General features: G+C 32.0%; 2 protein-coding genes across 3 annotated transcripts in view; both read right to left on the bottom strand.

Annotated features, from left to right (window-relative positions):
• Positions 1–13,271: 13,271 nt before the first annotated feature.
• Positions 13,272–39,258, bottom strand: LOC140452864 (facilitated trehalose transporter Tret1-like). 2 transcript variants are annotated; one of them, XM_072547199.1, is made up of 2 exons: positions 39,137–39,258; positions 13,272–14,965 (listed from the first exon to the last, which is right to left on the bottom strand). In XM_072547199.1, the coding sequence occupies exons 1-2, from the start codon at positions 39,180–39,182 to the stop codon at positions 13,632–13,634; spliced, it is 1,380 nt and encodes a 459-aa protein (XP_072403300.1). In that variant the 5' UTR covers positions 39,183–39,258; the 3' UTR covers positions 13,272–13,631. The 2 variants fall into 2 exon arrangements, with proteins under 2 accessions (XP_072403300.1, XP_072403304.1); XM_072547203.1 differs by lacking the exon at positions 39,137–39,258 and adding an exon at positions 16,964–17,100.
• Positions 39,259–59,998: 20,740 nt separating this feature from the next.
• The window catches only part of LOC140452859 (facilitated trehalose transporter Tret1-like), an 18,348-nt gene continuing 6,257 nt past the window's right edge, over positions 59,999–72,089 (bottom strand). The window contains exon 2 of the mRNA XM_072547194.1: positions 59,999–64,476. Coding sequence (XP_072403295.1) covers positions 63,143–64,476 — 1,334 coding nt within the window. The 3' untranslated portion in view covers positions 59,999–63,142. The remainder of the gene's footprint in view (positions 64,477–72,089) is intronic.

Here is a 72,089-nt window from a genome sequence, read left to right as displayed (position 1 = left end):
AGATAAAATTGTTAGGAATCAAATTGATTTCATTTTGCTCGATAACAACTTCAAGAAATACATAAATTCCACTAAAACATATCCTGGATCTTACATTCATAGCGATCACAATCCAGTTATAATGGATTTTAACTAAAAAGGTTTTATAAAGTTAGAAGGGAAAAAGTGTCAAAAAAAAATAATCTCACAAATGAAGAACCTTGAAAATAAAAATGAAATAAATATCAAGGTTGAGAAGAAAATAGGAACGCTAGAGAACTTGGTACAGACGGTAAAATCATTAGAAAAAAGTGCAGAAAAGCTAAAGAAAACTGAATGTCAACCAAATGCCTAGAAATTGAACAACTTCAGGAAAGACGAGGAATACGAGACCTTTAATGTACATAAATAAGTGAAATAAATGACATGCAGATATGGAAAAAGACAAGAAACATAATTAAGAAATAATAATAAAGAGCTAATTATAGGTACAGAAGACAAACTAGAGAGATCGAAAAAATACATTCAGAAACTTTGTGACGATGATAAACCTTGTTCTGCACCATCCACGGATGATCGAATAAATGAAAAAGGTCCAAAAATAACAAAAGAAGAAGTTATTTATGAAGTAAAACCTCAGAAGAACGAAAAAGCCACCGGTTCAGACAATATCAATGTCGAAATACTTAAATTAATTGCAGACAATGAAAGTAAAAGCCTCGACTTAATAACAGCACTATTTAATAAGATATATGACACAGGTAAAATACCATCAGACTGGCTAAAATCAACATTCGTAACAAAACCAAAAAAATCCAATGACTCACACTGCGATGCCTATCGGATATTAAGCATGATCTCTCATGTCCTTAAAACTTTTCTCAGAATTATTCACACACGAATTTACAACAAGTGTGAGTTTAAGATGAGTGACACTCAATTCGGATTTCGAAATGGATTGGGAACACGAGAAGCCCTTTTTGCTTTAAATGTGTTAACACAACTATGCAGAACATGGACATGAATGTAGGTATATATGCATGTTTTATTGATTATTAAAAAGCATTTGACTGAGTTAACCATGAAAAGATGATCAAAATTCTAAGAACAACTGGATTTGACGAACAAGACTTGCGAATTATCTCAGAACTATATTTGCACCAAACGGCAACAATTGAAATAGAGCAGACAACATCTGAAGATATAAGGCATTAGACGAGGTTTAAGGTGGAATTAAGAATAAAGGAACCAGCAAAAACAACATCAGGTACGCTGATGATACCGGCCTAATAGCAAGCAACACACAAGAATTATAAAATATAATAAATGCAGTAGTTCGTCATGCGGTAGACAAAAAATAAAACAGGTAACTTCCATAAAATATTTGGGAGCAAATATCAACAGCCAGTGTAATCCAAAAAAATCCTATTAAGAAGCGAACAAGCAAGGAAAATACTCATGAACAGGAGAATATTTTTTGCAAGATCAGACCTTAGTCTACAGCTCAAAATTCGAATGATCAGATGTTACGCTTTCTCTGTTTTGCTGTATAACTGTGAAAGTTGGACAATGGACTCTTAAAACAGAAAAAAAAATAGATGTCTTTGAAATGTATATATATATATATATATATATATATATATATATATATATATATATATATATATATATATATATATATATATAGACGGATGCTGAGAATTCCATGGATACAAAAAGTTACCAATGGTGAGGTACTTCGGTGCATTAGTAAACACAAAATTTACTCAGCATAATCAAAGAGACAAAAATACAATATTTGGGTCATGTGTTGAGAGGTAAAAGACATAAATTACTCCAAATCATATTGAAAGGTAAAGTGCAGGGTAAAAGATCAGTTGGAAGACGCCAGAATTCGTGGCTGAAAGACCTGAGGAGATGGTTTGACCAATCATCCACAGAAATCTTTCATGCAGCAGTTTCCAAAGCTACAATTGCTATTTGGATCGCCAACCTTCGAAAGGAGACGGCGCAATGAGAAGAAGATTTTAAGAAAAGTCGACATAACTCAGAACAGTCTGTACTTAGGTATGGGGTTTTCTTATGAAATTATACCTTATTTTTTGCGGACAATTAAAAAATGCAATAAAATATGGGGTGTCCCATAAGAAAAATATAACTTTGATACGCCGCAATTTATTGGGACACCCTGTGTATTTAAAAAAAATTAAAAAAGAAAGCTTTTATCAACTTTTAAAATAGTTATGTAAAAAATTTTTGAAATTTTTTACCCTTTCGCTGTAATCTTTTGTCCCGTTAGTGGTGACTCACCCTGTATATATTTATATTTCTCTCTTCAGTTATTAGTTCAATTAGGGGCTGAAACCCAATAGACACCAGCATTATCACAGTAAATCAGTAAAGTCAGTAAAATAGTGAATCACAAAATGTATAAAAGTACATACAAAAATATATAATGCGGGAAAATAAAACATAAAAATAAATATATATTTTGTAGCAAATATTTATTATAAAGTATTTAGAAAATATATTTAACATCTCAGAAAATGGAAAACAATATTATTAAAAAATTTGTAAATTTTACCAATAACAAAAAGTCAGCAAATAGCAAAATATGTGAAAGTATAATACAAAAATATTTAATAAGAGAAAACAAAATAAAACAAAACATGAACATATATGTTTTGTGTAAATATTTTTTGTCTATCGCCATGATCTTACACACCCACTTGTACACACACACGCGCATACACACACACGCGCATACACACACACACACACACACACACACACAGACACACACACACACACACACACACACACACACACACACACACACACACACACACACACACACACACACACACACACACACAAAACATAAAAATAATTATAGGAACTAGAAAATCCAGTGAAAAAGAGACCGGTCTGTATTGTATAATAAAGTGGGCCGAAAAAAACTTTTTTTTTATTTCGTGTTGCTATATCGCGGAAAAGTGGCTGCTAGGATAGAGTTTTAAATTACAAAAAGAAGTTTTAAATTGGTTGATATCTTCCTGTCGCGCATGGTCGTAAAGTTTAAAAAATTAGTTGTTTTTGAATTTTTTTTAAAAACACAAAAATATTTTTTCCCGTTTTGCTATAACGCGTATATCTTTCCTTGAGGGGTGAGTAATAAAATAAAGCAAAGAAAAAAAGATATATTGACATTTTCCGGTGGCGCATCGTCCATGAAATTTTAAAAAATATCGTTTTTTGCTATTTTCTTCTTTGGAAATACGTATTTTAGAATATAAAACGAATACCATAGTTCTACTTCTAATATGATTTCGGTCTTCTTAAACAATACAATTAAAAATGGCTCAAACATTGCAATACAGTATATTGTTTATAAATTCCATGTAGAATTGAATACATTTACAGTATGATTACAGAGTAATAGGCAAAACAAATGTGTTTACGAATAGACCTATTGTTAAATAATTTTAGTTTTATTTTAGTCTTTATTTCAAACAAACTGGTCGGTCTAATAGTCGATGTTCACTTAAACTGTGACTTGTGTGTGTAGTCTGGCATGGAAGAACGGGAAAAAAGATTTTCAGGTAAAAATCTTGAAGATTGTATTGCCTGGAACACATGTTTTGGGACATATTTAAAATATTTATTTTTCTTTACACTGAACCAGACAGGCATGCAAGACTTCATAATGAACAAAACTAAAATTTTATGTTCATGAGTAGATCCTGCTGTACTCACGTAAAGTAAAGGCTGTGGTTAGCCATCTTGAGTGGAAAAGAGGTCCAGGATCGCGACGACATACACTGTCGAGACAAGTACCCGACTTCACTGCAGTACAAATGTCAAGCAAATATTGTTGATCCTTACTCAACAGCTTCCGGTCTAGATCTGGAATTTCACATTCAATACTCTCAAAACTGACTAGTGGAATATTTTCACGCGCACTTAGCTGAACTCAGTGGACCACTAAAAGACTTGGGACCGGTCTTTCGCCGTTAAGAACTTGAAATAAGTGACGAAATGGCAGTTCATTAAAGTGGAAAAGACACACTCCCCATTGCAATGGTCTATTCAAATGCTCTTCAATTAGAAGAATAATACCCGTTTTCCAGCCTGTGTTTGTTACTGTGCCATCACAGCCAATAACATCCAAGGAAATGCCAAGCGTAGACAAATGAGAAATAATACAGTTAGTGAACGAGCTGAACCTAAATAGTGGTGAGACATGCCCAATATATATTGAACCCGGTTTTTGAATTAGTGAGCAGTGGTCTTCTTTCTTGATTCTTCGATATTATTTAGACTGTACCTGATCAAAGACAAGTGTTTTATCTTTCCTGTCATCAAAATAGAGTCCTTTCAGTGGCAGGTGTATACTTAAACATTTACCTTTATCTTGTAGTTGCCTGCGTTTACGTTTTTTTTCCCGTCTAAGTTTGTTTTTATCCACAACATAATTATGAACTATCAATTTCTAAAATCACACCAACGTCTTTCAAAACACTCGATGCAATCACTGCGGTCGCACGGTCTGATACTCCATAACGGTCACTAACTAAGGCTGTGGACTTTAATTTAACTCGCATTTGCCACGGAGATTTTGCAGAAGGCTCATAGTTATTATCTTCATCACTTACATCTCAATCAAGTCCTTCGGATTAGTCACTGTTTGTGTTTGATGTCACATTTGATTTTGAGCATGAAGGTTGGGATACATTAAAAGGAAGTAGTTTTTCAGACTAGTTATTCTTCTTTTCTTTCGTTGTACTACTTTCTGTGTCTGTTCAATGTTCACACTTCCAATCTTACCCAACCCATACTTTCTTTGTCAGTATACAAATCTAAGTTCCAACGGGGTGATTTTTTTGGACTTCTCTCGCAAGTGCATTCATATATCAAAGTATACGCACATAAGCCAGGAGTCTTGTGGCGCCTGCATTCCACGACAATATTGCACTTTTTTCCCATTTTCGTAGTTTGTAGTAAATATCATGAAAAGTATTTATTAGTTGAACAATTTTTTACTTTGACACAGTAGGTAAGGAAGCTTTTTTAAATACTGATTTGACTTTATTAGCCACGCTAGCAGAAACTTTAGAAAAATTAACACATTTGTTGTTAGATTCCAACGCTAAGTTAAAATGTTCTTCAAAACAGCATTTTAAAACATTTACGTAGTCGGAAGCTTATTTGGAGGCAAGTATTTTGGATGGCCAAATATGGGACACTCAAATGTAGGACGTGTTATCTTTCTGGAAGATTCAATTAAACAAATCCTTTGCATAAAACTTGGACAAATGCACTTTACACGACACGCTTGCTCGAAACGGCGTGGTAGACTGGTAGTCTGGACGGATGGTATGACGTGTGTGAGAGAGTAGCAAGAGTTTGTGATACGTGCTATGAAACTGAACAACTCTGCAAGGACCACCGATTTGTAATATTGCAGTTCAGTAGTTTTTTATTTAAATCTTGTGCCTGGAACATGAAAAGTATGGCCGTTAAATTGGTTTTATGTAATCAAAAGCGTTGTATTTTCAAAGAAGAAAATAGCAAAAAAACGAAATTTTTTAATATTTCGTGGACAATGCTCGACCGGAATATGTCAATATATCTCCTTTTTCTTTGTTTTATTTTAATCCTGATCCAGCAAGGAAAGATATACGCGGTATAGCAAAACGGGATAAAATATTTTTGTGTTTTTAAAAAAAATTCAACCAATTTTTTTAAACTTTACGACAAATGCGAGTTACAGTACAATGACCGCTACCATCCAGTAAGTTCCACCACGTGGATTCCAACACGGGGCTACCGCTTGAACATTCTGGACTAAATTGCGACGTATTGAACAGCAAGATCAGCAATTAATAAATTATAAAAACACCATGTTAAAATCAATATTTTTCAGTCTGATTAATTATAAGTCTGATATAAAATATAGTCTGATTTAAATTATTATTGTTGTTACTAAAATCTTTGTAATTTGAAATAAAAGTTTTAATTGTGAAGTTCAGTTTTTAAAAAAGTGTTTTTTCCAAGAACATTCATAATTGGCGCAGAGCCAGTACGGAAGTGGAAGAGTCTTTATAGATCCTCGTCACTTTTAAGTGTTTGTCCACTGTTCCAAGAACCAGCCCCAGGGAAACCGTCTGCAGAGTTCACCCGAGGGAATTAGAAGTTAGAAGAAGCCTTCAGGAGCAAAGGAATGCACATCGGCATCGTCTTTATCCTGTAAGCGATTTCATTATTACTTAGAATTAAGAAGATTAGATTTTGAAAGAATTCTTAATAAAACAGACTCCTCTGAGTCCTTAGATTGAATCATAGTTAAATTAGAAGATAAATAAAACAAAGATTTGAATAGATTAACACAAAGATTAAAGTAATTTAAAAATATCTCCTCTAAGTCCTTAGATTGACTTTAGAGTCAGATTTAGACAAAATTGAATAGCTTAATAAATACTATATATTAATAAACATAGAGATTAATAGACAGAAAATAAGTAGATTAAGATTAATATATTTAACAGGTAGAGCCAAGGAAGTTATATCTGTATATGGATGCGAAAGTTGGGACGAAATAAAAAACGCATTAATTCAAAATTTTGGAGACCAGAGAGACGAAAATTCGCTTACAAGGGATTTAGTAAATTTAAGACAAGGCTCAACAGAATCTATTATGCATTTTTATGAAAAAATCATGGGACTTTTAAGCTGTATTAATAATTACCTAGAATTTCATACGATAAATGCCGATATTAAAAGGAGCAAACAAGAATTTTTCCGTCAACAAGCTCTCATAACATTCTTAGCAGGCCTACGAGAACCAATGGGCTCTGTTATCAGAGCAATGAGACCAGGAAATTTAGCCATGGCAATACAATACGTACAGGAAGAAAATAATGTTCGATATCTTCACAAAAATCAAATAAGTCAACCTTCAACATCAGGAAGAAGCGAAAATTATCAAGAACGCCGACCTCAGAGACAGCAGATGCCTGCACAAATCCAGAAACCATTGTACCAGCAGACAAATTTTGCACCTCCACGATGGCAGCAACCAATGAGACAATCCTATCCGCAGAATCAGTTTCAGCTACCACATCGGCAACAAAACTTCGATCAATTTAGACGAAATTCAAACCCTCCAGAATTCAGGACCCAAAACCGGTCAAAGGTATGGGCACTCAAACCCGGACAGTCAAAACAGTCTAGACCAATACCTATGAGTGGAATATCAGAAACCACAACCAGAGGCCATCAAAATTTTACACCAAATTACCGAGCACAGCTAAAATTCACCGTAGAAGAACTTTACAATATACAATGCCATGGAGATGAGCAAGAAGAGAATGCCAACTACAATGATTACTACGAACCTGAATACGACAATTTTCTACAAGATACATATGAAAATCAACCAACCGAATACAAAGAAAACGTAAATTTTCGAGAGGACCCACCAGAAGCAATCGGAACGTAATTGAACTTCATTCATTTCCCGATAAGAAGGAGCTACCCTACATCGAAATTTCTAAGCCTTCTTTACGACTTTTAATCGATACAGGATCCACAAAGTCATTTCTTAATCCAGAAATAGCTTCTTCATATTTTCCAAGTTACATAAAATATGAACCCTTTGTCGTCACATCAATTCTTCAAAACTATTCCCAAAAATATTGTGCCAAAATTCCTTCATTTTCAGAATATAATTCTGACAGCAAAATGAAATTCTACCTCTTTAAGTTTCACAAAACTTTCGATGGTCTTATTGGCCTCGACAATCTAAAACTCTTCGAAGCCCAATTAAACTTCCCTAAATCGCTTCTAGTTACAAAAGATTCTACAATCACCATTAAATATTACGAAACAAATAAAACACAATTTTATTCCATTCATTTGGAAGCAAATTCTATTAGCCAAGTGAAAATTCCTATCAAAGAAGAAAAAGATCATTATTCCTACCCAAACCTACCCTACCCAAAGATCATTATTCCTACCCAAAAAGTACAAGGCGTCGTAGTACGAGAAGCCCTTACTAACGCCGAGAACCACCTCGCCTGGACCGAAATTGCCAACTTCACGTCAGACCCCATTTATCTTTCTCCTATGGAACCACTCGAAAGCAAGAAAATAGACATTCAAGATTTCCATATATATTCCATGGAAACAACCTCCGGACCAGACTACAGACAAGATATCGACGACTTAATTAAAACCGAACATCTTAACGAAGAAGAAGAGGAACAAGTTCGCCACCTATGCCGAAAATTCTTCGATATATTTCACCAACCAGACACTCCTCTCAGCTTTACTAACGAAGTTAAACACCACATCAGAACCAAGAATGAAGAGCCTGTATATACGAAATCATACCGGTATCCGTATGTGCACAAGGAAGAAGTAAAGAAACAAATCTCTTCAATGTTAGAGCAAGGGATCATTCGACCAAGTCAATCGCCATGGTCCTCGCCTATTTGGGTCGTGGCAAAGAAACCAGATTCATACGGTAAAATAAAGTGGAGGATAGTGGTAGATTATAGAAAGGTCAACGAGAATACAATTGACGACCGATACAGAATTCCTCACGTTAGCGATATTTTGGACAAATTGGGAAGATGTCAATATTTTACGACCCTCGACTTAGCAAGCGGATTTCACCAAATCGAGATGGCTGAAGAAGATATTCCCAAAACAGCATTTAATGTGGAAAATGGACACTATGAATATTTAAGAATGCCATTTGGACTTAAGAACGCTCCGTCCACGTTCCAACGTATGATGGACAACGTATTGAAGGGACTTCAAGGAGAAATATGCCTCGTCTATATGGACGACGTAATAGTATATTCAACATCACTACAGGAACACATGGTAAATCTCACAAAAGTATTTCAACGACTAAGAGAAGCCCGACTAAAAATTTAAGTCGACAAATGCGAATTCTTAAAAAAGCAAGTTAATTTTCTAGGACACGTAGTCACACAAGAAGGCATAAAACCGAATCCAGCGAAAATTGAAGCAATAGAAAAATATCCAATACCGAAAACAGCGAAAGAAATAAGAGGATTTCTTGGACTACTGGGATATTACAGGAAGTTTATTCGAGACTTCGCAAAAATCACAAAACCTGTAACAAGATGCTTAAAAAGCGATGCAAAGATCTAACATACAGCCGAATTCGTAGAATGCTTTGAAACGTGCAGGAAATTATTAATGAATGAGCCATTATTGCAATATCCAGATTTTTCCAAACCGTTTAACCTCACAACAGATGCCAGTAACTTCGCTATCGGTGTAGTACTTTCTCAAGGACCAGTTGGCAGTGATAAACCAATTGCCTTTGCTTCCAGGACACTAAATGAAACCGAAACCAAGTACTCCACAATAGAAAAGGAAATGTTAGCAATGGTGTGGGCAACTAAGTATTTTTGATCTTACCTATTTGGAAGAAAATTTAAAATACTTTCAGACCACCGTCCTTTGCAATATCTATTCTCCCTAAAGGAACCCAACTCCAAACTAGTACGTTGGAGATTAAAATTAGAAGAATTTGACTACGAAGTAATTTACAAAAAAGGCAAAGCTAATACAAATGCGGACGCACTGTCTCGAATCGAAATACACACAAAGGAAACTAAGGACATCGATTCACAAATTAAGGAAGTCTTTAATGATTTATTAGACATGGAAGACGATGGGTGGTCAACGACTAATAATCCAGATGCAGATCGAATAATCGACGAGATTGTAGAAGAAAAAGCAACAGAATTAATTCCAGAAAACATCCCAGAAGGCACTGTCGGAAACGAAGATCAAAACATGGACGAAGACGGAAATGAAACAATATATACAGCAGTAGAAAATCCAATTCTTGGTATACCTATTTCAGAAAAACCACTTAACTTCTACAATAACCAAATTATAGTCAAAATCGTCAACTACAATCCACGACCTCCAGCAATTATACAAACCTTTCCGAATAAAAGACGTTATCATATCTAGCTGTCGAAAGATCAGTTAAAAGCTGATACCATAAAAATTTTTAAGGAACACCTTAACCCGAAAAAGAAATATGCAATTTTATTTGAAGCAGAAGAAGAAATTTTTGCAAAAATTTGCGAAATTATCAGGAAAACTTTTAAACACAACGCATATGACTTAGTAAAGTGCAATCTTATATTGGAAGATGTTAACCTAGAAGAACAACAAAAAGAGAATATAAAAAACTATCATGAAGGGAAAACGAACCATAGAGGAATAGCTGAAACAGGAAGTCAAATAAGGAAACGATATTACTGGCCTAATATGAAGAAGGACATAGAAGATATCATAAACTTTTGTGATATATGTCAAGAAAATAAATACGACAGACTTCCTCCCAAACCAAAATTTATGGTTACACCAACTCCCACTAAACCACTGGAAATAGTTCACATTGATTTATTCCAGGCTGATGGACAGAAGTTTCTAACCATAATAGACGCCTTTTTTGAAATATGGGCAAGCCTACCCAATAAATGGAAGAATGCAATCAATGTACTCAACGCCCTATTGATTTTAATAACACATCATGGACTCCCAACAATGATAGTAGCCGATAATGGTACGGAATTTAAAAATGGAGTAATACAAGAATTTGTAGACTCTCATAAAATCTCAATCCACTATACAACACCAGAGAATCCGCAATCCAACGGGATGATTGAGAGATTTCATTCTACGTTAATCGAACATCTTCGAATCCTAAGGAACACCAAAGCAAAGCTCTCGATTAAAGAACAAATGCTATACGCTATAATTGGGTACAATAATTCCATACATTCAGCAACGAAGTTAAGACTCGTCGACATATTAAACGGACATATCGACGCAAAAGATCCCTTTGACGTTGACATACAGAAAGTAATACTGAACAATTATATCCAAAATCATAGAGAGATAACAAAGGAATTATACAAGGAAGTAAACCAGCAAATACAAGAGAATAAAAATAAAGTCATTGAAAATAGAAATAAATCGAGACAAGACCCTATTACGTATAAACCAAGTACAAAAATCTACACACGGAAAACAGTTACCAGAAATAAATTACTTCCGCGATATTCCGCAAAACATATAAAAAGAAATAACGAAGTGACTGTAAAAACATCAAAAACTACAGTTCACAAGAAAAACATAAAACACCAACCTAAATCAAAAACTAATTCTGAACCTTCCCCACAGGATCACCCTGACGACGGGAGAGGAAGTGAAGATCAAGGACCTGAAAGACAACCCAGGAATAATTCCCCTCAACCTGGGACAAGCAAAGATTCATACTAGTACACACGATTTTATACACCTTTTCAAACTACTACCAATAAAGGAAGAATTAGACAGAATTGAAACCCAGTACGTTGCAGTGACCACAGCAATTCAAAATGGACTTAGCCATCCGTATTTTAGCAGTTTACAAAATTTCGACCAAGCTCTTAGATATCAATTAAAATCAGTTCAAGAAAAATTCTCAACAATTTACCCCTATAGCAGAACAGAAAGAGGGTTAATTAATGGAATAGGAAGCATTATCAAAGCAATTTCTGGAAATCTAGATCAAGATGACGCAGAAACATACAACAATGCTATAGAAACCTTACAGACGAATCAGGCAAATCTTATAAATCATCTTAATCGTTACATTAGCTTGAACAAAAAGATTATAAAAGAGTTCAACGAAACCATCACATTACTAACACATAACCAAGAAATAATAGCAGAAGAAATAAATAATATCAGAACGAATCTCAATACATTCATTTTTGACTTCAATCATTATTTGCAAGCAAGGAATGTTCTGGACCAATTAAATTTGACCCTTTAAATTATACTTCAGTTACTTAATGACCTAGAAGAAGCCATTACCTTTTCTCGTGTAAACACTCTCCATAACAGTGTGATCAAGAAAGACGAAATAAAATGGATCATTAATAAAATGCTAGAACACCACAAGGCAGACCAACTTGTATACATCGAAGACGAAGACATCCTAAAGTACTACGACATCATCAAGGTAGATGCCTATTATTCAAACCGTACTATTATATTTATCCTTCATTTTCCTGTCCTACACCCTGATTCCTTTACTTATTATCATTTATTGCCTATACCTACCGCAAATTCTACTACAATCATTCCTCCGGAACCATATCTCCTCATAAACGAAAAATCCTTTCAATATTTGGAAGAACCATGTGCCCGAATCGACACAAGATATCTTTGCCAAGAGGAAACAATACTAGAAGCAACGAAAACTGATGACTGTATCAAACAAATCCTGCAGTTGAGCACCCAAGAAGCTTCTTGCCAATATACCCCCGTCCAAACTCGAGATGTCATCATTCAAAGATTATCAGATGCCCACTATATAGGAATATTCCCCGAATCAACCAAAATTCCAACTGGATGTTCTACAACAAAAATTTTGGGCCTAAAAGGAACTTATCTCATCAATCTTCCGCCCAGATGCGAATACAAAACCCCAATCCAGAGTTACATAAATTCAAGGACAACCATCCCAGAGCAACCGCTAATGCTTCCCAAAATAAGGACCATAGATATTCAAACAGCGATTAAATTCAAACCATTAAGGATAGATCACATCCCCTTAGACAAACTGCATGAACTCTCTAAGGAAGAGGAACATCTAGAGACAATTAACCCGAAATTATGGAACCATAGCCATAACCATTTTTGGATGACTCCTTTATATATCTTTATTACAATAATCTGCCTCTATATATGTTACAGGTATAAAACAAAAAACAAAAAACCCAACTCTAGCGACGAAACTCCAGAAGAGGCCAACTCAACAGTTCTGTCGTCCCTCACAAAACTTCTTCAGGGGATGGAGTAGTTACAGTACAATGACCGCTACCATCCAGTAAGTTCCACCACGTGGATTCCAACACGGGGCTACCGCTTGAACATTCTGGACTAAATTGCGACGTATTGAACAGCAAGATCAGCAATTAATAAATTATAAAAACACCATGTTAAAATCAATATTTTTCAGTCTGATTAATTAAAAGTCTGATTTAAAATATAGTCTGATTTAAATTATTATTGTTGTTACTAAAATCTTTGTAAGTCGAAATAAAAGTTTTAATTGTGAAGTTCAGTTTTTAAAAAAGTGTTTTTCCCTTTCCCAAGAACATTCATAATTTGCGCGACCGGAAGATATCAACCAATTTAAAAAATTCTTTTTGTAATTTAAAACTCTCTCCTAGTAGCAACTTTTCCGCGGTATAGCAACACGAAATTAAAAAAAAGTTTTTTTTGGCCCACTCTATTGTATAAACTCCTTATAATACTACAACACGATATTCTCTAATCATCCAGAAGTGCTCGTATGATAATAAGAAATATGAAAAAATTTATGTAAAAATAAAGTTTTACATGATTAAATCAAGTAAATGAACGAATGAAAACTGTCAATATGAAAATATGATTTTTGCTAGATTGCTATGATGCAATATTATGCTAGAATGCTAAGATTTTTAAAGCAACCAGTCAGCAGAATTCAGTTCTATGGCACTAAACCGCAACGTCTAACAAGGTGTTGGACCAAATCCCATACTTATAACATAACATTTTCATGTATTAAGGATATTTTCTATTTCTAGGAAACTTTTTCCTTTCGTTTCTGGTAAATGTAAATATAATAATATAAAACTGCTAAAGCAGAAGAAGCTGAATGTAAACATACAATAATGTACACCTAGATACTTGGCTACAATCGGATAGGTAAAAGCTGTTGCCAACATTAATGAGCTACCAATCAATTGAGCAATACTAGATCCAACAGATCGTATCTCGTCGGGAAGTAATTCTGTTCTCAGTATAAAAGGTAGAGAAGTAAGACCCAACGTATACATGACAACAAAAATAATAATAAATAGTACGGGTAATAGTTTGATAGGTTGGGATAAAATGTAGTCGTTTTCTTTAAAGTAGAAAAAAATACCGAGCAGAAACATAGAAAAGCCACAAAAAATAATAGCTAAGAGCAGTAAAAATTTCCTTGCTATTTTATCTATAATATATAAACCTACAAAATTTGAACAAAATTTGAATGCTATTACTATTATTGCTAAAGTATTGCCCGATAAGCTGCTACTAACGTCATTTAGTAAGGCTCCTAAAAATGACAATACTACATGTACTCCCGCTAAATTCTGAATACTTACTACAGCAATGGAGAGCATTAGTGCCCTTTTTACAGATTTTTTCTTAATAATAGTTCTAATTTCAACAACTGACCTATCATTGCTTTGTTTGATCATTTCATGTTTTTCAGAAAGATCCGATTCTAAGCTGTCAATATCTATAAACTTTCCTAATTTCTTTAGTTCTTTAATTGCTTCATTTTTATTTCCTTTTAACAATAAATATACTGGCGATTCAGGTATAAAATATGAAAATATAAAAAGAAGTATTATAGGTGCTCCACATAGCGAGAAAAATAAATTTACATTCGTAACTGATCCTATCGTATATGCATAAAGTTGTCCTGACACTGATGCTACGGACAGAAAGTATCCTAGAGTTCCTCTATTATGATCTTTAGCAATTTCTGCTGTATATATTGGCACTACGACAGCCCCAGCCGATAATACAGTTGATATTATCGTTAAGAAAATATAAAATAAGTATACTTCATTTGCAAAGAATAGACCAAAAAAAGCTGGAATTAAAATTAAAGACAAGTATTGTATAGATCGTTTACGTCCTATCAAATCTGGAATTTTTCCCATTAGTACCGTTCCCAGTGCAGATCCTAAAGGATGAATTGATGTCATTATTGATATTTGAAGCAAACTTATCGGTTCCTCCAGAGGGTTGATTGAAGTATCGTTGGATTGCAGTTTGGGAAGAACTGGTGAAGTCCATACTAACATACATCCTGAGGTGATGAACAATAGGTTTACTAAAACATAAAAACAATTATTTTTAACGTTACTCCAGATTATTAAAAAAGTTCAGATACGTTGTTTATTAAAAAAACGTACTTTAAATAAGAGTTAAATTTAGATACTGATTAATTTATAATTAACTGTTGAAAATAAGTGCCGTTTCACATGTAGCCGACGCTCAGCGCTGATCTTCAGTAATGATGAATATATGCATAAGCGCAAATTAATCATTTCACATGCCTTGCATATGATCTGCTCATCACGTATCGTCTGTTGGGTGTCAGCTGAGCCCGAGCTGATACGTACGATCAGTGCGAGGAAGGGCCATTGTAGATTTGGTATATTTCACATGCAAGCTGATGGTCGGCGAGCAGTGTTGCAGTATTTTGTAGTGTTGTATTATTTATTTTGTTGGTATTTGCTTGAAGAGTGTATAAAATGAGTGATAAAAAAAGTAATATTTATATTGATACCGAACTATTAATAGCTGCAATACAAGAAGAAAAATGCCTGGGATTTCTCTTGCGACGATTATAAAAACCGTGACAAGAAATACGCTGCTTTGAACGAGTGGCTGAAATAGTAATTGCAGATATTACTAATATATTTGAGCAAGAAAAGAAGGATTCAGGTAATTGAAGCAAATTGGTACTAAATTGCAGGACTTTTATTGTACAAGTACCTAATATTTCTTGGAATGAAACTAGTTTACACAATATTAAATTTTCAAGTCTTGCCAAGAAACGCGTCCGCCTATACTAGTAAAATAATTTGCAAAAGAATTCTAACAGAAGTGGCAGATCTTGTTGAAGAAGTAGATGTGTTGATATCTTCTAAACGGCTTATTGACAGCGTATGTGAAAATGAGTAACCGTCTCTTATTCGCACCAAATTATGTAAGAGACAACATGCTTTTACCATTTTTTTGAAAGCCTGAATGATACATTTAAAGGTCTATGGAAAATACGCCATTTATTGGTTAATATACGAAACGTACATTCTATGAATCGTCTACCTCGTGTCAGTCGGTAATTGAAAATTTTTTCTTATAATTCAAGTTCTTTCTTGCATATGGACGTACGTATCTGGTCAATGGTCAATGCAAACGCTTCGTCAGCGACAGTAACATATGGTAGAGCTCTTTTATCACCGTTAGGTAATGCAGAATCCTCTGGAAGGTCCAGACGTTCGCTTTATGAAAAATTACGAAAATATTTATGAAATTTTCTTTTATCTTCTCTGAGGCTGGTGTATAATGTTACGAATGCACCTACTACGTTTCGCTCTAGTACAAGGGGGTATACCCACAACCTCTTTATCTTCGGCTTTTGTTGCCGTCTTCTACGTAAAATAATATAAACGGCAACGGTGCGCACGATGTTGTTTCGCACATACATATTAAAGAACTGATGATATGCAGCATGTGAACATACGATAACGAAGGTGCTGCCGGTCAGCACTGACGGTCAGCGCTGAGCGTCGGCTACATGTGAAACGGCTTTCAGTGTTTTCAGTGTTTTATTGTTAGATAAAGTAAACTACTCAAAAAGTGATGGATTCGACCGTTACTTGATGAAAGTATAAATAAACTTCCATGAAGTAACGGTCGAATCCATCACTTATTGAGTAGTTTATTTTGTACCAACAACTGGATAAATAAATGACTTAAATGATAAAAATACCGATTTCAATTTTTTGTTGATTTTATTTATTTTTTAAAACGTCTGCTTAATAAACCCTTATAACCTGTTGCCTATGTGAGTCCATTTCAATTTAGATAAAAAAAATAAAATACTTATAATTAATTTATTCTACCATAGACAATCGATTTCGCATACTACAATAATTTACAATATATCTTCAGGTATCCATTACAACAAATTAAATGCTGAAATTACAATGTCCAGTATTAGGTTACTGTCTGTACAAAATATATAACAATTATTCCCATATTATATTTGTACAGTTTTAATGGTGTACCATTTTAAATTATGCATATATGTCTTACTTACATGCCGATACAAGGAATATTCTTAAATGTATGTGGAAATATACTTAAAGCTCCGTTATGGCTAGCTGGAACTTAGTGGTCATCGGATTTACTACACTAGTGACAAATACAGTGAAGGAGAAGAGTTATGTTAACAACCAGGATTAGAACTGGAAACTATTAATGTAATTATTTTTTGTCAAAAATACTTGTGATGTTATATTATTAAAATTTATTTATATTTACTGAAGAAATACATTTTTAAATTTATTTACACTATTGATCGTATTTATAGCATAGAGCAGTGTAATAAGATAGAATATGAGAAAAGTTTTAATTACTTGGATGTGCAAATTATACAAGGTAGATAATTATATTGAACGAAATATTGACCAAATAAAGATAAGTCTCAGTCTCCCGAGCCCTCAGACACTACTACACTGATTAGCAATCAATGCACTACTGCCGCTGGAAACAGACGACGGTTCATTTATACCGTCGACGGTGACATAGTTTGAGTAAAGGTTTATTAAGACAATTTGGTCTTTTTTTAATTTCTATGGCTTCTCGGATAAATCTTGGTTTATAGAAGCAGATGGTGGCTATGGTTCTTGAGTTTTCAATATCAATTTTGTGACATGTATGAAGATGGTGTTGACCTAGAGCTGAAATTGAGTCTGAATTGCGAACAGAAATGGCATGTTCATAGATCCTATTTTGGATTCTACGATTTGTTTGGCCTATATAGGATCGGGGGCAGTCTGTACAAGGAATTTCATAAACTTCGTGTTGTTCATTTGGAATGTTGTCTTTGACTGATCGGACAAGAGATGAAAGTTTTTGTTGGGGGGTAAATATTATCTTTGTTCCTCTTGATTTAAGAATTATGTCGATTTTGTCAGTGACACCTTTGATGTAAGAAAAAAAAGCTTTCTTATGATGAGGATCTGAGTCTTTGGGTTGGGATTAAGTTGTAGAGTGATGTCTGTGGATGCTCCTGTTAATGTGATTTTCGCGGTCACCTTTTTTAAATGAGGGCTTGTTTTAATCTAGAGAGCTCAGCGGGTCGCTTACATCATCGCCAAAGCATATTAATTTGGAGACAAGCGTATTAATGACTAAATTAATTTGTGAAGGGGGATGATGAGAGTCGGCATACAAGTAACGACTGGTATGGGTAGATTTTCTATAAACACAGTGATGAAAACCTTGGGATTGGTTTTTCTTTATGATAATTTTGAGAAACAGTAGGGATGAATCAGTTTCCACATCCATCGTGAACTGGATACTAGGATGTATACCATTCAGATGGGTTTTAAAAGACACCAAAGCATCCGAGCCATGGGACCAAATGACGAATGTATCGTCAACATACCGTAGCCAACATGTGAGTTTAAGCATTGATGTTGATAGTGCTCGGGTCTCGAAGTCCTCCATAAAGATATTGGCAATTACTGGAGATAGTGGGGCACCATTTAATTGTCTGTAGAATTGATTTTGGAAGATGAAATATACATTGGATATACAATGTTTAATGCATCGAGCAAAAAAACAAAAGGGGGAATCTAATCGTTATGAAAAGGAGACCAAAATGCATTAAAGTGGCCTCTTAATATGGCAGACACATCCGCAAATGTAAAGGCGCCAAATTAAAATTTTACGACACTTCACAATAATTATACAGTGGTGTAGGAGTTCTAATTTATATAATGGAATTAGTACAAAGTTTGAAAATTTTAATATAATTATTGTTTTAATTAGTTTTAAGAAAATATTTCATGTTGTTTTTATAAGGTCATAAAACAGTAGCTATAAAATATTTTTCAGAATGTATCTTTGACGAGAATTATTGTTAATTTTAACATAAAATGATCTTGATAAAAAATTGCGATTGCTATAAATCACCTTAAAATCAAATAAAATTTAAATTTTTCAAACACTGCTTCTTTTTTGTAATATATAAACCTACCCATTAGAGTGCTGAAGATACTCTATAACAGATCCATAAAAAAATTGAAATTAGTGAAAAAATTGTCAAAAAGAGAGGAAGAAATATGAAAGAATGGAGAAAACTTGTACAGAGATTAGCTGGAGCATAATCAAGACAGAAGATGCACCAACCTAAACAGTTAGCCATATTACATCACTAACATAAAAAAATGTAATAACACATAATACTCTAATAGGAGGAATGGTATTAGAGAGAAAAAAAATAAGAGATTAAGTGTGTTATAAATAAAACAAAGTTTATTGTGCAAACGATTTATTTTAGAATAGAATAGAAATATGCTTTATTGACACTTAAAATTGTACAATTTTATGGACAAAGCTTACAAAAAGTCAAAAAATAACAATAACAATTAAAATTGACTAAAATTACATAAATAGTCAATATCACAAAATAAAAGATAATAAAATATACAATCCATTGCAAAATTTAACTAAAATACAAATTGCATAATAAAACCTTACGAACTAGTTTACGAATAAGTTTAAGTTGCTGAACGTAATACCCAAATATATACCAAATATATCGCACGTTCCTAAGAAAAGTGTAATAGTGTAAGTGTAAGTCAAAATAACAAAATTTTTCAAGAGAGAAAAACAATTTTTTAAACTTTTAAATTGCGAATAGATGAACCGGAAGTAAATTTATATATTTTCAAATAGCATTAAAAAAGAGTAAATAAATTATTATTTCATAATCTACCTAAATCTTTTTATGAAACAAAACGGTTTTTGAGATAATGAGTAATTTAAAAAAAAATTTATGTTACAGTTTTAATTTCAGTATAAACTGAAATTATCTCCTTCTAAATTTTTCATGGATATTTTAACATAATGAATTATAGAATACTTAGTAATATTTAGGAATATACCCTTTTTTCACGAAAAACTGTAGGTCGTCTCTTTTTTTCTCAGTCAATTGTCGTTTCGAATTGTAAGCTTTTTTTAATGTCGGCAATTGTGTTTGATTAGGTGTATTTTGAATGCGCTTAGCATTAGCACGCGGTCTTTTGAGAAAATCGACTGCCTTGAAATGTGTCTGAGAGAAAGAAGTTTTAAATCTGCAACACTTTTACCGCCTTCGATAAAATCTCTAGTAGTCTGTGCCCTTAAGTAGTGGCTTTCAATTTTCGGAATTGACTGAATATGTTCTCGGATGTCATTTTTTATATTGGAATCTACTTTACGATGTTTACCGTGCTTTCCGCTTCTGTCTTCACTTACTGATCCGGCTAAAGTACGCTTTTTTATTACTGTATCAATTGTTCTATCATTTATATTTAAAGTTTTTTTTTTTAAAAATAGTTAACGTACTCGGATTTTCTTTTGATTCACTTGGAAATAAAATGTATTATTCAGTAGCCTCTTGTTAGGATTTTGGTACCTGGAGTTTGGTTGTATAGTTTCCATATTTCGATTTATAAATTCTCTTTTTTTGTTAATATTACTCAAACTATAAAACTCATTAAAAATATGCACTCTCTCATCTTGTTCGATTTTCTCGCTACATTTGAATCTGCATTTATCAGTACATGCAGCCTGTACGTTTCTCGATGGTATAACCTTTTTGGATTTTGAACATGACATATACTTTTTACCCATATGCCGCAACATCTGAGTTTTTAATTTTATCCACTCTGTTTCTTTACGAATCCTTTTTCTTGCCTTTTTTTCTTCAACGTCTTTCGACTGTCCGATGTTAGATTCTGACTCAGTTACTGAAGTAGAAGATTCTTCTGTTAAATTTAATCGATATTTTGAAGTTGAATTAGCTTCAGAGTCTGTACACTGTGGTAAATGTGCTGACTTAGTGGAAGATGATGAGCTCGATGAACATGAAGAACTATTTAATAAAGAGCTATTCGTTGAAGATGACGAACTGCTTGATGAAGATGAATTAGAATCATAATTTGGATCTTTAATACTATCATCACTATGACAATCTTCCAGGTCAAAACATCGTTTGTTTAAATCTTCGGTATGGCTAGTTACATATAGTTGGGTATTTGTAGGGGACGATTCTATATTTTGTTCAACAACATCGGAATCAATGACGTTTTGAAGATTTTCAAATGCTAAACAGCCTTCTTCATTTTCTTTCACATGTTCGCTTTTCACTAAATGTTTTGTCTCGTCAGAATCAGTATTAGTAGCATATGACACAGGATCTATATCCTTTTTGCTTGAGTAAGAAAACAATGATGATGACTCTACTTGTTTCTCTTGAAACGGAATTTTTTTCCTGTAGTTATTTTTCATTTCGTTAATTCCATTATTTTGGTCGCTGCATAGGGATTCACTTCCTACAAGATCTTTCGTCATGTCTGAATCACTATTATTAAGATTTGCTACATCAGGACCTGTATTCTTTTTATAAGGAGACGATAATAAGTACTCTTCTGGTTTATTCTTAAAATTAATTTCTTCTAAGCAACGATTTTCTACTTCTTTGATTTGCTTATTTCGATCGCTGCATAGGGCAGCCTGCATTATACGACTTGTTCTTGTACTTATTTAATCTGTAAAAACAAAATACACTGTTGACTAGCAAAGAAAAGTACATATCTGATGTATTATAGAAAAAAGCTGCTTGTTTGCATATTTATAAAATTCCAATATTAACTGGAAGCATTCATCGAGCTGACCGAGATCTGTTTTTGCCCCAAATCACAATTTTTGGCTGTTACTTTATAAATCTTAATTTTTATCGGCATTCTTTTATCTATCTGTAGTTTATAATATCTTATTTATAAAAATTTTTGCATACAAGAACCTTTAACGGTTAGATTAAATTTCAACTTTAGTTTATAACCTGGGGTTTCCCCGGCCAGCCTTTTATGTCAAATAAAATGCATTCTAATAAAGTTTTGTAATGCGGAAATCCCATAGATTTTATGGATTAGTACCGACTAGTGTACCATCGTTTTACGTAAGAACTTTACATGTTTAAATGGGGAATTCCCCGTTGATGTCGCAGGTATTAATTCCTATAAATTGTGGCTACTAAAATATCCTGATTAAAGAAGCTCGATTTGTGCTTTTCCAATAGAACTATACTATTATTACATTATTATAATACATAAAATAAATAGATTTTTCAGAACTTACCGAAGAAAATAGTATTATCTAAAAATACCACACTTTTCGGCGGAAGTCAAGTGATAAAACTGAAAGATATTTCGATGATCAGAGTAACAACTCGAAATATTACGGTCTTCCTCGGAAAACGCGAAATAAAAGTGTAAACTCTTCCAAACTAAACAGCAATAACTACAAATATTATACTTTTCGCCGAACGTAAAGTGGAAATATTGACAAATATTCCGATAATAAGAGTAGCAACACGAATTGTTACACTTTTACCGGGAGAACACGAAACTAAAGTTTATAACAGTTCTAAAATAGACAGTAATAACTACACTTATTACACTTTTGATCGGTAAGACAGCGGAGTGCCGCAGTGCATACCACGATAACTGCGTTTTATTACTGTTTTCATCGGAATATGCCGATGAACCTGTTCCGAAGAATAGTGATTCTTTCGCCATCTATGCAATAACTATTGAACTTAAATTATTACGGGTTTCTTCGGAGATAGAGCATTTGATGTACTATCCATTCCTGTGGAAAAGTAAAGATAGAAAAAAATGTGATTTATTACACCTTTCTTCGGAACGTGCGATATCTAAAAATCTATTTCTAAAAACTACTTTTAGTTGCTTGTACCTAAACGTACAGGATTATACCCTAAATTGTTGGCCATTGTTTGATTTGTGGAACAACCACATTAGTGTTTATAATTACATTTATTAGTTACATTTATTATAACTAGACCATATTCATGCAAAATAGACACTGTTGCACAAGTTCAGATTTTTTGTTTGCCTGTTAAATGTATAAAAAATGTATGTATAAAAAAATATCCAACTACAATTTTCCATGACTCATTAATAGCAGTTATAAGAAACACTAATACTTTATTGGCGATGTCAGAACTTTTATCATGTTCTGCTCCAAAATCAACATAACTATAATATTTGTTATTGAGGTAATCGATTTTTTCTCGGATATTCATTTCATCCATAACAAGAGAATAGACAATTTTTTTATTGCTACATTGGACTTTACATTTTAACAAATTCAAAACCTCTTTAGTGAATCCTGGTTCAGCATTCAGTGAATTATACCATTTTGATAAAGTTTTAACATCTGGTAAACAATTGAAAAACCGTTTCCTTAGCTATTGATATGCAGCGACAGAATAAAAGTATAAAGTAAGAGCAAACTTTCTAATTTCAGAATATTCCCTAGATACTGTTTGTTTTATAGTTTTATTAAGCAAACGAAAAATTAATTGTTCATTTGATCCAAATTCTTCCATAATTGTATGTACTTGGTCTTCATTAAATAATTTTTTTTGATAGCTCTTTTACGATACTACTCTCAACTAAAAAAATCTTTTCCGTTAAGCCCAAACCCTTTTTTGTAATCTCCGCACTTGTTTAGTTTTAAATATATTCTTAGCAGAAAGTTTTTGGAATTGCCTTCTAAATTGCTTCTTTCTTGGAGTTTCTAAAAAAAATAATAGATTTAGACTCTAATAATTAAACAATATATTTTTGATATTAAAAAATATTACAAAAAATGTGACTTTTTTATAAATAGGTAAGTCCTAGGCATGAAGTAAGCTTGGTAAGTTTGTAAGTCAGAAAATTACTTGCCTACACACTTTTAATTTTCTACATTTCTTCTCAAAATAAATATACCTTCTTATTTATGTATGTTTGAAAACGGTCTCTGTTTATAGAGATCAAAATAACAGTGAATAAATGAGCAAATAAATATATTGTACCTTATTTATATTATGTCATATTTTTAAGTCATTGTGTTGCATTGATTTACCTTGTAAACGCGATGCTTTTCTTTTACCAGTGGGTGTATCTTTGGAAGTGGATGGATTTTCTCATAAACTGTGCCCGAGTCATATGGAATTTCATTGGAATTGTATGCTACATCAAATTCACCACTTCTAGATTACAAAATTATTAAATAGCATATAAAGACCTTATCTTATATTCTTAATAAGCTTTGGACACAATTAAAATAAACATAATCGGAATAAACTTACATATCTTTGTCTAACAATAATTTTACTAGGAGTGGCACCAGGCTTCAACCTTGATTTTACAGATGATGACATATCAAAATCGTCCGCCGTAAAATGTTCTGAACATTAATATGAAAATTTCTTTACATCCATCTCCGTATTTTCCACATTTTCCTCTGAGTTTCGTTCTTTGGAAACCTAAAAATTGAAGTATTACATTAGGTAGTAAAAGTTAACAAAAATTGAAATTTTCTAGTTATACTTTCACACTTAAGATACAGCTAATAAAAGAAATTTTCGTTGCGCCACTGGTTTGAAGTATTGTGACCTTCGTCAACAAGCAAATAATTTTTATTTCTGAATTTTAATAATTAATTTCAACAAATACTTACCGATGAAAAGATTTACTCCACTTTCTTGATTTGTGAGAAAGGCCACAAGCAATACAGCTTACCATGGTGATAAGTTTTTATAATATTTTAAAGATATTACAAACACTATGTTCCAATATTATTATAAGCACTATGTTCCAAAAACTGAAAATACTTTTTTTAACACTAGAGCACAATAAAGTTTTAATAAAATAATAACGATAATAGTCTAAAATGTAACACAATTGTTAAAAAAACTTCAATATCAAAACGCTTTCATGTGACAGTTGGACAAACAATAACATAACCCAACTAAATTTAAGGAAAGAGACTCTCTTTGTTGAATTCCTGCTTCCCTAACTATTTTACATAAAAACTTATAAGAAACATTTTATAGAGGAGTGAAATCTGCATTAAAAACAAGTGTTAAAATTGTTCTACGAATTAAGCGTACTCCAAAATTTTGCAAAAATATAATATATTTTTCAGGCCACCCCTTAAAGTCAGGCCACAGGCGGTACAATAATGTGTATGACATGTTGCGTTTGATCATATTGATGTTTCTGATATTTGACAATTTTTGAATTGTCAATATTTTCGTTTTATGATTAAATTATAAACAACAAATTTTCGCAAATAGTCCTCCTACTAGTTAACAATAAATAGTATTTTGTAAGCAATAAATTATTGTTTACAAAGCAATAAAGTTGATGAAATGTACTCAGTTCACGAAAAATCGCGATAATGTTATATTCAGACAATAGTGCGAGCACTGCCAGATATTTATTTAATGTAAGACATTATAATACACTCCAATTCAATTTCAGGATAATATACAACAATTCAAAGAATTTCAATACAGTTTTACTGTGATCCTTCCTAAAAATAAATTATGATAATTTCTAAACATAAAACTATAACAAATTTTTAAACAATAAGCCATTTTGTACTAAGCAGTATCCCAATCAATTGTAAATTCTCGTCTAACATTAGACAGAACCCGTGGCGTTATTTTTGTACACTCTTCAATAACTCGCATTTTTAATTTTAATGCATCTGTAAATTTTTGGTCAGAATTAGTTTTTAATTTTAGATGCTCCCAGATAAAATAATCGTTTGGAGCTAGATCTCCCGATCTCAGGTGCCACTTAATGTTACAGTCAGGTCCAATCAAACAATTATTAAAGCTGTTTTTAAGGAATTCCTTAACCACCCATTTATTGTGCACAGGGCATCCATCCATTTGAAACCAAATTTCTTCTTCATTTGGAGCTATTTCTGCAAGTCTGGGCAAAATTCTTCTTATAGCAAGTATAAAAACTTTTTTGAATTTAAATTTTCCTCATAGAAAAATGGTCCAATAATATTGTGTTCGATGATATTGGCTATGGCTTTCAATAATATCCTCAGGCTTTCCTGTCGACCAAATCCTATAATTTTAAACATTTGGTTCATTATTTAATGTAAATGTACAGTCATCACTAAACAAAATGTTTTTTTTTTTCTAAATTGTCTCTCTGCATTACCCCTCTCTAATATTTCATAACAAAATTCCGGTCGTCACTCAACATCTCCTTCTCTTAGTTCTTGAAGACATTGAAATTTGTATGAACGGAAAAATATTTATTTTCAAAATTTTTAAGACCGTGAAATTATGAATATTAAACTAGTCTGCAATGGTCCGAGAACTTATTTTCGGATTTTCTACAACTGCTGTTAATATATTTATTTAATTTTGATTTTCTAAATTTCTTGGTACCTCAGTAATATTGTTTGTAAAGGTACAATTAAAAATCACGGCCCCAGTATTTTTAATTTTTTTTAAATAAAATAAATAAAGAACTCACAATTCGCACACTATTTCCTGAATAAAACATTTTTATTATTGCTACTTTCTCCTCAACTGAATACATTTTTAATCAACTTTATTGTTTTTTAAACAATAAATCACAAAATAAAAATTTTGACAATTCAAATATTGTCAAATATCAGAAATATCGATATGACAAAACGCGACATGTCATACACATACACATTCTTGCACAGCGTGTGGCCTGACTCTAAGGGGTGGCCTGACAAATGTATTATATTCTTGCAAAATGTTGGAATACGTTTAATTCGTAGAACAATTTTAACATTTGTTTTGATTGTGAGCCTAATCTTTCAAAGATAAATTATTTAATATCCAATTACAGCAATTTAGTATAACAATTAAGTCTTTTTATTATTTACATTACGTGATAAAATATTTGTAGTTACAGTTTTAATACTGAATTTATTTCCCTAATGAATGCATAATAAGTATTTATTTTATTTTAGAAATTGAAATACAAAAAATATTCAGTAGTTTATACAGTAACAAACATAATTAACTTTTAATTTAATCTATTAAAGATTCGACATATTCACTTTCCATCTGTAAACATGTAGGTACTTATCCTTTTTTTGTTTTATTGCTGTCCACAATATATTATAACAGGAGTAATTTTTTAACATTCTTTAGAAATAATTCTTTCCAAACGGTCTATATGATCAAATGGTCCTCGCTGATAAACCTGATGTTTTAAGTAAGCCCAAAAATGGGGAGTTAAATCAGAAGACCTGAAAGGCCATAAAGTATATGAATGAATACCTATGTATCTAAATCATCTTTCCATTAACATATTTTCAAGTATTTTAACGTGTACGGTACTGTGAATGGAGACACCTTCTTGTTGAAGCTGAATTTTTATACGTTATTTAACGGAAATTCGTGCAAAAAATCATTTACCTAATTTTCTAATAATTGTAGGCATAATATCCGGCATTTAAGGAATGCCTAAAAAAGGTCCAATGAATTTATTTTTGTAAATATTACGCCGTATGTTCATTTTAAATAAATATAGGTAAGAGTTTTTATTAAAAAGTTTGGAATACTGTTAGGACACGAATGCCAATTTTAAGGTGAGATGGTTCCGTTGGATGAAAATGTTGCCTCACCGAAAAAAATTATACCCTTTGTGAAAAACCGGTCTTCTTCCAACTTTTCTTAGATCAAAGCGCATAATTCAAATCGATTGTTGTAATGCGTCATTGGTATGTGTGTATGAATTACGGTTTGTATGCATGATATTTATGACGTTTTACAATATTTGCTACTGTATCTTTATTTACCGAAGTATTTGTGATTGGCAATTTCCTTTGCGTAAAGATATGTTTAGTTCTTCTACGACATAAACATCATTTCAAACTCAGTGTCTTTATTGGCAAACTTTTTTCTGTACGTTTATTAGGTCTATTTACTAGGTATTAAATTTGTTTAATATTTTTTACTGTCAAATGCTAAATGTTTCCATGCGAACGTCTAGTATATTGTTCGGAAGCTATTTTCTTGTGGCATTTCAAAGTAATTACTATTTAATGGGAATAAGCCACAATTAAAGGTTAAAGTAAGTTTATTGACGTTTCAATTTCCACTTCGGATTTCCAAAACTTACTTTAACCTTTAATTATGGCTTATTCCCATTTAACCCTTTCGAGACGGTTTTTTTAACGAGTTTTAAAAACATATTTTTGTGGTTTTTTATTTTTATATACACAAATATACCCTTTTTTAACAAAAAATGTTAATGAAAACGTTAGGGTGTTCGTGGGGGTAGTGGTACACATATGTACCATTAGTCTTGTGTATTGGTACATATATGTACCAACAGTCCCACATAAAAATATTTGTTTATTTATTATCAGTGCACATTTTACATCGTCTTCTTGTGCTTCCTTCAATTGGAAGATGTAATGATACACTCTCGAAACGTTTTCTTTTCATAGATATTCTTCCCTTCTTAGATAAACGTCGTATAGCAGCTATTTTTTGTCCTTCAGCTATCATTTCTTCTGCCAGAGGTACCAAAAATTGAATCAGAGGAATTTTTTTCTTATTTTTTTCATTATAAATAATCCATGAGTTTACAACTGACATCATAAGTAAGCGATGGAATACTTTTTTCCACCATTTGTTTGATTTACGATCTAAATCGTACAATCCTACTATTTGGTCTGCTAGATCAACCCCACCCATAATTTTCCTGTAGCACGCTATCATTTCTGGACAGGACACATTTACTTTCGAACCATCTCTCATGGTTTTATTGATAGATGAAACACTGTCATTATGGCAATTACTCAGCATCAAGACTTCCTTGGTGTCCTGCCATTTCACAAACATTAGTCCGTTTTCACTGCACTGAAATACGCATTCACCTCTTTGCAATTTATCTTTTATTTTTGGCAAGTTTTTTCTATTTTGGTTACAGGTCCCTATTGCTGCGTACTCTATATTTTCCAACAGACAAACCGAAGTAAAAAAACGATCAAAGCAAAAGGTTATATCTCTTTCTTTTGCTGTGGAAACAAGTTTGTTCACTACACGTTCCCCAAGAGTTCCTTCTACATATTCAGTTTCGCGACCTGTGTAGATGTTGAAGTCGTAGGTACATCCAGTAAACGAGTCTGACCTAAGCCACATTTTGATTCCCCTTTTTACTGGTTTTAGCGGCATATACTGTTTGAGTGACGATCGACCTTTGAATTTCGTCATGGACTCGTCGATACTTTGAAAACTGCTGTCTTGTCGATATTTTTGAAAGGTACCTTTCAAGCATTATACAACGTCATCAATATAATACGTTTTTGAAGCTTCTGTTGGTTTCTTTGGTGATGCAAAATACATTTTTGACGATATAACTTTGAATCTGTCACGGGATATTGCATTTTGAATTGAAACGTTTCCCAGTGAAGGATGACCAATAATTACTGATTTCTGGTACACGGTTGTAGCACATAACTAGCATACAACCAAGAACTATTTGAATTTCTCCTACGTCAGTTTCTTTCAGACGAGCGTTTCTTCTTGACTGCTTACATATTTCAATCCTTTCATTAGTGCATTGAGCAATATACATATACAAAGAACGTGGAAACAACTTTTTGAAATATTGGTATGGCGTCAAGTTAGATTGTATGCCAGCATCCAATGTACAACTACGTTGACTTGAAATTTGTTTTTTCGGAGCAAAACCTTCATTTGGTGTTGACCACAACACAAAAGAACTGCTAGGTGTGGCAGTTTCTTGTAAAGTTTCCTGTGTATCACGAACTTCTAACTCTGATTCTGATTCTTCATCAGAAGTTTCGTGAAAATTATCTTTGCAGTCCTCGTCTGATTCCGATTCATCATCAGAAGGCTTATACATGTCATTACTACTTCCAGACTCGGAAAATGATAATTCTGCATAATATTGAAGTTTTTTCTGTGTAAGTGGCCTTTTCTTATCCATATCTAAAAATGACATGAATAAGACTAATGGTACACTTACATACCGTACTATAAGACTATTGGTACTTATTAGTACCATAGATTTTAAAAACAGTCAAATGTTTATTTTACTATAAATAAATAACAATCTAAATATACTTACTATAAAAAGACACAAAAACAAACAGTCTGTAAAATGATATAATACAATTTAACTATAATTTGTATCAAAAAACAATGTATTTATGCTGACTGTAGCAACCAACACATCTAAAACTCGCAAATTCTAGGTTAACTATTCTAGGCTTGTATGCAAACATAGTGGTACACATATGTACCTGGAGTCTCGAAAGGGTTAAATAGTAATAATTACGAATGTGTATTATTACAAATATTTGCTGGCTTTTGTTATGTTTTGCAATTTTTTTCCAACAACTACTGCTGCTACTACTACTTACTACAAACCCTAACTCCAAATATAATAATGGATAGCAAAATAAGTACAGACATGACAAAAATGTACAAAGAATTTAAATGATTTCTATCAACATAATAAAGAATGTAACCAATACATCAGCAAAACGGACGACATAATGGTAATGGTACAGTCTATACAGGGTGGTCCTTAAGTAATTATACAAAAAGAAACAGTAGATTCTACACTTTAAAATATTACGATTTAAGCCAAATTGCTTTAATAAAATGTTGATATTAAGAAAGATACAGGGTGTTAAATTGCAAATTTAAAATTTTATTTTTCGCTATAACTTTTATGTCCGTTAACATTTATGCATAAAAATTTACAACTTGGTACTTTTAAATATAAGAAATTATAATTTGATGCACACTTTAATGTAGCTGATAGAGGGCGCCACATATGCCACATGCGTGGCATAAATTTTCACTTAACTTTTTTGTTCTTTGAGTTACCTGTATTTGTGACAAAAAATATTAAAGATACATTATTTTAACAAATAAAAGGTATACTTGTTAATAACTTAAAAACTCAATAGTTTTCGAGATTATCGCATTTTACAAATCAGCTGCATATTTCTGATTTAAGGCAATTAATCCAGGCAACGAAGGAAAAATAGACAGAAACATAAATAAATCTAAATTTTTGTATGAAATACCTTTAACTAAAGTTAAAAGTTAACGAAATATTAAATAAAATAAATATATCAGCAGGATAATTAATAATAGGATTTGACAAAAAACAGAATAATAGGATTTGACATCAAACATTTTACGTTCTATGTTAAATTAAAGTCATAATTAAAACATTTTGTTTACAAACCAAATTAAGACATAGTTATACTAAATATCATAACTTTTTGTCAAAGTAAGTGTTCGATATGTCCACCATTTTCTTTAATTCATTTGTCAATAGATTCCATAAAATATCGTCTCATATTAAATAGCATCATTGGTTCTAAAGAAACTGCTGCAGTATTTATTTCTTTTCATAGTTGGTTACGAATGTTATGGGATTCTTATAGACACGTTGTTTTAATACGCCCCATACACCAAAATCAAGCGGATTAAATTCTGGGCTACGTGGTGGCTGAAGAATATATTCTTTTGGATACATATCCAAATCTTATGGAACTACATCTTATTTGTCGCAGAGGTTAAATAATGTGTTAAACTGTTATGTATCTCATTCATTGGTTACTTATATACACACGGAATAGCCTATCGATGACATTACTTATTTATATGATTACGTTACAGGTTACGAGTAGCTATAATTAAATCTCGAACAAATAGACTATTATGATTAACTAACGAACTAATATTATGTTGAACTAAAATGCCTGTATGTTTAATATATTTATAACAATATGTGTTATTAGGCCAACGATGATCTTTTTGTAAAAATGCTGAGTCTTTAAGGTTAAATTAGTAGCAAATGTATTATGAAACAAGACACACATGTGTTATTTAATTCCTGTGCTCTAGTTTCTAATTGTCCAAATAAAAATTAGTAAAAAAATTATGTAATGAATAATAAGTATTCTTTTGGGATTTTTTATAAATTAAATAGCTACATCAATATCTGACCACATTGCCTAGGAATATGACTGCCATGACCAATCCAACGTTCAGAAAAGTTATATTAAAGTATGTTTTCACTGCCTTCTCTCTAGAATGTGGTGGTGTACCATATTACATAAACCACATATTTTGCGATGGATAAGGAAGATTGTAAACATGATGACGGGCAACGTCTGAATACGGACACGCCACCTAAAGAAGAAGATGAAGAATATTTTCTCCAATAAAATATTTAGCAGCCATAACAAAAATTTTGTAATGTTACATTATCATCTTTGAGTTGTTTTAATAAGAATAAACTATGAATTATGCTTATCTACAGATATTCAGTGCTTTACCGCACAAATATCACAACTAAGAATTATTATGCAGCTGACTTATAAACTGCGATTATCTCGAAAACGGTTAAATTTTGAGGTTACTGACAAGTACATCTTTTCTTTGTAAAATAAATGTATCTTTAATATTTTTTAACACAAATAGAGCTAACTTAAAGAGCAAAAAAGTTAAGCGCAAATCTATGCCACACATGTGGCATATGTGGCGCCCTCTATCAGTTACAATAAAGTATGTATAAAATTATAATTTATCCTGCTCAAAAGCATCCAATTCTAAATTTTTGTCCAAAAATATTTACAAACGTAAAAGTTATAGGGAAAAAAAAAATTTTAAATTTCCACTTTAACACCCTGTATCTTTCTTAATATCAAAATTTTATTAAAGCAAGTTGGCTTAAATCGTATAATTTTAAAGTGCAGAATCTAAGGTTTCTGTTTGTACAATTACTTAAGGACCACCCTGTGTATGTGTCTGTAGAGAAAAAAAACGTACATTAATTAGTGAAGTTTTTAAAACAGCACAGCGTTATGAAGGTTAATGCCTGGAGCAAGGGCGGACTATCTCCTAAGCAACCTAGGCATGTGTCTAAGGCCCGTAATTTTTTGGGGCCCAAAAATTAGGTTTTCGCTTTTTAATTATTAAATTAATTTTTGTTTTTATTTTACAGAAAAACGTAATAGTCATCATTATTGCTGAAACGTGTCTAAATTATATTGAATCGTTGATTGATATAGTCGACAAAGTTGGACAAGCGTTCCCGTGCTTATCATGATTGGAAAAATGTACATAAAAAATCTTTAACCTATATCTTATGGGGACATAATTTTTATTTAAAAAAACTGCTATTTATCGTCAAAACATATGAGTAAAGTTGTCTGTTCCTTCGAGTAGCCGAATTAGCTCTGTTTTTGGCAGGTTTTTCATCACATGCTATAAAATAAATTTGGTATAAATATTTTCTACTTAACATAAAAAATATATCGCATCTACGGTGCAATAACGTCACTTAGGCAATTTTTGTCAAAACTGAAATGAGTATTAGAAAATACTCATAATCCACCTCTTTACTTGGTGCGTTATTGTCATTTGTGTAGTAGGCATAGTTTCCTCTGAGGCACTTGTGTTATTACGGTTTTGGCGCGAATCTGGATGGCACTAGGAGAAACAACGTTACATTGGTCAGTTGCGCTAGGCTAGGCCCTTCGCACGAGAAGCAGTCTCCTGTAGCTTCAAGGTTACTAAAGTAATTGTGACAAATTATGTTTATGTTTTTTGAGCAATAACGACACTTGTTCAGTCTCCTGGAGCTATAACTAAGGTAATTGTGATAATTTATTTTTATGTTTTTGGAGAAATAACGAAACTTGTGTAGTGATGAAGTGATGTTGTTTCACCAAACTTTGTATTTGATGGTTTAAAGTTAAACATTAGATTAACATTTGTGACGATATTGCTCCAGTATAATATGATTATGTTTTTGGTTATTAATTTTATGATAATTGTTCCGACATTTTGAATTGATGAGAAGATATAAATTATGATATCCTTTTATTCCGTATTTTTAAATGAATTGTTTAGTTGATGTTAGATGTTTAGATAGTAATTTATGTACAGTTCTGCATTAAATTGAGAAATGGTATCGGCTGTCTTGCCAATTTTAATAAAATGTTATTTTATTAATTTTCTTTATTTTTAAGTTATCACTTGTTTTGTTTGAAATTTTATTATAATTAGTATTAGTATTGTGAATGTGGTGGTTTGGCTTACAAGCGCACTAAAGAGACAGCCGCCACTGCCGTTAAGAAATCTAATAAGTTATTATTTTGTGGTAATTAAAAATCATAATCGTGATAAATCAGTCAATCGTCATATTTTTTGGTTACCTATTTGTTATCATTATTTTGTATTTTGTTTTTCTTTTCAGAATGAACCAACGCAGCAAAAACCTTGTGCTACTTGCACTTCAAAAATCGGTTGAAGTTGACAATTTAACCAACTCGACATGGATACCATTTTCTAATCCAAAAAATACATCGTCTCATAATGCAAATTCCGAGGATCAAGTATCACCCAACCTAGATGACCCAACAACAACTACTCCAGAGCAGGATGATGATACTAATTTAGCGAACCTCGGAAACTCTCATTCTGTTTTATTTGCCGCTAATAGAATGTATGAACAAGAGGGTATTGACTTCCAAACAGGCGATTTCTCTGGTACTGATTCAGGAGATGAATACCGGCCTGACCCTCGTTCAAGATCGTCTTTATCCAGTAGCTCCAGTAGCAGTTCTAGAAGTAGCTGCAGTGGCAGTTCCAATAGCAGTTCAAGTAGCAGTTCCAGTGATACTCCTGCAGAAAATAATAGTTCTAATAATGGGAGTCTTATAACTGAGCATAACCAAACAGCGCAACCTATAAATAAACCCAGAGACAGAAAGCGGACGTGTAATCTAAAAACCTGGAAAAATAATGTTGCTAAGAGATTGAAGAACTCTGATCAAACGTATATCTCAGTAAAGACAAAAAAACTAATTCAAGGTAAAACAATGAGACCTACATGTACCTCAAAATGTCGGTTGTCCTGTGCTGCAAAATTTTCTGAACAAAAAAGAAAGGAAATCTTTGAATCTTACTGGAACTTGGAGAGTATAGAAAGGCAACGGGTTTTTTTTTCAACGCTTGCACAAGAATACTAAAATGTGCTTACCGTCGCATAAAGACTAAAAAAAGTACACCAGAAAAAAAAACACTGCATATTACTTGCTTAATGAGAATAAAGTGATCCGTATCTGTAAAACTTTTCTGATCAACACTTTGGGTATCACACAACGGATTATAAGGACTGTTATTGACGGCATAGCTCAAAATGATGGCTTTATTTCATCTGATCAATGAGGAAAACACGGAAAACGATGTAAATTGGAACCTGAAGTTATACAAACAGTAAAGGATCATCTCGAATTGATTCCAAAGGTTGAGAGTCACTATCTCAGGGCTAATACTAGCAGACAATTCATTGATGGAGGTTTGACAGTCGCAAAATTACATCGAAATTATTCCTAAATTCAGAAACAACAAAACAAGCCTATTGTAAACTACGACGCTTAATCACGGATTTTCATCAACGATTTTAACATTGCTTTTTTCAAACCCAAAAAAGATCGGTGCGATGAGTGTGAAGCACACAAGAATGCTTCTGAAGAAAAAAAAATAAATTACGTGACAATTTCAAATTGCACCAGGAAGAAAAAAGCTTAAGTAGACATGAGAAAAACGGATAAAAAGATGTCATGAACCTGACAACAACACAATTATTTTCACCTATGACTTACAAGCGGTGTTACCATATCCTGTTGGCAAATCAAGCTCTTTTTACTACAAATCAAGACTGAATTGTTATAATTTAACGATATCTAATGGAAACAAGCAAGACACAACCTGTTATTTTTCGCATGAAGGATTAGGCAATAGAGGAGCCATTGAAATAGGCTTATGTGTGTATAAATACTTTTGCAGATTGCATTTGAAAAACCAGGTTGCGATATCATTATTTACTCTGACTATGCAGTGAGTCGCTTAAATATTAACTATATTCAACACAACTTCTTGATTCGAGGCCACACGCAGAACGAAGGTGATACAGCTCACTCAATAATAGAAAAATCTGTAACTAGAGCCAAAAATGCTGAATGTATTTACGTTCCTGATCAATACATTTCCCTAATTCGTGAAGCCAAAAAGACTGGCAAACCATTTGTGGCAAATGAAATGAACTTTAACGATTTCTTCGATTTGAAATCACTTGAAGAGAACATGAACTTTAATGTGGCGAAAAATGTCAATGGTAGTATTATCAAGACATGTAACATCAAAAGTGTTAGATTTCAAAAATTCTAAACATTACCAATATCGAACCACATACAAAACTGAAAATTGGGAGAAAGCAAAAGCTATTGTTCAACCCAAAAAATTACGCGGCGATAAAGGCAATCGAAGAATAGACGAAATTACCTTGAAGCAAGCTAACAACAACAAAATACCAATTTCAGAGCGTAACACGAGTGATTGAATGCAATTATTGGAGGCTAATCTCGTGCCAAGATAATATGAAAGTTTTTATCATAATTTAATTTAATTTTTGTTATTAATAGAAAAGTTACTATGCAGAATTTAGAAATTTTGTTACACTTTTTTGCTATTTTATTAAATAGTTTTTTAGAAATGTATGATTTCGTGTTTTATTCATTTTAATGTTTATTCATTTAATTTAATTTAATACTCAATAATTAGTGAGATGTTTACTGTTATTTTAAAATAAAGTTTAAAGTTGTAGTTTAAATATTATCATTTTATTTTTTTATTCGATTTTATGCAATGTAATAGGATGTTGAATTTTCAAACGCTTGTCTTGAAAAATTATATCAGATGCATAAGTGACGTTATAGCACCGTAGGTGCGATATCATATAAGTAAAATAAAGATGATTAAGAGTAATTTAAAAACAAATGTCACTAAATTGTAAATCGCAGCCAGAATAAAATATCGCCAATGTTCACAAAATGTTCCGCTGCCCAAGATAAAAAAATATGGTCCATATTTTAACGAAGATGTGATAAATTGTTCCGAGCGCCGAGCATTTGTCGGCAGTGCGTCGGGCAGAAAGGAAAACCAGCCAAAACCGAGCCGATTTGGTTACTCAAAAACTTAACTCATGTTTTTTGACTATAAATTTCATTTTTGAAAATACAAATTATATCCTCGTAAAATAAAGATCTTTAACGATTGAATGAGCCCAATTTTAAGTCACAGCTTTATAACATCAGCTGTGATTTTTTAAACAAATTAGGCTAACCCCACTTCTATTGGTCGTAGAAAACTTTTTTTATACTTTGTTTTGACTTTAGCTATGAGAATTGATAAGTTAAAAATGTGTGTACTGTATAGGGAGCACTGTAGCTTACTTAATAGTTTATAACGCAAAAGTCGGCCCTACTTCAAAGCAATTGATAAGGGGTTGAAAATCTTCCTTTACAATTTTATGTTTATTTTTACATAAAAATATAATCGGCCAACAAAAGAATTCGTTTAAAATTACATCTCTATCTTTTTTAAAAAAAGTTCTGGGCCTGTAAAATTTATAAAAATTTAAGATTTTTTATAAACAATTAAACGTATCTCAAAAAGGAAAAGACTGTAATGTTTGTAATCAAAAGAGCTACAATATAATGCTTTTTGCATAAAAAAAAATTTTTTATAAAAGTTATTTCAAAAATTTAAAATGGCGAAAACAGTTTTGGACTTTCAATCGTTAATTTTGCGTAAACTATTGTGTCACCGTTAGAGAGTTGACCCCTAAAAATCATACGAACAAGATTAATTTTGCCGTGAATATCAATTTTGGGACCCCAAAAAACGTTGCATAAAAGTTTACCACATTTACCCCCGAGCTTCCCTCTAAAACCCCCTCGTAAAGGGGAAAAACACAAAAAAAAAATTAATTTACTAAGAATCCGTACGACGCATAAAAAAAAGTTTCAAATAAAAAAATGTAGCTAAGATAATATTAAACAAAAATGTCTATAATCACTTTTTGTGTAGAATGAACCGTTCTCTCAGAAACAACGCTTGAAGCGGCTGTCGATTTTGAAGATCAGTTACTAGCACGAAATCAATGTTCAATATTATTTTTCATTTTCATTTTTGTTTGATACATTTTTTATTTAAAACATTTTTTTTGTACGGCGTACATATTCTTGGTAAATAGATTTTTTTGCGTGTTTACCTCTCTTCGAGAGGAGTTTTAGAAGGAAGCCTGGAAGTAAAAGTGGTAAACTTTTTTGCTTCTTTTTTGAGATCCCAAAATTAATATTAAAATTCAGCTTCTTGGTATGATTTTTAAGGGTTCAGTGTTATTTTCGTCTCTGAAGACTGAAGTAATGTGGAACAGGTCAAATCAAAGCTTTTTATGTACTTTCAATAAATAGTAAGATAATTTTACACTAAGGTTTGCTTGCCATTATGCTAAATTCGAATCAGTTCTAAAATTTAGAAAATGTTCTAATTTCTTGTATTAAAAATGATAAAATATTAACTAAAAGTGAGGTTATTCTCAATTATTCGTAAAAATTTTTAAACAAAATATGATTCATTTGTAACAGGTTTTTATATGCTAAAGGGTCTTCTACTAATAATTTTTTATTCCACATATTTATTATTCCTTTGCCTAACCTTCTTATCTCGATCCATTTTTTTCTCCATATGCGCTTTTTTTAAGAAGGGAATGATTTTTTTTTTCTTTATTGCTAGCACCATTATTACAATTAAAGATACTATACATAATTGTAGCTTCTTTTTCACAGTCATTATTTGCTTGTGTGTTTTGTTCACTCTAATCGTAAAACAAACTTCACTGTCAGGTTATCAATACAAAATTGGTAAAGCGCATGCCTACATACTAATTAACATTAGGATAGTTGCAAACACAAACACACATTTTTCATACTAAATCGACTCGCGTAACTAACTAATATTTTTAGTACTGAAATTAGTATTGAAATTAGCATACTGGCAAGTAGACTTTGTAGTAGGATATTGATTTGATACAATAAAAATAATCAATAAATGCCATTTTTGCACCTTTAAAGTACAATAAAAATAAATTATAATTAATAATTTGGAGTTGCAAACACTTGGAGCTAACTGCAGGCATTGCCCTTTATAACGCTGTGCTGTTTTCAAAATGGACTAATTAATACCCAAAATGTATTCACAGCTTGGACTAGTAGTTAAAGTAGCATGAGACAAATCCGCAACAGACCAAAAAATTGTGGGACGTCCGCTGAATAGATGAAGTGATAATATTTAAACCGTATTATCAAACCAAAAAGGGGGCAATATTTAAACCATATAAATATGATAAACCAGGAATAACATGATAGAAAAATAAATTTAAAATCTTCTTTAACTAAAACAACTCACTTTCAATACTTTATAATATATTACTTTAATTTCACTTACCACTTATAGCAGAAAAATAAAGAAAGAAATCAAATTTTTGCTTCATAATTTTTCGCTTTTTAGTATTTTTACAAGCAACTTTTACGGGTATGGTTTTGCGAGTATAAACTGTTTAAATAAACATATTAATTAATTTTTACTTTCCATAGTAATTTCAGTACTTTATATTCACTGTTAGCAAAATAATTAGTTTATAAATTATGCAATATTATTTACGGGTTGATAACCTCTGAGGTACAATTTTTTTTAAACGAAAACATTGTATCATAATTTATACAGGATGAATCATGAAGAACTATATGATATACATACTTCGTATTAAGGTCTTTATTGGGAATAACAAATGACCAGTAAACAGTGTCTACTCTCATTGTTGAATACAGGGAGAGTTGTGAATTTTGACTGAAAATTTTGAACGGTAAGTTTTACGTGTCTTATATTGATGGACAAACGTTACACTACTATCACCTAATTAACTCACATATTTAAACTAGAAAAAAAAATCTGTTCCGGTTTTAAAAAATTTTTGTTCGTTTTGTTCGTAGAAACAATTTCACACTAGGTGTGTTTTATGTAAAACTTAATGAGGTCGCTGGTTAATATTTAATTTAAAATAACGAAAATTGCAATATGTGTAAATGGATATGTAAAGTAACAGGTTGTAATTCAAATAACAATTGGCAGATTTAATAACTTATTGTCAATTCTATACGAGATTCACTATATTGGACGCCCAGTTAACGATGGTATGGATCTTAACTGGTTTTGATGCTCTCGCGACGATAGTTGGTATAGAGTCCCGATCATACGAAAGAAAATACGTATGTACGAAAGTCGACTAGGGTGGTTCCTTTGTTCTTAGGACCTCCGTGCATAGCAATAAATTAAGCTTAAAATGTCATTTTAAACTTTCTACACAAAGGACGGTTCCTGAATAATAAAAATGAAATATTTAAATAAGTCTTGAACTTAGACCATAAAAACTGATAGACACACCATAATGCTATTCTCTCGTCTCGAAGAGTGAAGCCAACATAAAACGATTCACACAGCTGTGAGTGACGTCAGTTAACTGCAGAAACGGTAGAGATTAGAAGTGTTTATAGGCGTTGTAAACTTTTTAAAGTGTTCCAATTTAAAAATTTTCCAATACAATAATATTTTATTTATGGTGTTATCTTGCAGTGCCTTTAATTGTACGCAGCGATAAAAAAAGGGACAGATATATCATTTCACGGGTAAGTAAATTCTCAAATTAAACTTGAAACACATACCAGAAATTTAGCACCCATTATTTTACTTTTCCCTCCCAAAGGGTTTAAAAGTTTAAAATAGATACATATGAGAGAGAGAGAGAGTCTTATATATAATTTTCATTTTATAATTAGATTGAAAGTGAAGGATTAAGTAAAAAAATTGTTTTAGATTTTCTAAAGATTCACCATTCCAAAGAAATGGATTATAGCGATGCGCCGTGAAAATTTTAAACCAACAAAGAGTTCTAAAATTTGCTCCAAACATTTCACAGTGGATTCGTATATTACTAGCGGTTGGAGTTCAAAAAAATAACTAAAAAAAGATGCTTTACCCAGCATTTTCGATTTTCCAAACTATTTAATTCAGCAAGTTACAACTAGAAAATTTCCAGTAAAAAGAGAAACTGTCTCAGTCAAACCAACAGGATCTAAAAAGGAAAATGAAAATATAACAAAGAGTGAATCTACCACCATAAAGACTCCAGTAGAAATTTCAGACGAAAATACCTTAGAACCTTCCTTGAAAATGCGAAGACATTATCTTGGTGACTTTGAACAAGGATCATCTAACAGAGACCAGGGATATAAAGTAGTAGTAAACAAATTAATTCAAAAGAAAAACAAACAAATCAAAATGTTGCAACAATGAAATACAAGGCTTATTAAAAAAGTAAATACCTTAAAATCTTTATTAGAACATCTTAAAGAAAAACAGATGATCGATGAAGATTCCTCTCTGAAACTTTCGGTAAGGAAAATTATTAATACTTCTTACTAGTGATCTATTTAGCTTTGGCATGTATAACAGTTTATTATTTTATATTGTTTGTAGTTAGTCGATCAAGTTTTGATTATTGCTTGTTATTTTATTAGGATACGATGCATGCTTCTGGAAAAACTATCTTTAAGCAGCTACTTAAATCTAAGAGCACTAAAACATATCCACCGGAGTTAAAAAGCTTTGCTCTCACTCTTAATTTCTATTTACCAAAAGCTTACTTGTATGTCAGAAAAACTTTTGCTAACATGTTGTCTCATCCACGAACTCTTTAAAAGTGGTATCAAGTAGTAGCTTGTGAGCCTGGGCTGCAAAAAGAAGCAGTGAATGTATTAAAACAAAAAGTAGTTGAACTTAGAAATAAAGGAAAATCATGTATATGTGCTTTGATGGTCGATGAAATGTCTATACACCAGAAAATAGAATGGGATGATGAAAAGTTTTTAGAGTAGGTGTAGCTTAATATTTATTAGTAATTATAAAAAGTATCATAACATTATATTTTCTATTTAAATAATTGAAAACATTAATTTTAGATATGTTGACATAGGAAGTAAACCTGAAATCGATTCTTCCGAAATTAAAGCGGAGTTGATTTATCGATTAATTCCAATAAAGTATATTTTCTACATCCAGCAACAAATCAACCAATATATGTAGTATTTGACCCACCACATATGTTAAAATTTATTCGCAATACTTTAGGTTATTACAAAATTTTTTTTGACGGGGATAATAAAGCGATTAAATGGGAGTATTTGCAAAAATTATTAGACATTCAAGAAAAGGAAGGCCTTCATCTTGCAACCAGGATAACGCGAAGGCATTTAAATTGGTATAAGAAAAAATGAAAGTGAAATTAGCTGCCCAAACGTTCAGCCAAAAAGTTGCTAAGGCAATACATTATTTGAGAAATAAAAGCTACTCAAAATTTCATTGAACATATCAATGATATTTTTAGTGGCAAAACACCTAAAATCTAGTTTACAGCAACATAATAAACAAGCAATTTTTAAAAAAATTGAAGAATTTATAAAATATCTTAGTTCACTTAAGTGTTCCAAAAATGGTTAACCCCTATATCTAAGCCAAAGAAAGACGGGTTTTATTGGTATGATCATTAGTTTAAAGTCACTAATGGGAATTTGGAAAAATTACGTGGAGGATATGGATGGAGGTCTGAAGTATCTTTCGGCCTATATACTTTCTCAAGATCACTTAGAAGTTTTCTTTAGTTCTATTAAGGGTAATGGAGGTTACAACAACAACCCAACGGCAAAACAATTTAAAGCTGCATATAAAAGACTCTTAATGCATACAAGCGTTACATGATCTACCCAGGCTAATTGTATAGAACAGGCACCTTCCATAATATTGCGCAATAGCACAACAAATACAGTGAAAATGAAAACTGTCGATCATCAACTCATTGACAACTTTATAACTGATGAAAATAATAGGGAAACAATAACTAGTAACCAGGATTAGGATTATACTGTAAATAATTTAAGTTTTTCAAAAACATTGTCATCTTATGTTTGTGATGTTGTTGACTATATCGCTGGGTTTGTCGTTAAGAAAGTTAAGAAAACATTAGATTAGGACATATGTTCGTGGGCAATCGAATGTGATCATTTACAATCTCCATTCATAAGACACAAAAATTATAGCATATCAAAAAAAATTTTAATTCTGCCTTCTAAAGACGTCATTCACATTTGCAAAATTGCTGAAACCGAAATTAGAATTATGGACAATTCAAAAAAATTAAACGATTCCAAATTAATGACAAAATTGATCTTAAATGTCATGAGTAACGTGCATGGTTCTGTGTTTAACGCATACAAAGAACATATGTTTGTTCATGATTTTGAAACAAACCATTTGTTTAATCTAATCAAGATAATTTGTTTCCATTATTGCAACATTTGATTGTACCACGAAGGTGAAAAGCCGTTCTGATGAGGTCTATTAGGCCGAAATACGTATAAGCGGATGCGCAGGCGCCCTGTACGTGAAATTAAATCTTAACTCTCTTTTCCTTTTTATTCCGATATACTCTGTACGAGTACTAGAAACCAATTCGCTAAAAATTTTGCTTAGTTGAGGAGATATGTTGTAGAATGCAATTTTTAGATTCCCCATATCTCTAATAACATCTTTATCAACGTCTGTTTTGCCTTGCAATTCTTAGAAGGCAGAGATTAAACAGAAATTCTGAATTTGGTTTCGAAAATTAGTTTACGTTACTTTACTGCTCAAGACGAAAACTTGAGTACTTAGGACATGTGATGAAAATACACATTATTACAACTTATTATGCAAAGCAAAATCCGAGGAAAGCGAAATTTGTGACGACAAAGAATATCCTGGCTTAAGAACTTGAGGGAATGGTTTTAATGCAGTAGTGCAGAACAAACTAAGTCTAACTAACTCATAAAATCTAGTACATCTTGCATAAATAAAAAGTCTTACATTATATAAATTGAGCAACATTTATTGTTATCTACTGGAAAAACATCAAAACTAAAATAAATATCTCACTTCTACATATTCTTGTATGCATAACTGGTTGCATATCATTAAGACAGGTTTAATAATTAAAAATAAAAAACTACCCAATATAGGCCTATTATTTCTTGAAAATAAATACAATATTAAGAACAACTAATTATATTTTAATCACACTGTTTTTTCTTTCTGTTCTCTATGTATCAGAGTTAAAACACACTATCAAAAGATGTCATGAAATAAACTAAGTTTTAATATCCTGACCAAAATTTTTAGAATGTATTGTCCATTATTATATTTTATATGTGTGTTGTTAATGTTGAGTGACAAAGTTTATTTTAAATAATCTCAACGACTAGTAAGTTGTAATATTTTGTAAACATTTACACATTTTTTTTTATCTATATTACAGTATCTTGAAAAAGGAATAAAACCATTCCGAAAGCTTGACAAAAAGTAAAAAGATTGTTTCTCTAACATCTCGGCCAACCTTCTGACTGCAGTCCTAATAAACTGGTGGTTTTGTATATATGTATATATATATACTTAATGGAGTTCTCAACGAGTAATTCCTATTAGAGTTGTCAAAAACTGTATATATGGCGACATTTTTTCTATGAATAAAAAACAAACCATTTTTTTACAATCAGATTTGATTTTTTTTTATTTTAATAAATCAGTTAGTTTAACTAATCAGTAGTGTAACGTTTGACTAAAATAGAAGTCACAACGAACTTACCGTTCAAAAGTTATGACGAATAGAATTTTAGTTAAAATTCACATCTCTCCCTGTACGTTATTAAACAATAGAAGGTATTACTTCCTTATTATTAAGGTACAACTTATTCCCTACGAGGTAGGTGTTTGTACAGTTCCTCATGACTCACCCTGTACATAATTAAAACAAATTTATTTTTATTAATGTTTTTATGACGATATCACTCTTAGTTTTACATATCGCATTTTGGGATTGGGTTTTTAGGTCGCAAGCTGGTTTATACTACAGTTTTAACTCGTTTTTTGTGTTTTTTGATCTTAAAGTTTTTGCATGTCGATCAATAAGTACTTCAACAGGGTGGTATGTGTACAACTCTATTTTCAGGCATTAGCTTTCAACATGTCAATAATACAACCAACTGTCACACATCAGACAGTCTACTAGTCTTGAATTGATCAGCAACAATTTTAACATCTGTGTAGAACTTTTTAAGTTCTTCTAGCTCACTTTGCGCTATGAGTGCAAATACTTGTATTAAATCTATGTTTCTGGGTTTCGCGTTCAACTGAATAATTATTTAACTCGTTCAGATACCTGGAAAACAACGCTAACACTTTTGCTAACCTCCCTTGAGAGTTATGAAGGTATGAGAGGTCTGAATCTTACACCATTATGTTGGTGACTTTTTGTCTTCTTCTGAATAATATTATTCATGAGTATCCACATTGCATTAGCTAGGTCCGGGACACCTCATTTCACTAATTCCCAAAATTGATATGTGCAGTCTTCTCATCGCATTTATTGCATTATATATTTTTTCGGGTTCAAATAAACTCCTACCTCACTCTCACCCACTTCAAATAAACTCCCAAAAATGTAAAATTTAAGATTTCGTATAGGAGAAGGTGGTAATATTTACCCAATTATGAAGTGTGTTTTATCTCAAATATTGGTCCCATCTATTGGTAAGTTATGAGTACTTTAACATTGTTTTGGATTTTATTGTTTTGCTAATAAAACAGATATACATATATATATATATATATATATATATATATATATATATACATATATATATATATATATATATATATATATATATATATATATATATATATATATATATATATATGTTATATGAGAAAATATTAACCTTAATATTTTAGCACGCATTAGAACTTTGTACGAACCGTTGGCCAACATTCATGGGAACAGCAATTCAGCACTTCATACCAAACCTATAAATTACCATTCTCAGATGCCGGAATCACTCTTAGCTGCAACTTCGACCAGTCCAGTTATTGTAGTCATTTTAAATTAATTTAATTTTGTACTATTATTTAATATTTAATTTGTAACAAATAAAGTTCTTTTTTAAAAAGTCAAATACGTGATTAGTGATCTAACAATTGGCGCAAAGTCAGTAGGATCCGGTTAACGTTGCTAGAACACGTGTATACTCACTGGCAGCGGCGGATTCTCATCCCTTAACGGAACAAAGGATCTACGGAAGTCCTCACTCCTGTGACCTACGGAAGGAACACTTAGTGAAGCCCCTGGTAGCCGAGCAGAGAGAACAAGACGACCCTTAAAGAAGAAAGCATCTCCGAACAACCTCACTCCTGTGATCTACGGAAGGAACACCTAGTGAAGCCCCTGGTAGCTGAGCAGAGAAAACAAGGCGTCCCGATGTTCTTCTTTATGTAAGTGGATTTTGAATCATCTCGTTAATAATTTTGTTATAATAATTTACGAAATTGACTATACTGCAAGTCAATTAATCAAGATACATAAAAGAAAATACAAGTTGATTATCTAATATTTGAAATTATTGATATTTCTTTACATACTATTTTATACTGATATTTTATTGACATATTTTTACTTGCTATATTTTGGTATATTTTCTCTCGATATATTTTTATTTGGTATATTTGATACATTTTTGTTGATATATTATTTGATATTTTTATATTGATACATTTTTGCCCTTTATATACCACCACATTTTTTTCTCCCTTATATACTGATACATTTTATATTTCTCCATACTTCTATTTTTCATTTTCGTTTAAAAATATCTCGAAAAATGCCTGAGACACGTTCCCAGACTCAACAAGAAATCGAACCATACAAGCTTTCGGAAATATTTTCTATTATCCCAGAATTTGAAGGCGATCCGATTTCTCTTTCTACATTTTTAGATGCGTGCGACTGTGCTTTTAAAATGGCCACAGGCGATCAGCGCGTTCTATTAACGATTCACGTAAAAAATAAACTCAAAGGTAAAGCTGCACAGCTTATTAATTCTAGAAAACCAATTTCTTATACAGAAATAAAACAATTACTAAATCTACATTTCGGAGACAGTAGAGACCTGACCTCTTTAATACAAGACTTACAAAGACTAAAACAACTATCTAACGAATCTCCTCTAACTTTCTTTAACCGTTTACAAGTTCTGAATGCAAAAATGCACGCCTGGATCCAAATAGCAAATTTATCCCCAGATCAAAAAACTGCCCAATGTGACTTAATCGATACCATGGCCCTAAACACACTTTTAACCGGTTTAGAACCCCGTCTAGGACAAATTATTAGGGCTAGTAATCCAAAAGATCTCATTGAAGCAAGCAATCGTATTAGACGCGAACTTCAATTGTCATATTTTGAAGAACAAAAATCTAATTCTAGATCAACTATTCCTAAATCCTCTCAACCAATGAGAAGACCTTCATCTCAGTTTACAAAATGTACAAATTGTGGCCGCATTGGTCATCTAAATAGTGAATGCCGCTCTTCACGTTTCGTACAGCCAAACCAAACTTTTTCTAGGCCACACGGTTACCAAAACCAATATAATAATGGACCTAACAACTATCAAAACAATCAGAATCCTAATAGGAATCAATATTCCTCCAACAATCCAAATTTCAACCAACAGAAACCTTTCTTTTCATCTCAAAATCAAAATCAAAATCGTCCATCTGTTATTCAAAGAAACCCAAACTTTCAAAGAGCACATGTTTTAAACGAATACCCTGATGAAATGACGACTAACTATTATACAGACGAATACTATACAGATAATTATTATAATACCGATACCTATGAAAACTATGAAACGGATTATTATACAGAAAATAATCCACAAACTGATAACATTTACGAAACCAATAACACACAAAATTATCAGGATTTTCTTTCACTTCAGAATCAAAATCATCCTCCCAATCATACGAACCCCTCAACGGATATTACGAATATCCAAGAACAAATCCAAGCACTCAACTTAGACAACTTTCATCCGGATCTCAATTTTCCCGAACAGACATTCATGTAACCCCATTTCATACAATGAGTTCCAAAAATTTATATTACATTAACGATGCTACCAACACTTTTAAACTTTTAATCGACACAGGTGCTGGAATCACTGTTTTCAAAGAAAACACAGCACGCAATTATCATAATAGATTTCCTGAAAACGTTACTATTCAAGGTATAACCGATCAAACAGAATCTGTCCTGATTCCCTTCACTGCCGATAATCCTCACAAAGTCTTTATTTTCAATCTAGACATTGATTTCGATGGCATAATAGGCCTAGACTTTCTAGATCATTATGAATGCGTAATAGATCTTAAATCCCGACAGTTGCATACAAATTTTAAAACTGTCACCCTTCACAAAGTAGGACACGAGACAAACACACCTCCTAAAGACAAAACACCGACACACCCCACAGAAATAAGACAAAACGAACCTAAAATAAAAATTAAATCAGATTCTAAACAGGAATCAAATTTAAAATATCAAAACCCTATAAATGAAAAATATACTATCGTAAAAACCCGAGATCAAGACAAAAATCTTGAAAGACCGGAGAGAAAACGAATAAAAGGAAAAAACACAATTACCATTGACAGCCGGACCGAACAAATATGCAGACTAAAATGCAACTTATCAAATACAGATGCCATATTATCAGCTCAAGAAATAGAAAAAGTTAGATTACCTCATGCATTAGTCCATGTAGATGAAAATGGAGAATTCCTAACTTCCGTACTAAATGCTAATGCTATGCCGAAGACAATCGAATTTTCAGACATTTCAATCGAACCTTTCAAAAATTCGGAGACAATCCTATCCTACAACGGAAATGATTTTGAAGAACCCGTAGTAGATAAAACACGAATAATTAAAGAACAACTAAGAATTGATCATCTAAATTGCGAAGAACAAGAACTAATTCTAGATATATGTACTGAATACGCAGATATATTTTATGTCGAAGGCGACAAACTGACCTTCACAAACGAAATCAAGCACAAAATCGAAACAAACAACGCTAAACCTGTCTTCACTAAATCCTATAGATATCCTCAAATACATAAGGAAGAGGTAAAGAAGCAAATTAATAAAATGTTAGAAGAAGGAATAATCCAGAAAAGCGTCTCGCCCTGGTCGAGTCCAGTCTGGGTCGTACCGAAGAAATTAGATGCGTCAGGAAAACAAAAATGGCGAGTTGTTATTGATTATCGAAAACTCAACGAACTCACAGTACAAGACCGTTATCCTCTACCACAAATATCAGAACTATTGGACCAACTAGGAAGATGCCAATACTTCACAACACTAGATTTAGCGTCTGGATTTCACCAGATTGAAATCGAGCCACAAGACATCCTTAAAACGGCCTTTTCCGTCGAAAATGGACATTACGAATTTGTCCGCATGCCATTCGGACTAATGAATGCTCTATCTACTTTCCAGAGAGTAATGGACAACATCCTCTTAGGAATACAAAACGAAAGATGCTTAGTGTATATGGATGACATAATTATCTACTCACCCACTATTCATGATCACATGTCACGACTAACAGAAGTTTTTAAAAGGTTACGAAAAGCAAATTTAAAAATACAGCCAGACAAGTGCGAATTTTTAAGAAAAGAAGTAGCATATTTGGGCCACCTTGTAACAGAAAATGGTGTAAAAACAAATCCAGCTAAAATATCTTGCATCAAAAACTTCCCGGAACCAAAGAACACCAAAGAAATAAAGTCATTCTTAGGCTTAGCCGGTTACTATAGAAGATTTATTCCAAATTTTGCCAAAATTTCTAAACCACTTACGAAACTACTTCAGAAAGACGTACCTTTTATTTTTAATTCTGATTGCAAAGAAGCCTTTAACGAACTCAAAAATATTTTAACTTCAGATCCAATACTTATATATCCCAATTTTGAGGAACCATTTTTACTAACAACTGACGCTAGTGCATTCGCGATTGGAGCTGTTCTATCGCAAGGCCCTATTGGAAAAGATTTACCCATAGCTTATGCCTCCAGAACATTATGCGGTGCCGAAACAAAATATTCGACTATAGAGAGAGAACTATTAGCTATCGTATGGGCAGTCAAACATTTTAGACCATATCTTTTTGGCCGAAAATTCACCCTGATTACCGATCATCGACCCCTTACATGGCTTTTCTCGATAAAAGATCCCGGAAGCCGATTAGCGCGTTGGCGCCTAAAACTCGAAGAATACAATTATAAAATAGAACATCGCGCAGGAAAAATAAACAGAAATGCAGATGCCCTCTCAAGGATAAAGATTAACCATTTCAAGGATTGTGCAAACTTTCAATCAAAAATCTCATTACATGCATCGAATGAAGATGACACGGAAACCCAAGAAAACGAAGACGACGATGAAGAAAATATAGAAAAAATATCCGAAGATTTTGACAAGTTTATCGAACTGTATAGAACAAAGTCAATAATCGATTATTCTAAAATTGAAACATCGAATACGGACTTATTAGACAAATCCAACAAAAATATTGTTACATTTTTTTGGCAAAATAAACTTGAAGAACTCCACGAGAACATAATGAATGACATATTCGAAGAAAACATGGAATATAGTAACCGAAGAATTAATATTGTACACAGCAAAACTGTAAAAGATCGAAAATATTTTATTATACCATTACCGTTTGATCCCGAACGAGTAATATCACACTTGTTTCTTGTACTTTTTGCAAATAAAGATCAATTCGATGAATCAAAAATATATTGCGTCGAAAATAATCTCGAACTATCTATCCTAGAGATATTTTCTTATATTTTTGCTGACAAAGAATTAAAATTAAGAATCTGTCAAAATATAATTAAAACAGCCAGCGAAGACGAAATCCCTCAAATTTTAGATCATTACCATTGCGGTAAAAACAACTTACATCGAGGAATAAACGAAACTGTCAGAAGAATAAAGCAGAAATACAATTGGAAGAATTTAACAAAAGATGTAGAGAAATTTGTAAAAGCATGTGAAATTTGCCAAAAAGTTAAGATTTGCAGGAAAAACTTAAGTGGGCCACTAGTCATAACAGAAACTCCAAAAACACCATTCGAAAGAATAAATATGGACATATTCGAATACCCTACTAGGAACTACGCTTTAACTATTCGTGACGAATTGACAAAATTCACGCAAGCCTATCCTTTGGAAGACAAAAAAGCAGTAACAGTAGTCAAGACACTCCTACTCTTTTTTCAACACTATGGAACACCACTAAGAATTCATTGTGACTGCGGTCGAGAATTCGAGAATGCTATAATCAAAGATCTATGCGAATTATACGACATTAAACTAACATTTTCTAGCGTTAACCATCCACAATCTAATGGATCTATAGAAAGGTTTCATGCCACACTCTCAGAAATGATTAGAGCAAATCAAGCCGAGAACCCAAACGATCATCCCTTCACTATACTTCCTTATGCAATAATATGCTATAACAACACAGAGAATAAGACCCACGGTTTCACACCATATGAACTTATATTTGGGCACACTGCAGGCCGACCACCAGAAACTCTATACAATCAAAAAACACTAATGAGTAAATATATTCGAGACCTGAATAATCGCATGGAATATTTTTATAAAGTAGCCAGAGCTAAAACAGAAAGACAGAAAGAAAAGGCGAAAGTAAGATTTGACGAGAATATTTCAGAACGAAGACCTGATTTTAAAATTGGTGACAAAGTTTACGTAAAAGAATCCCAAATTAAATCAAAATCGGATAATCTTTTTAATGGACCTTTCGAAATTCAAGAAGTTTTTACAAATTCCGCAATTATCCTTAACCCCAAAACTAACCAAACCTCTAAAGTAAATTTTGACAGACTGAAACCTTATTTTGAATAATTTTCCTTTACAGATTCTATGGACTCCTTCCTATCGTCCAATCCCAAATTCTCCTCACTCCAATTAATAACACAATTGGAATATTTTTTCATGAAAAAGGAACTATACAAATATCTAATGACAAATGGACTTTACTTGTTTACAAAGAATTATTACCTATCAAAACTACAATATCCAATAATGACAGAATTTTGGAAAACCTGTTAGAAAAATTTATTAACGTGGATACACCGAGAAAACTTGCCTTTCAAGCCGAAGTACAGACACATGTTAGTCTGCTAAAACAAATCTCAAACTCCGTTAATTTAAAATATAAAGAAATAACTTCTGACACAGTACCTTATAATAAACGCCTAAAACGCGGTTTAGTAAATGGTATTGGAACAATCTGGAAATCTATTACTGGAAATTTAGACGCCTCTGATGGCGAATACTTTAATAAATGTATAAATAAGATAAATTCCGATGAAACTCAAATTGAAAATCTCCTAAAAAATCAAATATCTGTTACCACTTCAGTTATAAGAACTTTCAACACTACAATTCAAAAATTGCAAATAGACGAAGAAACTTTTAACAAAGACTTAAAAACTATCGAGACTACACTTTTGGACATTAATAATGACATCTCCTTTTACCAAGCACAATTACAAATACTAGATTTATGTGAGTCCTTAATGGAAAGCTACGTATTTTTAGAAAATTATTTAAATGATATACTAAATTCTATCACATTCTCTCGCCTGCAAATTCTACATAGTTCTATTATTTCGCCCATAGACTTAATGGACGCATTAAAAGAAATCTCACAGTCATTACAAAATAACGTATTGCCTCTACCCACTTATATGTCAAATATAGCTCAGTATATTAACATAATAAAACTGCAAGCTTATCAGCTTGATTCAAAAATTGTTTTCGTTCTCGAAATTCCGTTAGTTGATCCCAAAATATTCACCTTGTATCAATTATATTCAATACCAATATTAGATAATCAAACTGGTTTTCATCATTTACTTTCAACTGTTCATAAATACATAGCGCGAGATGATGATTCAATTTCATATGTTTTACCCATGGACACCGAAAAATGCAAACAAATCAGTCAAAACCAAAGAATGTGTACAGACATTCTTCCGTATCCCATAGACACAGATGCTATATGTGAAGCCCAGCTTTTGAAACCTCTCAGCAACTTACCAAAAACTTGCCAGATGTCCATGCTTTTGGCACAAGGTTACAATGTACAAGAAATTGACCGAAATTTATGGTTAATAACCATTTCCGATCCATTACCAGTAACAATCAAATGTGCAAGGAAAGACGTCACTACACAAATAATAAAAACAAATTCAATCTTAAGATTAATTCCCGAATGTATTGCATTCATTGGCAGTACCAGAATTCATGCTAGAGACCAAATTGAGAAATATACAAATATCACGTATAGAAGTCACCCAGTTAACGTACCCTACAGATGCTGTGACCATTTTGAGACAAAGAGTCACCTATCAAAATTGAAACCACTAAAACTCAGTAAAATCAACGTAGATGACTTAAATATTGCACAACACAAATTGGACCAATATTCAGAAGAACTGGACCATATTATGAGCCAATCATTCATTGAGGAACATCTACCCTTATTCACTATATCAACCTTATCCCTGATTATTATCCTAGTTATCTTATACCTGTTCTGCAAATACCGAACCAAAATATTCCCAAAAATTGCAATCTCCTTGTCACAGGATCAGCCTCCAACTCCACTACGACGCAGAAATTCCATTAGACAGAAACTTCAAAGCTTAACCTCCTTCAGAGGAAGACCCAATGTCCAACAGGAAAGCGAAGCAGAAACACCAATTACTCTGTAAAAGTCAAAGCAATGGCATTGACTTTTCACTAATAAGGGGAGCTGTTATATGAGAAAATATTAACCTTGAACTAGCTTAAGTTCGCCAACTTCAGATTTCATCATCCCATTCCCATAGAAACCGCTGAGCACGCATTAGAACTTTGTACGAACCGTTGGCCAACATTCATGGGAACAGCAATTCAGCACTTCATACCAAACCTATAAATTACCATTCTCAGATGCCGGAATCACTCTTAGCTGCAACTTCGACCAGTCCAGTTATTGTAGTCATTTTAAATTAATTTAATTTTGTACTATTATTTAATATTTAATTTGTAACAAATAAAGTTCTTTTTTAAAAAGTCAAATACGTGATTAGTGATCTAACATATATATATATATATATATATATATATATATATATATATATATATATATATATATATATATATATATATACTTATATATATATATATATACTTATATATATATATATATATATATATATATATATATATATATATATATATATATATATGTATGTATATATATATAAAAAATGTGCACTCGTAAGTGAATGGGATATTTTTGGTCAATTTGGAGATAAAAAAGACAAGAGTTGTGCTACTTTATCTATTTATTGAAGACGTTTCGCCCAATGTTCATTGAGCATCATCAGTTCATCTAAAAGAGTATTATAAGCGATACATCTATATGAAAAACAATTAAGTAAATGATCTTACCTTTAAAAGATCTGTAGCATTGAGATGTTATTATTGTGAAGAAACATCAAAAATTAATCTATTAAATAAATCAGCAAAAACACAGAAACACAGAACGCCGGAAGATTCCCAATTAAAGTAATTTTATATTAATTTTTTAATTTAACTTTTGAAAACAATGATTGATTCTAAAATCTATCAAAAAATGTAATTGTCAATTTTGAAATGTTATATTAACAACGGCAAGGCTATATATTAATATAACAAATGTTATATTAATATATAACGTTCCCGTTAATATATAAAGGCTTACCAGCTAGGAGGATATGTAAGTTTAATTACTGTAACATCAGAAGTATCTGACTCTTTCCATTGCTTTTTCAGTTCAAAATAAAGAGTTGTTCTGTATGATAATTTTGAGAAATCTTACCTGTACATATAATAATAATTTCAATTTCTGTTGTTCCTATAGAATATGTCAATGTGCTTCAAATGGTAAGTAATCTTAAATATACTTATGGCAATATGTAACAATATTAAAACACTACTAATAATGGAGTAGTGGCTATTATAATTGCAAATAAAAAACATTCGCCAAAAAAAGGTTTGAATTATTCCAAAGGTTAAAAGTAATCTATAGTTATGGATTTTTAAAACAATCGTTTGTATATAACTATTCTTATTTTGTACTTAATGTATTATATTGAAAACTGTTAAAAATTCTAAATGTAAATACTAGTTGTGGTAATTTTTCTTTGTGATTTTGAATAATATCAAATATAAAGTGAATGTGTAATTCATTTTATATTTGATAAGGAAAGGTTTTATGAAAGGAAAAAACACTTATTTAAAAGGAGGGGGACAACTCGAAATCAATAAAGATATACTTGCTTAAGTTGTGTGAGTATAGTATAACCCTCATTTATTTTAAATTAAAATATAAAAAATACATTTTGACATATAAAATAAAAACGAATTACATTTAACATAAGTATTCAATAATGTATTCACATTCTCATGCAAAACATTGTTGAATAAAATGTCTCCTAAAATTGAAATCTTGTTCCACATCATTAACATTTCTATTTACTAGCACATCAGTATTTTCTAGAAAATCATCACTATTTTTAATTATTTTCCTGTCAACACATATTGCAGAGTACTGCTGTAGCACTTATTATTGCAAGATATGTATTTAATTTGATTTATAGGCTTCATTGCAGACAGGGAAACCATATTTTCCAGGTTCTTACAGGTTTGGCAACATTTCTTACATGTGCACTATTATATATATTTTGTTGATCATTACCTAAAAAGATATATCTATCAAATAACCTATTTTTTGTTTAGCCCATTATCAATAAATACCTTGCTTTAATGCTGGAGTAAGTAGATAGTGCCTGTGCTGCATGCATATTCACTATTCATAATAATTCACCTATTAATAATTCTGGAATTTGTCCTCTTTCCATTCCAACTCTTAATCAACTTTGATCAAATATTAAGCTGCCATGACTTAATCCTGGATGTTGAGCAACAATATTATCCATAATCTCAAAAAACAAAAAAAAAATATATTGTATTGAAGCGAATTGTAAAAATATATAAATATAAACAAACAAGTTAGGTTAGGATTCCGTGCTCAAGGCAGGTCGATCCGATGCTTGACCACGAGCTGTCATTTTGTGTACTCAAGCTCGATTTTGTGCTCGAGATCCGTTTATAAAACACAAGAACGAGTCAAGGTCGACCTCAAGCATCGACCGATACTTGAGTATAGTGATGTAACGAATATTCGCATTCGCGAATATTCGCATATTTTTGCATATTCGCATTCGCATTCGCATTTGCGAAATTTGTGCGAATGTTTTGCGAATATGAATATAAGAAAAAAAATTTAAAGATTCGGTTAATAAAATAAAAATCCATTCACTTCTCATGTTTTTTTATTAAAAAAACTCACTTTATTTAATGTAAACAAATAAAAACAAATTATTCTCTGAAACTGTTATTATCGTGAAGTTTTTAATTTTAGACAATCATCTTGAAAAAGATAAAAATTATTCAACTACAAACTAAAAATAGTCTGTGTTTTTATGTAAAGAGTTTAAACAAACAAACATAAATAGTTTGACTTCAGTTAGATAAGTTCAGATAAATTTAGTAATTTTAATTCAGCAATTTTCGAAACAAGATACATATATGTATCGTACACTACATCGTAATGTATTACAGTACAATATTTTTTTTTTTTATTTATTTTTATGGCTTCGGCAGTTTGCCATACAGCCAGTTACATGATCTTTTAATCTCATTAGGTACAGTAAAAAGTTTTTGAGTTATTTGCAATCGAATAGACTAAAATAGATAAATTTACAACATTTAACAAAAAGAAGAGAAAAAATATAAATAATACATACACATATATATCCATAAACATATACAATTAACATGGGTCACTCGTTTCACGTCCAGGGGACCATCAGGACATTATAATATATTACATACACAGTAAATAGGATTAAACATATAAAGGAGAGAAAACAAAGGTAAAAAGTAAAAAAAAAAATTTTTTTTTTTAACTAAAGAAAAATATTACATTTGGTCAAAAATTCGATTATGCAATCGTAAATTAATCTATTTTGAGTCGCTAGGGCAGATAAAACGTTAAACGGAGATTTACCGGTAATACGAACTATATTATTATATAATAAGGTGGACTCCAAATTATATTTGGCACAACCAAAAATTACATGATCTAGGTCACCTTCTACTCCACATTCCAAACAGTTTTTACTCTCGATCACATGAATCCTTGCAAGATGAGCAGGAAAACAAGCATGTCCAAATTTAAGCCTAGATATGGTTGTTATATAACGCCTAGGGACATTATAAGTTCTGTGCCAATGTGCAACAGGGACAGTTGTGTGTAAAGAAGTGTATCTATTTGGGTTGGTAAAACAAAACTCAGACCATAGGTCACTCCATTTATATTTTAAAACTGCCTTGCGTGAAGCAACCAAATCAGAAATACTGGGTAGAAATTCTGTGGTATCCACTGAATAAATACTTAATTTGGCTAGTTGGTCCACATGTTCATTATGTTTAATTCCACTGTGTGCTTTGGCCCATATAAATATCACATTTTTTTTATTTTCCTTAAAGTGTTTAACTAATTTTTTAATTAATATTATGTAGGGATTGGAGTATGATACAGTACAATATGATTTGTATAATTGTTCTGGCAATTGCTGAATTACTAAATTTATCTGAACTTATCGCTGAAAAAATTGCCAATTAAAAAAAAACGGAATATTCGCATTCGCATTCACGAATGTCGGTGGCATATATTCGCATTCGCATTTGCATTTGCGAATGTTCAAAAAATGACATTCGTTACATCACTACTTGAGTACCGACTATAAATATGGGTCTTAGAGTAAGGTGGATTGTAATACATAGTGATTTTTAAATCGTTGTATATAATCTGTTAATCAGATAATTATAAAACAGATAATTCTGGTTGCTGCTATAGAGTAGGCGTAGGTCAATATAACTTTATTTATAACTTTAAATAAAGATTTAGTGGTTTTAATAATATTATAAATATGGAAAACGTTGATTTCCAATGATAATCCTAGAGACTATCATCAGGATCAGTTATTATTGTTGATTGATGGAAAATGATAAAATATAGGATTCAAATGAATTAGAAGGTTTCAAGCATTCTTAAGACAGACAGGAAAGGAAAAAAAATAGTTGAAATGTAATACACAAGACGGAAGATAAATCTCATGGGTATTTGGAGCAGAAGTTCAAGTTATTTGAATTGCTACATGAGGACAGGAGTACCAGAGTAGAAAAGAAGAATAAATTGCACAGGCATCAAGGGAATATGTTAAAGAATAAGTGGTGAAAAATAGTTATGAGAAAAGTTGTCTGTGTAACAGATACAAACGGCAGAAGTAAGTAAACTATAAGAGGTGAATGAATTTGGGCATGTCTATTTTTAACTGTCTTAGTCAAGCGTTCGCTCCCTCGCTTCCAGCTCCACCACTTTTGTTTCACCGTCTTATTAACAGTAGAATGCAGTCGACAGTGTCAATCAGCGACATATAGTGCTCCATTGCGTCTTGCGGATTATTCGTGTTTCGTTTTGTTTGTGTAAACTAATAGTGTGACCAGTTGGACTACTGTAATTGTATTTTTCACATAAGAGCATCTTTTTCTTACAGTGCCTATCCGTTCCAGATGCTGGCGATTAGCAATACTATTCTGACTTTGCTTGCAGCTATTCGAAATAATACGATCGTAGACGTTTTACTTTTCTCAGTAAAACAGATATGAATGTGATTTTATGTAGTTAGTTTTAGAGAGATTTTTTTGTGTACTGTAACTATTCAGTACTCTGTTTGTTTCCATTGTAAGTACTTTAAATATTTTTTGAGTCAACCAACTACAGTAATGTACATAATATACAGGGTGTTTCAAAAAAGTATGTCCTAAATTAAATCACGGATTCCAGGGACAAAAATAAATTTATTGAATCCACTTACCTTAGTACAAAAGTGTACACAAAAAAGGTTACAGCCCTTTGAAGTTACAACATAAAATTTTTTTTTTTGCATTATCTTCTAAACTACTTGACATTTTGTAATAAAAATGGACACGTTACTTTCTTGTTCTGAAAGCATTTTTCATGCAAAAGAAACAACAAAATCTAAGCGCACAGAAAAATTTTAAGAGGTGTGTGCATCCCTAAATTCCCTCAAAATTTTGAGTACGTTCAAATCAAATGAATTTTGTGGTATCATTAGTTTAACACATTATTTTTAAAACTTTTTGCATCTTATTACTTTTTCGAAAAACTAGTTTTTTCCTAGTTGGCCATAAAATTACAATTAGTTTCTACGGATACAATAATTACAAACAGTTCCATCAATAATAGTCAATAACTTGAAGCTATCATTTATTGTGTGCATAAAATTATTATTAAAAATTTTGAGATTAAAATATTATTTCAATAAACTATCAAGAATATCGTAGGTGAATGTCAAGGAAATAGTGCAGCAGCCGCAAGTCGTTATGCAGTAAAATACCCCAATCGGAATACACCCGATAGACGATTATTTCTAACCATTGATCGGCGTTTACGGGAAACGGGTACATTCCAACCGCAAGTTGCTGGCAATAGTGGTCGTCCAATAATGGATGCAACTGATGAAGACATTTTAGAAATCATTGAAGAAGTCCCTGGAACAAGTACAAGGGTAATAGCTGCTCAACTAAATGTTTCTCACGTAAGGGTTTGTAGGCGTTTGAAGGATCAGCTACTTAAACCCTATCACTTAACACGGTTCAAGAGTTATTGGTTCAAGATTATCCTAAAAGGATTGGATTTTGCGATTGGTGGTTAATGGAAAACACTGGAAATGTTAATTTTATTAGAAATATTTTGTTTACCGACGAGGCTACCTTCAGTAGAAATGGAATAACAGACCAACATAACAAGCACATTTGTGCCGACGAAAATCCTCAAGCCAAAAAAACGACTCATCACCAAAGGACTTTCAAAGTTAATGTTTGGGCAAGAATTGTGGATAACAATCTAATAGGCCCAGTATTTCTTTCCAACAATTTAAATGGTGATAATTATTTGCAGTTCTTGGCAAACGATTTACAAGAGTGTTTGGAAGAAGTGAATATTGCAATAAGGCAAAATATGTGGTTTCTACAAGATGGCGCTCCACCGCATTAAAGTAATGAAGTCCGGGAATACCTTTGCAGTCAGTATCCTAGTCGGTTGATTGGAATTGGTCGTGACGCACCTATTTCTTGGCCACCCAGATGTCCAGGTCTTAACCCCATGGACTTTTGCTTTTGGGGGTTTATGAAAGAGAAAGTGTATTCTGTAACAATAGAGAACACACAACAATTGAGGGTTAGAATAATTGAAGCTGCAAATCAATTTAGTCAGAAAAATATGATTTTTCAGCGCATTCGGTTTTCCTTATTAAAACGATACCGAATGTGTATTGAAGAAAATGGGGGTCATTTTGAACATTTATTGTAATATCATATATATACAGGTTATAGAAATTTTTTGTACCTGTTAATTCATTTAAGCCATTTATTTGGTTGCACGTAATTTTTTAAAATTTAATGAAAAGGGCCGTAACTCAATAAAAACTGTTTTTTGAAAAAAGTGATAAATGGCAAACATTTTTTAAAAATAATGTGTTAAACTAATGATGCCACAAAATTCATTTGATTTAAACTTACTCAAAAGTTTGGGGGGGATTGAGAGCTGCACACCCCCCTAAAAATTTTTCTCTGAGCTTAGATTTTGTTGTTTCTTTTTTATGAAAAATGCTTTCAGAACAAGAAAGTAACGTGTCCATTTTTATTACAAAATGTCAAGTAGTTTGGGGGATAATGCAAAAAAAACAATTTTTATTTTGTAACTTCAAAGGGCTGTAACTTTTTTGTGTACATTTTTGTACTAAGGTAAGTTAGATTTAATTTATTTATTTTTGTTCCCGGAATGCCTGATTTATTTTATGACATGCCTTTTTAAAGCACCCAGTATTTAAGTATACAAAACTATGGTTTTTATTTCCTGTTGTATTTTAGCTGTTTCTTTTCTAGTGTATTCCAGAACTGGATTTTAATACTATATGATTGATTACGGATCTAAGCAGCATTTTTAGGTTGTTCGAAAATCTAAAAATTTGTTTGGATTTTTTACGCTCTACTAGATTTACAAAATATATACAAATTTCTCGTCACATAAAAAATCACAAAACGCAAAAAAAAACAAATAACTAAATTAAATCGATTGCCAAGTTCTCAGAAAATGAACAAAAATATTATTAGACATAAATTTTAAGTTAAAAAAAAAGAGTCAGAAAATAACAAAATATATTATGAAAGTATATAGAAAAATATATAACCAGCGAAAATAAAACATGAAAATCACTGCAAGAAATAGAAAATATAGTGAAAAGTAAAAGAGTAAGAAAAAATAACTACGTTGTCATCTGCACTGCAATGGATATTACCAGTCGGTATAGGTTGAACTACTCGTATTAAGGCTGTTTTATCGGTGCACCAAAACCTAGGGACAGTGTTTTCTCTGTTATTTACTGACAAAATGTCTCGAAATTTGGACACGTTATTCGAAATTATGTTGCCTTTAAACTGATGGTTTTACTTTTTTTATTTTTTTGAAACTTCTGTTAAAAAATTGGAATATACTGTTTAACGTTCTATTATAACCAAACTTTTTACGCCCATCACTCGAAAGAGTTTTTTTTTCTGTAATCGTTGATTTTTGTTTCACCTTTCTGTGTCCAGTAATAGTCGAGAAAAGCGTGTTCCAATTTTAAAGAAAATTGCTAAGAAATACTGAAATCTAATAGTGAAACGTGTTACTCATCATTAGGCTTAGTTTCATCGTTATCGCCTTCGTGACGTCAAATCTCATGAACGTACGGTCAGTTAGTTCGTGTTAAAACTAATTTGAATGAAGAATAATGTATTTGTTGTCATTAAACTACCCGTCGGCCGGCGGTACTGAGTAAAGATGGTCTCGCGTAAGCAGTGTAGAAAAGTAAGTGATACGCCCATTTCAAATCGCAGTGTACTTGAACTGCTAAAACAGCCTTAAACAGCAAAATTTTGTTTAAACAGTTTAAAAGTAGTCACATGATAATGAGAAATATGAAAAAAGTTTTGTAACGTTATAAGCGTCACATCTTTATTAATTTATATTTAAATAATTATTTTATTTTAAGTTCTTTATTAATTTATTAATTCCTTAACCTTCAGTTTCTTTTTACTATTTTTTTCTTCAAAAATAGTTGGCGCCCTCTCTCTATCTGTCCGGTAGAGTAAATATTCTATTCTATGTTGAGAGAAGAGCTAATTCCATCATAGGCATACGTTCTGTGGCTTCTGTGCTATACTTAATTGTAGTCGCTCCCCACTAATTTCAGTCAATCAGCTTTCAAGCGTGGTGGGATATATTTTTTTGTCTTTAGTTGAAATTTATAAAAGAAGGAAATATGGAATAAGGTTCATTTTATGGTCTGCAGAAATCTCTTGGGATGAGTACTTTCATTGTAACATATATATTTTATAATTCTGACTGTATTTTCAATATTCATAACCCCACTTCTTTCAAAACCACGTTTTCAATTTAATACATGTAGGAATCTTACAAAACTTAACTAATTTTAACTTACCTAACTTGCTATTTGTTTAATTGTGATTTTGTAAAATAATTGGCATGGAAGTTAACCCTCCTTGATGTCTTTCTAATACAAACTGTGTTATATTCTAGTTTCTGTAATATTTTATGGAATAAGTTATGGGATAATTTATTAAATTAAATGATTGAATAGCCACAAATCCAACCAACTAAGACTGCAGCTGTCTTTAATACCATACAACTACCATCAGGAGCCATCAACAACTTACCCTGTCAACCACATGAAGCCATAAGGATCAGTTTTAAATTTGTTTATTGTAAAGCTTTTGGCAGGGTTTGTTTGAGTAAACTTAATATTATTTTGTTTTATGCTGAATAAATAAGATTAGTTAATTCATTGTTTTATTTGTTACCAACTGAATTTTCAGTGTTTAATTCATAGTTTAAGACAGGACGGATTCACACTTGAGAGACAGTGCAAGGCGAAGCATAGACGATAAGCTCCCATAGTTTATTGACCATTGATAATACCTTTTATAATAGTCTTTTTTTATAATAGTCTTATCGTTACAGTTTATTTAAAAATAAATTTTAAGAGTAAAGAAAAATGTAGACTCATAGTCTGAAAATATAATTGGCAACCAGCCAATACTATAAACTTTGGCACTAAACCGCAATTTCCAACAAAGTGGTTGACTAAATCCCATACATACAACATATAACGTTTTCATCTACTAAGGATATTCTCTATTTCTAGGAAACTTTTTCCTTTCGTTTCTGGTAAGTATATATATAATCCTATAAAACCGCTAAAGCAGAAAAAACTAAATGTAAACATACAATAGTGTACACCCAGATATTCGGCTACCATTGGATAGATAAACGCTGTTGCAAACATTAGTAAATTACCAACCAGTTGGGCAATACTACATCCAAGAGATCGTATCTCGTCGGGAAGTAATTCTGTTTTTAATATAAAAGGTACAGAAGTAAGGCCAAACGTATACATTACAACAAAAATAATAATAAATAGTACGGGTAATAGCTTGATAGGTTGGGATAAAATGTAGTCGTTTTCTTTAAAGTAGAAAAAAATGCCTAGCAGTAACATAGAAATGCCACAAATAATAATAGCTAAGAGCAGTAAAAATCTCCTGCCTATTTTATCTATAATATTTAGGCCTACTAGATTTGAAAAAAGTTTAAATACTATTACTATTATTGCTAATGTATTACCAGATAAACTGGTAGTAACGTCATTAAGTAAGGTTCCTAAAAAGCCCAATACTATATGCATTCCTGCTAAATTCTGAATACTAATTACAGCAATAGAAAGTATTATTGCTTTTTTTACAGATTTTTTCTTAATACTAGTGTTTTTTGCAACAACTGACCCATCATTACGTTGTTTAAGTATTTCATGTTTTTCATGAGCTATCAGCTCTAAACTGTCAATATCTATAAACTTTCCTAATTTCTTTAGTTCTTGAATTGCTTCATCCTTATTGCCCTTTAACAGTAAATATACTGGTGATTCAGGTATAAAATATGAAAATATAAACAGAAGTACTATAGGTGCTCCACACAGCAAGGAAAACAGGTTTACGTTAGTAACTGATCCTATCGTAAATGCGTAAAGTTGTCCTAACACTGATGCTGTGGAAAGAAAATATCCTAGAGTTCCTCTGTTATGATCTTCGGCAATTTCAGCTGTGTATATTGGTACTACGATGGACCCAGCCGATATCACAGTTGATATTATCGTTAAACAAATATAAAATACGTATACTTCATTGGCAAAGAACAGACCGAAAAAAGCTGTAAGTAAAATTAAAGACAAGTATTGTATAGTCCGTTTTCGTCCTATCAAATCTGGAATTTTTCCTGTTAGTATCGTTCCAAGTGCAGATGCTAAAGGATTAATCGATGTCAAAATTGAAATTTGAAGCAAACTGATCGGTTTTTTCAGAGGGTTGATTGAGGTATCGTTGGATTGCAGTTTGGGAAGCACTGGTGAAGTCCATACTAGCATGCATCCTAAGGTGATGAAGAATAGGTTTACTAAAATATAAAAACATAAAATAAAAATTATTTTTAATGTTATGCTAGATTATCAAAAAGTTTAGAAATGTCATTTTTTGATCAAAATACATACTTTTAAATAATAATTAAAGGTAAAGATATAATAACTTTTTTGCAATAATAATTTAATGACATAAATTATTGGTAAATTTTTTATCCCATTTATTTATGAAAGCATCTTTTCAGTAAACTGTTATAATTAACCAAACTAATTGGTATTGTTGAGCCCAAACAGTTTTATTCAGTGGTTCTTCTTTTTTTGGTGCCTATTCGTTTCGAATATTGGCGATTATTCTGGCTATAATTATTGTTTTATGCTTTAAATAGATTAGTTGTTGTTGTAGAGAACCATATCCTCAGGTATTTTAACCATGATATTCTTATTCTCCTAATTCCTCGCTTCCCGAATACTTTGCCTTGAAGGATTATTTTCAGTAATCTATATTTAGTACCGTTTCTCATTATATATCCTAGATATTCTAACTTTCTACTTTTAATGGTATACATAACCTCTCTTTCTTTCCCCATTCTTCTTAGTACAATCTCGTTGGTTATCTTGTCCGTCCATAATATCCTTAGGATTCTTCTGTATAGCCACATCTGGAAGGCTTCAAGTTTTTTCTCCATCGCTTCAGTGAGTGTTAAGGATTCAACGCCGTAGTATAATATCGATAGATATAACATGGTAGAGGCCTTACTTTTATCTCCAGATTAAGGTTGTGGCTTTTAAAGAGTTTGACCATGTTGTTGAATGCACTCCTAGCTTTCTCAATTCTACATTTTACTTCTTGTGAGTGATCCCATTGTTAATTTACTATTGTTCCAAGATAGGTACACTGTTTTACTCGGTCCACTTGTGTATTCTTGATAAGCAGTTGGACCTCTTTAATTTTATTTTTGCTGATGGCCATAAATTTAGTTTTTGATATGTTTATTTGTAGTCGTAGTCCAAATCTTTCACTTACTTCATTAACTTTGTATATTTGTTTCTGTAAACTGTTTAAACTATCTGCAAAAATAACGATGTCATCTGCATAGCAGATTTTGATTAGGCGTTCTCTATTTAAAAGGATTCTGTGTTCGAAATTTTCGAAGGCTTCATTAAATTTTTCCTCTGAATATAGGTTGAATAATATAGGTGAAAGTATACATCCTTGATCCTAGAACTAATCCTAGATCGCTTTCGTCGGTTTATCTCCAAGATTTGTTCTCATTATGGCTGATTGGTTCCAGCATAAATTTTGTATTATACGCTGGTCTTTATCATCTATTTAGGCTTTTGTTAGAACATGAACTGTGTCAAATGCTTTTTGTTAGTCCACAAAGCAGGTGTAGATATCGCAAGTCATATATTTGCATCTTTGAAATAATCCCTATATACTAAATAGTGCATGTCTCGTACCTACGCATTTCATGAATCCAAACTGTTTGTCTTGTATTCTCTCTTCGCATGGCTTGTATATTCTGCGATGTATAATTAAAAAAAAAGTTTTAGTATATGGCTCATTAGACTTATTAGCCTATATTCTCCGCACTTTTTCGCTCCCTGTTCCTTTGCTAACGTAATAAATTCTGAAACTAGCCAATCTTTTGGAATATTGCCTGTGTCATAGATATTATTGAAGATTTTACATAGTAATATTAAAGATTCATCATCAAGAAGTTTAAGAAATTCAGACTGTATTCCGTCTGGTCCTGGAGCTCGCCCTTCTTTTAGTGATATTATGGCTGCTCTTATTTCTGCCACTAGTATAGGTGGTCCTGTTTCCGTAGGTATTGGTGACTGGTTCTCTCCCTCTCATCAAAAAATAAATTTCGTATGTAATTTTTCCAGGTATTCTCAATACTCTCTTTGTTCACGATTACCTCTCCGGTATCATTAACAAGTTTACTTACTCTTCTGTTTTTACATTTGCCTGTAATTTCTCTTACCTTTTTATGCACGTTGAAGTCGTCGCATTTACTTTGTAGAATTTCGATTTCTTTTCATTTTTTCTCCAGTTCTTTCTGTTTGGCTTCTCTGATGTTCGTCTGTATAATTTGTTGTAATGTTTTATACATATAGTTATTGTATCTCTTCCTTCCTACCTTCTTTCTTCCATCAGCTGCAAAATCTCTGTCATCATCCATGTCTTACTCTTTCCTTCTTCGTTCTTCATAAAATTGTCTTTAATGTCGTCTATCGTTTTATAAAGGTATTCTATCTTCTCTTCTGTGCTTTCCGTTGTATTATCGATTTCTTTGAATTTACTATTTATTGTTTTGCTGACTATTTCTTTTACTTCATTTCATTTTAGTTTTAGCATGTCATGTTCTTTTACAGTTTTTCCGCGTATTTTCTTTAACTTGGTTCTATACACGCCCACTAAAGGATTGTTTTCAGATTTAATATCATCGCCCGGGTAGGCTTTAACACTGTTGAAACTATTTCGATATCTTTTGTTAACAAGTATGAAGTCTATTTGGTTTCTTATAATAACATCTTCTCTATTGTCTCTAGGTGATTTCCACGTATACAGGCGTATTCGGTTTTAGTAGATATTATTCGATAGTAATTCGGTAGTATGACCTGTATGGTACCTGACCATATCTCAATGACAGAAAACTCAGAAGTGCATAAGATAAACAAAGAAGAACTGAAAAAAGAATTGAAACAAATGAAAAATGGAAAAACACCCGGGCCTGGAGACATTCCCATCGAGTTGGTGAAACATGGACCGGATGCTCTTTTGGAAAGCTTAGTGAATATTTTTAATAAATGCCTAATTGAAGGCCAAACGATTCCAGACGATGAATTTGGCCCACATTAGCCCCATTTATAAAAAGGGAGACAGAAAAAAATGCGGGAATTATAGAGGCATTAGCGTAACTAGCTCGCTGGGAAGGTTATATGATCGTATATTGAAAAGAAGAATAGAAGAGGAGTATAAAGAAATTGAAGAACAAAGCGGCTTCAGAGCAGGAAGATCGTGCGTGGACAACACATTTACCCTTCAACAAGTAATTGAAAAACGAACAGTTCGAAACCTCCCTACGTATCTGGTATTTATAGAACTGGAGAAGGCTTATGATACAGTTGCTTTAAAACTCTTATTTAGTGTCTTGACGAAAACGGACCTTAGTAAAACATATCTAAAAACAATACTCTTCTTCTCATTGCGCCGTCTCCTTTCGAAGGTTGGCGATCCAAATGGCAATTGTAGTTTTGGAAACTGCTGCGCGAAAGATCTCTGCGGATGAGCGGTCGAACCATCTCCTTAGGTCTTTCAGCAACGAGTTCTGGCGAAAAGCAATACTGAACATCTATAAATCCTGTTTTTACAGTCCTCAAAGCACTGTAAAAACAGGAAATACTTTCTCAAGGGTATTTACAGTAACGAAAGGCTTGAGACAAGGATGTTGTCTTTTCCTCACCCCATTCAAAATATATATCCAAGAAGCACTGCACCAGTGGAGGCAAAAATGTGCGGGAATGGGGTTGAAGCTTAACAACCATTATCTGACAATGCTGTTATTTGCGGATGATCAAGTACTAATTGCAAGCTGTGAATAAGATGCAGATTATATGCTTAGAAAGCTCAAAGATGAATACGAAAAATGGGGGATGAGTATGAATATGTCTAAAACAGAATATATGCGAATAGGCAGTGAAGACAAAGACCCGGATTTGGAAATTAGACAAATGAAAAGGTGCTACGAATACAAATATTTGGGAAGTATTATCTGCAGTAAAGGAACAACGGAACGAGATATAGACTATAGAGTGCAACAAGGCAGGAAGAGTGTTCAAATTCTGAATTCGATACTTTGGTCCAACAAAGCTACTATGAGAACTTAAATGACTATCTACAAAGTAATTGTAGAGCCCATTCTTACATATGGAGCAGAATGTTGGCAAATGACAGTAAAAGGAAAGAAAAAAGTTGAAACGGTTGAAATGGACTACCTGAGAAGAGCTTGCCGTATATCAAGAGTAGAACGTATACCTAATTCTGAAATTAGAATAAAAACAGATAGAGTACATACAACTTCTGAAAGAATAGAAACTAGACAGTTAATATGGTATGGACACGTACAGAGGATGGACGACAACAGATGGCCAAAAAGAGCTATGGAATACAATCCAAGTAATAGAAGGAAACGAGGAAGTCCAGCCAAGTCTTGGATACAAGGTGTTATGAAAACCATGAAAGACAGAGCCACGGGAGGCGGCATAATCTGTAGGATCCCCGCTTATATATATATATATATATATATATATATATATATATATATATATATATATATATATATATATATATATATATATATATATATATATATAGTAGTTAGGTATTATTGACTGACACGTTATGTAAAATAAAGTTTTATTTTGGGATTGCAGTCATTAATAGGGCAGGAAAGTGAAACTCTTTGTTCTTTATCTAGCTTTCGCACAATTTATTTGCTTCTTCAGAAGAAAGAAGCATATCCTGAAGAAGCAAATAAATTTTGCGAAAGCTAGATAAAGAACAAAGAGTTTCACTTTCCTGCCCTATTAATGACTGCAACCCCAAAATAAAACTTTATTTTATATATATATATATATATATATATATATATATATATATATACATATATATATATATATATATATATATATATATATATATATATATATATATATATATATATATATATATATATATATATATAATTCGGTAGTAAATTTTATTCGAATTTATGGTATTTATATAGAAGCTTAGAAGAACAAGAACAACTTCGTCTGACAAATTTACATGATTTAATCATTAAAATTTCCTTCAATAAAAAGTGTCCAATTATATGCTTAACGATAAATACATATTGACCTATAATGAACATAAGTCATATTTCGCCATCTACAGTTCTGTCGATTTACTTCGCAATTTAAAGTAAATACTTGTTTAAACAATAAAAACCTAAGAATCAATTACATATCGATACCTTTTTGCCATAATATCGTAAGTGACAAAATTAGGGAAAACAGTTTTATTGAAGAATCGTATCTATCAAGCCGCCAGGCACCTCCCAGCAAAATTATCGTAAGGTATAATAGCATAGTTTTGGAGAAAAAACCGAATTTGCTGTAACGTAAGTCACATAAAAATGTGAACAAATCTATTTTGTAGTTGTGAAAACATCGCATGGTCACCAAAACATCGTAAGGTGCAAGTCACGTGGTACAAAAATTGCTACTTACGATGCAGCGAAGTGCGTTACGATCTATTAGTGCACTGTGTATAGCCGCAGAATTAGAACGTAAGTACCACAAAATAATTTTTTCGGTAATTATTTATGGTTTTTACTTTTGCTTTAGGCATAAAAGATAATAAAACGTCGAAAACAAGAGGCTGGAAGAAGCAGAAGACAATGTTCGTACAAGTATATAATTAGGTGGAATGATGTGGAACACAAGGTGTGCCAACAATTTTTATTGAAAACCTCGGATATTTCACAAATGACTTTGAGATATACGAAAGAAAACTCTACGTCAGCCTCATTTTCCAAAATAGATCCGAGAGGTAAGCATGTTCCACATAACAAGACTGGGAAAGAGCAGAAGCAGAATGTTTCAGATTTTATCACGTTGCTACCCGCTGTTCCACCCATTATTGTAGAAATAAAACATCGAGAAGACACTTACCCACTGAATTTCGTAATGTATCATTCTTATACGAACTTTTTAAGAAGAAACAGTTAGAAAATGGCATAACTAAGAACGATATCGTTTCCCTGTAAGTGTTCTGAAAGATTTTTAAGGCAGAATTTAATATCGGATTTCACTTGCCGAAAAAAGATAAGTGCAAAGTATGTGAAGTAAGAAAAGACAAAGATTTTGAGGAAACAGAAGAAACAAAGCAATTGTATGAAAAACATTTGGAAAACAAAGAAAAATGCAAAGACTCATTTCTAGCTGATCAAAAAAAACTATCTTAGATTAAAAAATTTAATGTGCTAGTTTCGACGTACAGAAGGTGTTTAAGACACCACATGGAGACAATTTGCTCTTGTGCTACACCAGAAAGTATGCTTATTACAATCTTATAGTTTACGAAAGTGGAATCCCAAATGGGTTTTGTTATTTGTGGGGAGAATGTGACGGAGGACGTGGCAGTAACGAAATATCTACCATAATCTACAAATATTTGCAAGAAGTTGCATCTAATAATCCAGACTTTTCTTAGGGATTCTGGTAATATAACATCAATCAGTGTGCGATACTTACTACCAGGCCATACTTATATGCCTGTCGACTCAGTTCCGCAACAATTGAGCGGTTTATCAAAAAACGCGTAGTATGGGCTCCATCAGAATGGTGTAAATTGATATCCAACTGTCGTACCAAACCTAAACCATTTGAAACAATAAAAATTGATTTCAGCGACTTCTTAGAATGGAAAAAAATATCTGATGATGTACTAAAACCGAGTAAATTCAAATGTAAGAACGGAAAACCTATAAAAATCAGTAAAATTAAAAATGTAAAATTTGAGAAAGGTAACCCATATATTATTATAAAGGTTGAATATTTAAATAATGGCCAGAACTGCATCAATTTCACGATGGAATTAAAAGGAAAAAAAAAAAACAAAACGGCTTTAGTCTCAAAAATTGTCTATTTCCGTTGCAAAGAAAAAAGACTTAATTGATCTCTGCGACTACAATATAATTCCTCTCAGGTTTTAAAAGAATAAAGAACATAGGCTAATGAAAACGTCAGCTACGCCAGATAAGCTAGCAGAATCCGATGAGGAAGACGAAAGCGATGAAGGGCCCCAAGATTAGATTTCTGCTGACTAGCTATGATTTATATTTATTATACCACATGCAATAACATTAGATATTATGACTATTTGTTTATGACAAGTTTATGACTAAAGCTATTTGTTGTTCAGTTAAATGCCTATTGTACTTTTTACTTTTCACAAATAAATTACCTTAAATAAATGATTTTTGGTATTTTTTTATATATATTTATGTTACTTTATGAGGCTGCGTCTAAACATACTTTTTATCGTAAGTGCTGAGCTTACGATAACAATCATAATGTGAAATTATTTCTGAATTTACCAAAATTATCGTAAGTGTTGGACTTGTATAAAACTACGGTAGCAAAATTATTTTTAATGCTTCCAAAGTAACGTAAGTCCAACTACAAAAAAACTGAAACTATTTTGAAGAAAAATCATTACTTTACTTCAAACACTCATCGTAATACGTCCGGATGCCAATTTTCACTTCAATTGGACATTTCTAAACACGTTTATTGAAAAAACTGCCGTACTGTAAAATTTACTAATCGAGACTTACGATGTTATGGCAAAAAGGTATCGATATTGTCCTACTTCTTTATTATTACCTCGCATAATTATACTAGCAAGGTCTAGATAGTAAACATACTTTTTCTGGTATGCGTTTAGTGTTTATCAAATACCTAACCTTAAAACTAATGTGATTGTCTTAAAGGTCTAATAGAGTATTAAATTTCACATTGTTCTGTATCTTATTTTTTAATGCAAATTTAAAATTCTCCTATAAAGTAATAGGTAAATGTGTTAAAAGTTGTCTCG

Source organism: Diabrotica undecimpunctata, chromosome 1 (assembly GCF_040954645.1).
Source record: "Diabrotica undecimpunctata isolate CICGRU chromosome 1, icDiaUnde3, whole genome shotgun sequence".
Taxonomy (NCBI): domain Eukaryota; kingdom Metazoa; phylum Arthropoda; class Insecta; order Coleoptera; family Chrysomelidae; genus Diabrotica; species Diabrotica undecimpunctata.
The sequence above is the reverse complement of the archived record's forward strand: the minus strand, read 5'-3'. Positions and strand labels throughout refer to the sequence as shown.

Coding starts and splice junctions, on each gene's coding strand:
- LOC140452864 (XM_072547199.1), bottom strand. CDS start 39,182: ATGAAGCAAAAATTTGATTTCTTTCTTTATTTTTCTGCTATAAGTG. Junction 14,966..39,136: donor TTATTTTTCTGCTATAAGTG/GTAAGTGAAATT, acceptor TTTATGTTTTAG/TAAACCTATTGTTCATCACC.